At 30.3% G+C, this 72,089-nt stretch overlaps 6 protein-coding genes across 9 annotated transcripts; 4 read left to right on the top strand and 2 right to left on the bottom strand.

Moving 5' to 3' along the window:
- Nucleotides 1–10,922: 10,922 nt before the first annotated feature.
- Nucleotides 10,923–16,919, bottom strand: LOC126845583 (transcriptional regulator ERG homolog). Its single transcript, XM_050584307.1, has 3 exons — nt 16,691–16,919; nt 13,456–13,702; nt 10,923–11,691 (listed from the first exon to the last, which is right to left on the bottom strand). Exons 1-3 carry the CDS (start codon nt 16,803–16,805, stop codon nt 11,346–11,348), a joined length of 708 nt encoding a protein of 235 aa, XP_050440264.1. The 5' UTR covers nt 16,806–16,919; the 3' UTR covers nt 10,923–11,345.
- A 15,184-nt stretch (nt 16,920–32,103) lies between these two features.
- On the top strand, nt 32,104–33,519 carry LOC126845584 (gamma-glutamylcyclotransferase-like). The gene is made up of 3 exons (XM_050584308.1): nt 32,104–32,715; nt 32,779–32,911; nt 32,976–33,519. Exons 2-3 carry the CDS (start codon nt 32,813–32,815, stop codon nt 33,399–33,401), a joined length of 525 nt encoding a protein of 174 aa, XP_050440265.1. The 5' UTR covers nt 32,104–32,715; nt 32,779–32,812; the 3' UTR covers nt 33,402–33,519.
- Nucleotides 33,520–35,912: 2,393 nt separating this feature from the next.
- LOC126845870 (golgin subfamily A member 6-like protein 6) lies at nt 35,913–40,127 on the top strand. Its single transcript, XM_050584860.1, has 3 exons — nt 35,913–36,360; nt 37,905–38,563; nt 39,672–40,127. The coding sequence occupies exons 1-3, from the start codon at nt 35,913–35,915 to the stop codon at nt 39,876–39,878; spliced, it is 1,314 nt and encodes a 437-aa protein (XP_050440817.1). The 3' UTR covers nt 39,879–40,127.
- A 34-nt stretch (nt 40,128–40,161) lies between these two features.
- LOC126845582 (leucine--tRNA ligase, mitochondrial) lies at nt 40,162–47,233 on the bottom strand. The gene is made up of 10 exons (XM_050584306.1): nt 46,878–47,233; nt 46,597–46,809; nt 46,267–46,509; nt 46,046–46,188; nt 45,164–45,838; nt 44,931–45,097; nt 44,503–44,859; nt 44,199–44,437; nt 41,309–41,542; nt 40,162–41,046 (listed from the first exon to the last, which is right to left on the bottom strand). Exons 1-10 carry the CDS (start codon nt 46,971–46,973, stop codon nt 40,792–40,794), a joined length of 2,622 nt encoding a protein of 873 aa, XP_050440263.1. The 5' UTR covers nt 46,974–47,233; the 3' UTR covers nt 40,162–40,791.
- A 1,076-nt stretch (nt 47,234–48,309) lies between these two features.
- Nucleotides 48,310–56,226, top strand: LOC126845758 (sodium channel protein Nach-like). 4 transcript variants are annotated; one of them, XM_050584639.1, is made up of 11 exons: nt 48,310–48,356; nt 49,712–49,832; nt 49,897–50,103; nt 50,168–50,336; nt 50,412–50,548; nt 51,789–51,921; nt 51,998–52,162; nt 52,260–52,428; nt 53,790–53,931; nt 55,804–55,907; nt 55,997–56,226. In XM_050584639.1, the coding sequence occupies exons 1-11, from the start codon at nt 48,311–48,313 to the stop codon at nt 56,146–56,148; spliced, it is 1,545 nt and encodes a 514-aa protein (XP_050440596.1). In that variant the 5' UTR covers nt 48,310; the 3' UTR covers nt 56,149–56,226. The 4 variants fall into 4 exon arrangements, with proteins under 4 accessions (XP_050440596.1, XP_050440597.1, XP_050440595.1 ...); XM_050584640.1 differs by lacking the exon at nt 48,310–48,356 and adding an exon at nt 48,721–48,769; XM_050584638.1 differs by lacking the exon at nt 48,310–48,356 and adding an exon at nt 48,785–48,920.
- A 2,167-nt stretch (nt 56,227–58,393) lies between these two features.
- Nucleotides 58,394–65,002, top strand: LOC126845838 (tsukushi-like). The gene is made up of 6 exons (XM_050584772.1): nt 58,394–59,110; nt 59,187–59,605; nt 62,295–62,524; nt 62,610–62,984; nt 63,052–63,227; nt 64,447–65,002. The coding sequence occupies exons 2-6, from the start codon at nt 59,194–59,196 to the stop codon at nt 64,814–64,816; spliced, it is 1,563 nt and encodes a 520-aa protein (XP_050440729.1). The 5' UTR covers nt 58,394–59,110; nt 59,187–59,193; the 3' UTR covers nt 64,817–65,002.
- The last annotated feature ends 7,087 nt before the right edge of the window (nt 65,003–72,089 follow it).

Raw genomic sequence — 72,089 nt, 5'->3', positions numbered from 1 at the left:
GAGTTGAAAATTGTCTTTTGCAGTCGTCTATCAAGTTATTACCAGAAATGCGCACTCAGAATTTTACATCACCTACCAAAGAAAGTAGTATTTAATTAATTTCATTTCATTTAGAAATATATTTTATTTTGTACTTACTTTGTTGGTAAAAACAAATTGTATCACCGACTCAGCGCAAATAAAACTTGTTTCAATTTTATTTTGTACAAAAAATCGTCAACGTACTGTATTTACTTACAGTTTGTACTTCTATAAAACAGTTGTATTATTTACTCAAATGTTTGTTAAGACCTGATTTCGTTGTTGCCTTACAATTAAAAAAAAATATATAACAAAAGTTAAAACTGTGTGAAAATTATATTATGAAAATGTATGGGCATTACAACCTTCATTTGAAATAATAACGTTTTTTGTCACTCCTACCACCAATGTTTATAGATTTTTTTACAAGAACTAATTTATTTATGCAACTAAATTATTTTTCTGTGTTACATCTAATACATTTGCAATGTTAACAACACATACTTTTTAAATTCAGTAGATATAAATTAATATATTATCACTTTTCTGTAAAAACCACTTTACTAGTACAGTTCAAACCAAGCATGATTTAAAGCCAGTGCAGTCCAAACTAGTACAGTATAAATCAGTATAGTTTAAACCAGTGATGTTCAAGTCAAGCGCAGTGTTAACCAACAAAGCCGTAACCAGTAAATTCCCAACTAGTATAACTTAAACCTGTAGATTATAAATTAAGTTCCGTCCTAACTAATACAGCTCAATTATAAATTAGCATAGTGGTTCAAGGAGTGATTTAATGCGAATCTGTATATAATATACCTAACCTAGCACAGTATAAACCAGTACAGTTCAAACCAAGCACAGTATAAACAAGTACCTACAGTTCAAAATAGTAAAGTTTAAACTAGTTTAGTACAAATCAAGTACTATAACCAACAACCAAGCATAGTGTAAATCAACAGTATAGATCAACATAATATCAGTACAGTATGAAATAAAGTATGAACAGTAAAAACAATTAGTAATTTAATTCGATCAAACGTTTTGATATTTTTTTCTTATACAAAATGTATTATTTCATGCACACATTTGATTTATACTCTACAGGTTTAAACTATACTTGGATTTTAATTATTATTTTAATAAGTATAAATATAGAAAATTATTTATTATTATAACATTTGTTACATTTATAGCTATGTATGTGGTACATTTGTTTGACACCATAATGAATACAAAAAATATAAACATTTAGTATATAATAATTTGAACGTTAAAAACTACAATATTTTCAATAACATATGGGTTAAAATATTAGGTCATTGATAACAATTGGCTATTTTGTACGCAATACGATTTTCATTTTTAATTGAAATTATAAAAAAAGGTACAATAATTTTAAAAAAAGACACCTAAAAATAGAACGATGTTAACATTAATAAATACCCCGTGTATTTTTTTACTTTTATTTGCCTTTTTTCCCCCTTAAAGACAATGACGTTGCCGTCGAAACTTTTCTGATAAATTAAACGTAATTCGATTTGGCGACGGTGACCGTCCTTTCTCATCATTTTTAACGAGTTTTCCCACCGAGTCAATTTGGTTTTGGTTATTTCTTTTTTTTTCTCGCTCTCTTCTTCTTTCCCTGTTTTGTATTTATCCGCCACCGACGCCTCCGTTTAGTGCGTATTCATTATCCCTATACATATTATTGCTATCTTCTCCCCTCCAAACCGTCAGTTGGCTTTGCGACTAACGAGATTTTGTTTTTCCGCTAGCAGATCCAACACCTGAAAAACACGGAAGGCCCAAAACGATTACGACATGCCGAAAAAGACACCCCGACTATCGAGAAACTTGGTAATCACTTTAACGCCAAAGAAAATCCTCAAATGTTCCAATTTCTTTTTTTTTTGCTGTCTAGTTTTTTTCAATCCCATTTTAAATAAAAGAAATGTTTAATCAATATTAATTTTTAATTGTTAACAAGTTGTTATAATGGTTTGTAACTATATATTATACGATTTATTACTATTATTTGATGAAATATAGTTATAACGGATACATCGTCTGTTTGCTCTATTATCGTATGTTATTTTCAATTGACAACAGTAACTTTGCCATATACTACTTTAATTTGTGAAAATATATTTATTTTAAGACGTTTGGTGTATTCGATTCTTATTGTGGATAATCGAGGTCAAGTTGGTAGGTACGCTGATGTGACAGTAATTTGAACAAACGCTGATTTAGAATTTAAATGAGCCCCAAAGATCAAACGACTTCGAAATCACAAACAGATTAACGTCTGTCTGCCAATTGCAAAGAGGTAAGTACCAAGGAAAGGACATTGCCTAAGGCCAAAACTACCCATAACAAGACATCATTCCTAACGATGGTCATCCGGTTACCGTGGTTGTCCTACGGGTTTTTTCACCTTAGCTAAACTATCCCTATTTTCAAACGGATCATCTATAGGCTATACCTCAGCCGTGCATTGTTAACTCCTTAATGCAAGCCTGCAATACTCGGTTTATCAACCCATGTATGGCTATAACATAATAAGGGTTATAGCATTTAACGCGTTACCACCTCTGATCTGACCTTTACGATCAATAATAATTATTTCTCGATTCGTTGGTACTTTAAAGAGTCCAACCCAAAACACCATTACAACGTCTATTGTAACTTCATTACATGAAAAAATATCCTTATGATGTAGTTTAGGATAAGTTATGACGGTAAAATAGAATAACAAGCGTTGGCAGCCGTTTTGGGTAATAGCCCACTTTCTTAGCATGTATAATAATCGGCCAGCATTTTTTTACTTTTTATTTTACAAAAACTTAGTGTTAGAGTACGCAGTTTTCGTCTCTAAATTTGCGGTAACGGGCGACACATGTCCATTCGGTCGAACCACTGTTTTCTAGCGAAACTTGTAATTTGGTCCTGACACGATTCCTACACAACGGCTACCTACCAATTTCCCCCTTGTTGTGTTGTACGTGGTTGATATTAAGTTTAGGCCCTCACGGGTCTTGCAGGTAAATATCCGCTGTCATTCACCGCTTGTTAAGGCCAAATATTGACCGTTCGATGATGGCCACATGCGCGATAATCACAAAAACCATGCTCTTGACGGAAACCCAGTTAATTTCTTCCTAAAAATAATCTTTTAACTCAATAACGAATGAAGGGCACAGGAGAATAACGGTAGTTGTCACATTATGCCTTTTTTTTTTTCAAATAGTTTTTTTTCAATTTATGCCAATAATTGTTTTTATTTATGTCAATAGATTGTTTAAATAAATACATTTATTGTTAGAGTAGCATTTAATGTGATTTTTTTTGTTCTTATGTAAGAGGTGGAGGAATTCACGAGCTTTGTTTTTGCTATACTCTAAAATTTTCATAATGTGACAACTACCGTTTTTCCCCTGTGCCCTTCAACTACAATATGAATTACCCAATTTAAAATGCATATTTAAAATTATTATTTTAGGTTTGATTTAATGAGCTACTCGTACGTTTTTTTCACTAAAACTTTGATATTAATCACTAATTTCTATTCTACAAAAACCGTATTAAATATGAATCTTAGAATATAGATTATACATGAAGGGTTAATTTAACGCATTATATTTTTCTCTTAAGTAAATTAAGCGTTTATAAACTGTGCTCTACAACGTGATATTTAAGTTTCCAAGCTTTTTATATATAAAAAAAAATAGCTGAGCAATAAGTATATTATATACCTATGTCTTATATTATATTTATATATTTTGTATTTTATTTTTTTTAACACAGTACTACTTATATAAACTGCAATAAACTAACAATACCCCATTCTCTCAAAAAGAGTAGAAATATTTTCTTTATATAGCTATTTTAGATGTAGATTTAGGAATTGGGGTCTGAAAATTACTGACTGGCCACTATTATAAGAAAACCGGAAATAGGATGGGGTGAAGTATTATTTTTTATCTACTCGCATTATTCGAACGCACCCAACATCCCGTCTTAAATTTTAAACTGTAATAACTTTAAAACTAAGTATAAAAAACTGATTATCGACCAGTTAAATGTTGAACAAATTGTTCTTAATTTAAGAAGTTATTTAATATATAAGTTACCATTTACGTTTCAAAAGTTGATAAAGCCCTGAAAAATACTAAAAAAAATATTTGGTAATTTTATAATATTGTAAAATAACATTAACAAAAATGTTTAAAAAAAAAACTATAAAGGTATTAACAATTGGTTAACAATTGGTTTTACTTTAAATAGGCTATATGTTTTAACATGTAAAGGATCAATCATGATTTTTCAATGAAACATATTGAAGAAATAACCAAATATATATTATATACCACTTGAAAATCAAAATAGATTGCAGTTTTATAATCAATTCATAAAAACGTTAGGTATGGTTTAAGAAAAAAATATTATAAGACAGATATAGTTTTCTGTGTGTTTGTAGTAACAACTTTATACTTAGTTAAATATTTAGAGAAATAAAGTGGCTGGTGAATTAAGTAGAACTCTCGCAACACCCGCGTGTGGTAATATTTTACTACATTCCATTGCTACATTAAGAATAGGATATTACTTATTTAAATACCTTCGATTACATCGCTTTATTATTATCCACCAGTTGGACAGTACATTGCCGTGTTCACCAGATTATCAACCACTTATTTTCGCAAACTGTCAATAATACGTTGCACTCAGACACCACGCCGGCTGTGTTTTAAATCAATGGCACCTTTGTGGGCCTTTATAAATATTTAACACGAGCACCGTTAATATTCGTCAACTGGTGTTCTCTCGTTCCCACCATAAAATAGTAGTCAACTGTGCATTTCGGTGTTAACAAGACGGCTGATTTTCCCCACTATAGTGTTCTAGTGCATTGGCGGGGTCTCTGAATGGATTTTAAAATAATCTCATCTTAAAAATTCATCATTAATTACTCGTCATTGGCATAAACAATTTTAAACATTTTTAATCTCATCAATTCTGAGGTCCTTTATTTTACTTTTAATGAAACCTTAGCGGTTGTTACATTAAAAACCAACGACTTAGACCAGACATAAAAAAATATCCGGATTTGTGTAGCGCGTTCTATTGGTTTAGCTGTGTGTACTTTTTCGATCTGAAAACGTACCACAGATGGCGCATCATTCGAAAATATATTGAACGCTTGTCAAAATCAAAACGAGAAAAATACACAACTAAACTAGGTATCTGCCTAACCCACAGAACTTCACGGCTAGCTAGAACATCTAAATGTTTAATTTAAAGAATATGAGTGATTTTTATCATTTTGACAGGATCTTCACTTTTGAAATAACCTATTTTATTCCCAATATAAATCAAATAAAATACTGTAATAAAATATTATATTATGTAATAAAATACTGACTCACTAATTCTAAGTAGTATTTTCAAATTGATTGTTTAAATCCTCTAATCATTGAACTTAACCTCTTTGTATTCTCTTTTAGATAATCAAGTTAGTTCTTTCCAACGACATTTTAGATTTTCTAGTGTAACAGGCAAATTCAAGAAATTAAAAACAGCAAAAAGGAGATTTTTTAAATAAATTTGTTTTATAATTTATCAAAAATATAAAATGTACAATTGAATCAAACTTAACGTTAAATTAATAGCAGTACTACACGTGTACATATTATGTAGTCAATAAATAAAATAATAATAATAACGATAACGACGGCCGGATAATGTCCACGAGACTTCTACCTAATTAGTACTACTAATCGAATATAATATTATTACAAAAATAATGACAATTAGAACAATTTGACCGTTGGTTGTTAAATTATGTGCCAAGACAGTAAATGAATCTTAGAGTATTTGCATTACATTCTCGGTGTTAATAACAAATAATCAGGGACCAAGCGGGCCAAATTGAGGTGTTCAAATTTATTTTTAAACAACTGAAAGGCTTTGTCAGCTAAGTGGACCGATTTCATTTTTTACCGTAAGAGCATGTTATCGAGGAGTTTCGACAAATCTCTCTCTCTTTCTTTCTCTCTCTCTCTCTTTCTCTTTCACTCTCTCTTTCTCTCTCCTCTATCTCTTTCTCTCTCTCACTCCCTCCCTCTCTCTTTTTCTTTCTTTCTTTCTTCTTCTTTCTACTTTCTTTTGACATTTTCTTGTCTTAGCTCAGGCACATAACCAAAAAAGCGTTATCAAATAAGCGTAACGAAAAAAGAAATGAAGAGAGAAAGAAATAATAAGAGAGAGTGAAAGAGAGAAAGAGAGCAAGAAAGAGAGAGAGAGAGAGAGAGAAAGAAAGAGAGAGAGAGAGACTCTCTTTCTCTCTCTATCTCTTTCACTCTCTCTTTCTTTCTTTCTCTCTTTCTCTCTCTCTCTCTTTCTCTCTGTCTTTATTTCTCTTTCTCTCTCTCTCTCTTTTTCTTTCTCTCTCTCTCTCTTTCTTTATTTCATTTCTTTTTTCGTTACGCTTTTTTTGTGTCAGAGCTAAGACATGAAAATGTCAAAAAAAAGTAGAAAGAAGAAGAAAGAAGAAATGAGAAGAAAGAAAAAAAAATAAAGAAAGAAAAAGAGAGAGAGGGAGTGAGAGAGAGAAAGAGTTAGAGGAGAGAGAAAGAGAGAGAAAAAGAGAGATAGAAAAACTAGAAAAACTAGAAAAACTTTTCTATGTTTTCTAATTTTTATAGTTTTTATAGTTTTAAAGAAAAAAAAAAAAAAAGAAACAAACAAACAAACAAAGAAAAGAAAGAAAGAAAGAAAAGAAAGAAAGAAAGAAAGAAAGAAAGAAAGAAAGAAAGAAAGAAAGAAAGAAATAAAAGAATGAAAGAAACAAACAAAGAAAAAGAAAAAAACGTCTTGGTTTCTTTGTTTATTTCTTTCTTTTCTAGTTTTTCTAGTTTTTCAGGTTTTTCTAGTTTTTCTAGTTTTTCTAGTTTTTCAGGTTTTTCTAATTTTTCTATCTTTTCTAGTTTTTCTAGTTTTTCTAGTGTTTCTAGTTTTCTAGTTATCTAGTTTTTCTAGTTTTTCTATCTTTTTTAGTTTTTCAGGTTTTTTTAGTTTTTCAGGTTTTTTTAGTTTTTCTAGTTTTCCTAGTTTTCTTGTTTTTCTAGTTTTTCTAGAAAAGTTAGAACAACTAGAAAATCTAGAAAAACTAGATAAACTAGAAAACCCTAAAAAACTAGAAAAACTAGAAAAACTAGAAAAACCTGAAAAACCTGAAAAACTAGTTAAACTAGAAAAACTAGAAAAACTAGAGAAACCTGACAAACTAGAAAAAATAGAAGAGATAGAAAAGTTTTTCTAATTTTTCACTAATTTTTCTAGTTTTTCAGGTATTTCTAGTTTTTCTAGTTTTTCTATCTTTTCAAGAAAAAATAGAAAAACTAGAAAAAATAGAAAAGTTTTCCTAGTTTTTCTAGTTTTTCTGTTTTTCAGATTTTCTAGTTTTTCAGGTTTTTCTAGTTTTTCTAGTTTTTCTAATTTTCTATATTTTCTAAAAAAACAAGAAAAACTAGAAAAACTAGTGAAAAATTAGAAAAACTTTTCTATCTTTTCAAAATTTTCTAGTTTTTCAGGTTTTTCTAGTTTTTCTAATTTTTCTAGTTTTTTTAGAAAATATAGAAAATTAGAAAAACTAGAAAAACTAGAAAAACCTGAAAAACTAGAAAATCTGAAAAACAGAAAAACTAGAAAAACTAGGAAAACTTTTCTATTTTTTCTAGTTTTTCTATTTTTTCTAGTTTTAGGGTAAACGTAGTTTATTCTTGCTATGTTAAAATATTTGTAGAATTAAACAATTTGAACAATTAACTCATATGTATGGGTTAAAAGGCAACCTTAGACATTTGTGAATCTTTTAAGCCACAGTACAGCCCTATTGGTGTGGTATTTTTGGAAAAAAAATTCAGTTTTTTTGAAATTTTTGAGATAGTTCGAAATTTTGGTTTTTGTAAATTTTGAGCTAGTTCGAAATTTTGTTTTTTTGTAAATTTTGACAATTTAAATGCCAGAAATGGGCAATTTTATCAGATATTCTGATTGCAGACAAAATTCTCTTGAGTTTGATCTAGTTTTGATCGGATTTAGTGCCAAAATTTAGAATTTAAGTAGGTATTAGTGTGTTATTTTCATTGTACATACCTTGGGTAAACCTAGTTTATTCTTGCTATGTAAAAATATTTGTACAATTAACACATATGTATGGGTTAAAAGGCAACCTAAGACATTTGTGATATTGGCATCAATTGTTGATCATTATACGGTGCAGTGTCAAATATTTATATTGATTATTGCATTATAGACAGTGTGTTAATCACTGATTGTATTCTACTTTGATATATATCACTAGATACCTATATAACTTATAATACCACATAGATGGTGCAGTAGGAATGTTATTGCTTTGTAAATTCATCAGTCATCAACCATATACCTCACCAATATCTTACAATATTTATTCCAATAATTTCCATCTAAAAAAAAAAATCAACCCCAAAACAGTTAACTCACAACATCAACCTAACGCCAGAGTTGTCAAAGTTATTTAACACATGTTATTTATTACATCTAGATAGTAGGGTAGTGTGTAATTAGTAACATGTTGATTATAAATACTAGTTAAGTAGGTAAACTGTATAGTATATATCTCAATCATCTCTACATAGTATAAAACAAATTCGTTTACCGCATCTGTGCACGATTTTCTCAGTAACTACAGAACGGATTTTATTCCGGTAATAGATAAAACGTTCCACGAGGAAGGTTTACCGTTTAGGTGCATAATAATTAATATATGAATACCTATTTTGTTGCAATTTTGTATTTATTAACCCAGGTGAAGCCGGGTACCGGGTAGTTAGTATATTTATAAACTATAATCAATGTAACTAATAAACAGAACTTTTTTTTTCTGACGGCCAAAATCCCAAAGTTATACATTCATAGTAATCATTTTTGTAAAACGATATAAAACTCATAACAAAATTTTTGTTTGTAAAAATTGTAGAGTTCTCAATTTTTATTAGTAATATATTTTTATTAGAAACAATATGTGAAGGAATTAACTTTTTCAAATTTTGACCCACTTGAGTATAAATTGCATATGATTTCAATTTTCAGATACATGCTTCTCGAGTAAATCAGGCCAGAGGAAAAATTAGTTGATATCTTGTTTGTAGAATAAAATAAAGTAGATTAAAAAACTAATCTAAAAATAACGTTTTTATGCGCTTTCAAAAGTATGAAATAACTTTTCGGGGGTCTTGATAACCAAGTAGGACAGGTGAACTAGAAAAACGTGTTTACTTATTACTACTATTATATTATGTATACTTATGAATTACTTAACATTACTGTGCTTAATTTTACATGCCATGTCATTAAGTATTATTTTATTTAGAAGAGAAAGGATGATTGTGCATGAATTATGAGTTAAGGTATATGATTAATGAGAAGAGAATGTTATTATATATTCAGACGTGTTAAGTAGTAAAGATGTGCCCCACGTTTTTCTAGTTCATCTGTCCTATTTGGTTATCAAGACCCCCGGAAAGTTATTTCATACTTTTTAAAGCGCATAAAAACGTTATTTTTAGATTAATTTTTTAATCTAATTTAGTTATTTTGTTCTTTTTCGTTTTCGTATGTACGTATCTATATATTTAAATGTACAATGTTATATAATGAATATACATATTGTTATACATATATTTTACATATAAATAATATTATTACAATATTATATAATAAAATCCGTCCATTTCGTCTGTGAGCGGTGATTACATTAGAAAAGGCTGCATGGTCAGAAGGATTATCATAATAATTAGTAATCAATTTAAAAGCTTATAATTTTAGATTTATTACTGTATAAATTATCATAAAAGTTGAAATCAAGTTGTAATTACTATATAAATTATCATAAAAGTTGTAAGAAAATGCAAAAAAGTGTAATGATGGGAACGGGTTTGAACCTGGTACCGCTCATATCTGAGCACCGTTCACGCCCAAACGCACCACGCATAATTTTTGCTGGCGGGTGAGAAATAAGTCTTTTTGAATTGCATAATTCCACCCGGACGACGGACAAGAAATTGATCCCATTTTAACCCCCTTAGGGGTGGAATTTTCAACCTCTTGTGGATAAATAATGCATTGTCATCAAATTGTGAGCTACCCTGAAAGTTTCAGCCGGATAGCTAATCGGGAAGTGCTCGAAATTTGAGTTGCAAGATTCCACCTGGAACGACAAACAAGATTGTGAGTTCATAAAAACGTTATAATAATAATTATAATAAAAACGTTATAATAATTATAAAAACACATATCATGGTAGAACCAATACTTTCTCAGCTCCGCATTGAAGCTAAGGAGCTGAAAAAATACAACTATAACAATTACATTTAATATCAAGAATGGAGGCAAGCTTCGTTTTTTAGTAGGTACGTGAACTTTACAAATGATTTTCTTGGTTTCATTTATTCTCTAACATAAAATATTTCAAACTTAACAATTTAATAATTGATAAATGATAATATTCGTTTATAATGTGCACATTGTATATATTATTAATGTGACCATTATTTTGATTATTTTTATGCAGCTCATGATTTTACTGTTAATACAAAGCGTACAATTTCCTAATTCTATTTACCGAATATATTAATATCCTGTAACCCATTAGGTACATTGCGTTACAGCGTTACAGCGTTTATATATTTTGTCTGTAACATATAAAACTAATAATTTATACTACACGTAACATTGTGTTCTGAATAATTAAAGATTATCATGGTATTAATATGATTAATTATATAAATGATGAGGACTTAAGAACAAACAAAAATATTTATCAAATTCGATAATATTTTAATGTATTTACAGGATATATTTTATGACAAAGTACAGTTGTAGTGTATAAACATAGTAGGTACACGGAAAAAAATATATAGTTGGACCAACTAAAATTATGGTAAATATAATCGGCCAACTAAATGTTTAGTTGGTCTAACTATATATTTTTTCTGTGTACTAAAATAACTTATTCCATTTACGGAATGGGCTGCAGCAAATGACACCATGCATTGGATTCGAATTCAAAAGTACTGAAAGTACATAACATTATACTAACACAGATTTTTGCTGTTATGTCTAATATAAGAAAACAAAAATATAGGACTTATGTTCAGACAGATTTTTTACGATAATCAGCTTAATAATAGAAAAGCGATTGTGGTTTATGTTATTCTACTGAGATTTTTTTCAACTCTAATTTTGGAACAATGGATTTATTCTTTGACATGAAAATATTAAGGCGGATAAGGTCTTGGTGGTGCGGGAGGATGCTGGTGATGATGGTATAGAGTGGACAGGCCGGCGGCCGACGTGGCCCAGTAAGAAGGTCCGGTGGGGAAAATGGCTGTCGGCGTGGACACTGGTTGTTGGCCATAGAGCCCGCCAAAATCCGGCGGGTTGGCTGCGTTCGAAGAAGAAGACGCCGCGGGCGACGGTGTGGAATGTGGTGGACCCACAGGAGAAGGCTGAGGAAGCTGTGGCTGACTCTGATGACAAGCGGTCATAAGACCATGGAAGTCAAACTTGTACGCGTACCGCTTGCCGTGAACTTTGGTCATGATGTTCTTGTCATAGTAATACCTGTACAAAAATAACACAAAAATTTAATCAAATATACACTAGTATATTGGTATATTATATAAGTACTGATGACGTGGAGATACTAATAGTGTCATTATAATAGTGATAAACTTTGGAATATTTGAATAAATCCCCATAGGCGCAACTAGACCTACATTTTAGGGGGTGCTAAAATTATGTATACAACAAAAATCCCCACCCCCCAACACATTAATTTCAAACCCATTGATAACATATTTTCGTAACACAACTTCATATAAGCGAAAAACTTGCGAGTTGCGTAGATGGCAGTTTAAAAGTAACTCTTAACGTAACCAAATACCCAGCATCAGTATATTGTTGAATAAACATAACTCTTACCTTTGAATCATTAGATATAGAATAAAATATTTGAAAACAAGAATATTCTAAAATATATAATATTTTTATTTTATTACGTTTTAAAAAATCAACTTATATCAACATAATTTTTCTCTTTTTCTCGGCATATTTGTTTAAAATGGTTTCTGTAGTTATTAAATTTAACAAGTCTCTTTCAATATTTGACAAAGCTAAATTTGAAAATTTTTGCTGTAGCATACTTGATCGTAACCAGTTTTTGATTCTCCGCATTGCCGAAAAACTTCGCTCGCAAGTAGCTGAAGTAACTGCTATTGTCATGGCAATTTGCATACATTTGTGTAAGTTTGGAAACGAATTTTTTTTTATTTTCTCTTTCACATCTTTTTGTGTAAAGTTAGTTGGTAGGCAGTTATTAACAACCATCATTACAGCTTTTAAAACATCAATATTTACACTTGAAATATCCTACCAAATACCCAAATCGTTAATGCCTATGACATTTTTTGACGTTCCCGATGAACAAGACACTCCTGGGTCATCCAAGTCTACGTTTTCATGTGTAGGTTTTTGTTTTTTAAAAATACTGAACATTTAAAAAAAATAATAAGTAATAAAGTCGTAGGTAAACGCAACATGCGGACACGGACACTTGAATGAGTACTCAACAGTCGACAGTCCACAAAATTAGATGTGATTAGATATTAATGTAATATTATGATTTGGCCGATAAGGCGATAAAATGTTTACATAAAACGCACAGAGGGTTTACCCGTAATATTGTAATCTACCACCGCGTATATCCATATAGTGCTTAATGATGTAACCCATTGGCTAAAAATAGCTCATAATTGTCGTGTGCACTCAATTTCTCGGTAATGTATATTTTATCGCTAATCATTCATGAGTTGCTGGGACTTTTGACCAAAATAGTGTTAATTATTTTTCAGTAAATATTTCATAGTTTAGAAACATAAAATTGATGGTATTTCAAAATAGTTGTAGTATGTATGATCTAAAAAAATCAAGAGGTGCTAAGGACCCTTTTGCACCCCCCTAGTTGCGCCAATATAAATCCCATCACTATTTTTTAAACATAGATAGAATAAAAAAACGTTCTGGCAGCTCAGTAAACTGAAAAAACTAAAAATCCAAAGCCAAGTAGAACCATGGGAAATTCTCCACTTGACCAATAGCTTTAAAAACAGCTGATTTCTGAGGCCATGCTAAATTAATTTTTTATGACTTTAAATATAATTCCAATTGTACTTAGAATATTCTACTAATCTTATTAATATTTTGACATTTTATGTCTTTACTTTGGCACACAATCGGAAAAATCGACAGTTTGTCGTCCAAATTATATTAGTAGTCATTAGCCAGTATCACAGAGTAAGTGCTTTATATTTAAAATACCTAACATACCTGAGTGCTCTGCTGAGCTTATCGTAGTTCATATTTGGTTTAGATTTGCGTTCTCCCCAACGCCTGGCTACCTCGTCTGGGTCTATGAGTTTGAACTCTCCGCCTGGCCCGTCCCAACAAATACATCCAACGTTATTCGAGTCAGCTAATAATTCTAATAGGAATTGCCACAGTTGTATCTGTCCAGATCCGGCAGTTGCTTGAGCCACCAATCGGCTACTGGCGGCATTAACCACTTCATAAGGATCTAAAACGTTTAAAAACAAAAATGTATAATAGTATGCTGGTATTCTTGGTAAACCAAGTCTCTTTATTATAATACGCGCCTAAGATAAATGATTGTAACGCCAAATGAACATTGTAAATACATGAGCAATGTACTACATTTTGTGTCTAAAAGAAGAAATAACAAGCTATAATTTTTTATCACAAATAAAAATTTCGTATAGGAGAATTCTATTTATTTATATTAACTTCACTTTGCACAAAGAATAATATATAATTATAGATAGATTTTTTTTAAAACCAATTTCACAAAGAACAACAGAACTAGAATAATTTAATCTTGGTGAAAGCAACTTGAGATACGAGTATAATACAATAATATATTTATATTATCATATTTTACATTTTTCTAGAGTTTTTTATAACACAAATATTCATAAAGAGCAACCCCTTTCTTATTAAATGCTAACATCGAATATCCTCTTTGGGTGTAGTATCTCATTCATGTAATATGTGACCTAATCTAATACTATTATGCCGATTTTGATTATATCATAAAACACTGTCTATTACTCTCTACGGGAGGGAACAGACCCTCCGGCTTCCCTTATTGTACACCTACCTAATCCTTTTTATTGTCCTAAAACAAACATTGACTCGTCATTCTTTTTGTACAAAGAGGAAAAATCATGCCGATGTGAATAGTAAAAAAAAAAATCGCGTTTTTTTTAATATTAGACTACGTTATTATGAATGTATCTATTGCCAATGCGTCTATATGCTGAGCTATATCCCTTAACACAAAAATTAAACACACTTTGTATGTGAAACACAAAAAATACTTGTTTTATTTTTAAAAATATTTTAATTTCCACTTATTCCCTTCTCATATTTTGGATTGATTTGGCGTTTGCATTTTGATCTTATTGTTGTGTTGTATAATATAAAAGTATTTTATTTTAGACTACCACAACACTTTTAGATTTTAGCCTAAGCTTTATCATATCACCTATATACTTTATATAAGTATATATTATCAACCGGTACTTATTCTCACTAAATGGTAAATATTTATCAACAAATACAATTGTAATGGTTTTTCTTAACAGTTAAGTTACTTAAGCAACTTATTTATTAATTGTGCTTTATACGAAACTAGTATAATATAAATGTGAAATTGTCTAAAATTATTAACATTGATATCCATGGGAAATTAATTCATCCATTCTATTGTTCAATTACTACATGATACATTTAAACAGAGTTTTAATTTTTCACATTTAGATTATCTACAGGGTGATACATTTGATGTAAGACATTCATTTTCTCAGAAAACATGAACATTTTAAAAATAATTTTTTTCCTTTACTTGTAGGTACCTATTTTACTATATTTTTCAATACGTTTTATTAGTCTGTTCGTTTGCATATAACTTTGCAAAGATATTACATTTCTTCTTATAATTATAAGAAATACCGAACGAATATTGATCTTAAACTCAAATCTTTACAATGCCATAGCAAACAAAGAGATTGGTAAAAATTAAAAATTTTAACTATAACACTTTTTAAATTATTTTATCTAAATATTTTTAGACTGTTTAACATGTTTCCATTTAAAAAAAAGAAAATCCATACTTATTTTACGTATAAGCAATGAAGACGAAAATTTTCTGAGTACTAAAAAATATAGTAAAATATTACAAATAAAAGTACAGGAAAAAAATAATTACCAAAATATTCATATTTTCCGAGAAAATAAGTGTCTTACATCAGATAGATCACTCGATATAACGCTACACATACAAAGTGTATTTTGGGTTTCTATCTTCGATGCGGAACTGAGAAAGTATCGTTTGTACAATGATTTATTTTTATTCTTTTTTGGTCTTTATGTACCAAGTCTATACAAGAAATTAAATTTTTGATCCAATAAAGTAGCTAAAATGTACTTTATTAAACTAACAATTCAAAAGTTTACCCCTTTCATTTAAAAATCGAGAAAACACCTAAAATACGTACTTACTTTTCTATTAAAAAATTACAGCGTGTTATAACTTTTTAAAAATAGTCGAATTAGTTAAATCTGTAGTCAAACTTTTTTAGGATGGAATATGCTTTAGCCTTGGCCCCCTCCCGAAAACGACACTAAATTACGTTACTAAAGTAACGCGCCTAAACGTATAATAACATAATATATAAGATACCATCAAAATAATAACAAGTCGTCGTTGTCCTGCAAACGTTTGGCCAGAACATACAATTAAGACTATACTTTCATCATAAATCGCAAGGAGATTATAGATCAGAAAAATCACAGTTCAGGAGCCAGCAGGCTAAAGCAAGTAGACTGTAACTTTTTTTTGTTAAGGACACCTTAAAAAAGCTAAAATTACTCCATGTCAGTATTACATTTTAAGTTTGAATAATTATTAAACAATTAACATGTATCAAAAATAAAAATGTTTCTTTATATCGTTAAGTACGATATATGGTTTAGAACAATAACACATTATTATAGACAAACGATCAACCCTAATCGTAATTCACCCTTAAAACTTAAAAGAGAATTTAAACACATTATTGCTATTACAATAATTTTTATCCATATTTTATGTATTTCTACCATCTACAGATTAGCATCGAAGCGTTGTATAAAAAGATTAAAGTTCTGAGTTATTATAAACTACAATTAATTCGAGATGAGTAAAAAAAAAATGTTTATCTTGTTTTTCAAATCATTTTTATAGTAATATACGAGATAAATGTATTTTAAAATTTAATTATGTATTATGTATTTGAATAAAAATAATTTTGGAATGAAATTGTATTACATATCATATAGAATATTATTTTATTGCATATTTTCGTCTTTTTGCGTATGTTTAATGGTAGATGTACTTTTAAGCTAAAACCTCAGTCAGTTTGTCAGAAAAATAAATTTAATGAGACATGATTTAGAACGAAATAAATTGGATTTACGTCCTCTCAAGAACGTCTGCGTAACAAACCGTTGTAGAAGAGTTGATGAGCCGAATGTCCGAAAGGTTTGGCCCGGTTGAGGGCGGTAGCCATCTGCAAGTGTCTCCTAAGATCATGCCGATCGCAAGCCGATAGCTGCCACATCTATTTGCGAGGGCGTCTGTTGTGTTATAATCACGTCCGCACGGTTTGCAGCATTTCTGGTTAGAAGGCCGGCGACAGCTGACGACGGTAGTGGTACGGCTGAGTCGACGTACTCGCGCCAAATGCAGACTCGGCCGGTCTCGAACACTTTGGCAACACTTTGGGTGCAAACAGCTTCGGTTTGGAAAAAAACGTTTTCCACACAGATTTTTCTTCGGCCGGCAAGTACGGTGAATGCACATCGATGATAGGCCGGAAACCCCATTTTTCCCCACGCCCCCGAGACACATCAGCGCCGCCCACACGAGGATTTTCCTGGCGGCAAAGTCTTGACGTTTATTAAGCGCCGTCGCAGCCAGTCCAAGTTGGTAATAACGCGCTCTTGGACATTTATTGTTAAGTCAAACCCAACGAGATTTTATTTTTTATTTTTAAACCATCCCTCGTCGTAATCCTATCGTCGTCGCTACGGCGATCATTAAGCTTTGGTTTATTATTAATTAATTCCATTATTTAGAAAGTAGATGTTACACTATAACAGATCTAACATTTTAACTTATGAGAATTGAAAGCAGACGGGTTTTAAGGAGTTTTATATAGGAAATGTTTAAGAAAAATGGGTTTTAAATTTTTAATCAATTTTGACTATATCAATTTATGAACAGATTAATTTGTATAAGCTTCGAGTTATTATTTTTAACTTTACAATTTTTTAAATGAGTAAACGCCTTTTTGGTAGCATTTTAGACCTAAAAGCCTGACAAAATTACGACTATTTTATAAGGTTAAATACTGTAATTCTATAAAGAGATCCGAGTTCTTTAAACTATTTTACTAGGTTAAAGAAAACCGTTTTTTATTTTAAAAAAATTAGTTACTTGTATAGTTTATTAAATAAATTAAATTTTTTTTTCAATATTAAAAAACTATTTTCTTATATAAAAAAAGCTAAAAACAAAATATGTTTTCTACACAACCTAGTAAAGCAGACAAAAACCTCGTATATCTTTACAGAATGGAAATCGGACCATCTTAAGTAGTCGACATTTTGTCAGGCTTTTGATCTAAAACGTCAAAAAATACTACTGCTTTCAATTCCCTTCACACAATTATTAGGGACATACTTCATTTGTAGAAATATACATATTACATACAATACTTTAAATTACTAATAAATATAATACTAATATAATACTTAATTACTTTTAATTTTTTTAAATATATTACTTTATAACTACCTAGTACTGTGTTCAATTTTTAAGTTATTATGCATATTATATTAAACGAGAAATTACATTTAAAAAAAATAGAAATTAATTTTCCCCATCTGTATTCAAACTTTTAAGAATTAATAGTGATTTTTCAAATAGAATAGATAATAACAGAATAAAACTATAACCAAATGACGAATTATACATTTACAAATATAATGGCCATGAGTGAGCACCCTAAACAAACGGAAAAAATAAAACCTTCATGCCCACCAAATAATTTATAATATAATAATATTATATAGAATTTTAATTCATCAGCGTACTTGGGCGGATTGAGCTAATTTGGGCGGAGTTGACACGGTGAATAAAAGTGTATTCAGTTGTATATATTATGCATTTGCAAAAATGATTGTGAAATTAGGTCCTAGGACAAAAATTATGGCCAAGTAGCGAATTGTCAGATTCTATTGTTGACTTTATTAAATTGTAATATCGACTAAACATAAAATATAATTAAGACAACTTTAATTGGTAAAATTTACATAAAAAGTGTTCAATTGAAAAAGGGAACTTTATAGACAACTATAAAAATGTTGTGCCCTATGTAACCCTAATAATAGTTCATTATACATTAGCAATATTTATTTTACTTGTGGAAACTGTGTAGTTATATGTATTAGGATTGGAACCGCGATAATTCGAATTTAAAAAAAAATCGTGATTATTAATTTTAGGTACATTTTGTAGATAACATTGGGGCTACAATAATTAAAAACAAAAGTTCAGAATTAAATTCGGAATTAATAACTATTTAACTCCATCAAGTATTTTATCCAAAACAAATACTTAATATAGTTTTGAAAATAGATAGACCTTTGTATGAAGTTTTTCGGTTTATACATTTCGTCTATTACTTATACACAAATCGCTCTACACAAATTAAAACTTGAATATTTCATTAACCTACAAATTTTTTTAAAATCAAGAATATAAATAAAGTATTAGTGTTGATCATTTTGCATTCAAATTATTACTGTTTTATAGTATAGACATGAGTGTTTAATTAATTATTATTTTTTTTAGGGTGTTTCGGGCTCTAAGACTAGCACTCCTAACAAATTCAATCTTTCCCTATTATCTGCCACGCCTCTCCATTTTTGCCTAGTTTCACAACTTTAACATAACTATTAATATAAAGTATTCTCATCATAAGCGTAGCCTGTCTAAGGGTTTTTTTCTAGTCGAGACATCTTTAATAACCGTTTTTATCAATGAACCATATTTTCTCTAAGTAGTTCCAGCCCACATTAGTGTTCTTTTAGACATTTCTTTTATTGTTTCCGGTCATTGAAGTAAGTTCCTCAATAATTATTAACGTTACGTATAACGTTTTCTATTATTTCGTGCAAATGCTGAGTGACGGTAACACCAAGTCTTTTTATCAGCAATGTGTACGCTTATAGTGTGAAAGTTCGTTTTCAGTGTAGTTTAAGAATAATGATTTTCTCGAAAGGGTTTCAGTATGTGATGTTGAGAATAGTATGTAATGGGTAAAACCAAATCAAAAAGGGTATTTGATTAAAAGAGGTCATTTTTAACAAAAAGACTGATGTTATCCGGCACACGAATGCGCTAGGGTTAAAATTGTTATCGGGTCTCCTGGGTGTTGACCGTAGGTTTTTTCTCTTTTCTCGTGTTTATCCTTTTTCTTATTTTACCAACGTCCACTGCAACTCTCATAGAGGTTATTTTAAGTGTAAATACGTTTCCGGTCGCCAAATGTTTTCCGTATCGACGCAACCATCGCCCGATTCGTATTCGGGGCATTAAGAACTACCATAATAAATATTTCGCCATTAACCGCGACCGGAATAAAAACCGAATCCCTACATTAAGTATACACCGCTTTGTTCGTTGCATCGTTAGGCCCTATTCCGCCGGGAAGTCTGTTTTTTTTGAATCAGTATCCGTACACTATTTAAGTCCGCCAGATATACTATTGGAAAACACCAAGAGCCGTCATATTAGGCTGAAATGTTCTTTGGTCGAGAGCAATAAGTATGACCTATTAACCGGGTTGGTATATCTAAAAAAAATGTTTTTCTATGGAGCTGGTAAAGAAAGTATGGCCCAACTACTGACCGTCAAAATGATGTATTACAATGGTTTTCGTGACAAAACGTACCGAAATTCAAATGAAACGTATTACTTTTCGTAACGGCTTCGAATAGTAAGTTGATATAATTACATCAATTTGAGTGCGATACCAGTTTATAGTGTCAACTCGGTTCGTCGGTAGCATTTTCATATATCGATTTATCTTATTTATTTAAATGGTGTTATTGTCATTTATTACACAGCTATTAAAGTATGGATAAAACAAAATATACATTAAAAATAAAAACATATGAACATAAAAATAAATTTCAATCGAATTGAATTCCGTACTAATCTGATTATCCGGATTCATAGGTTTTTAATTTTAATTTGTTTACGCCTAAAATTCGTGTAAGTGACGAAATCCAAAAGCACTGTTAATGTTAGAGATATAGGCGAAGATTTGATTATTTTTTTAGACTGGCTTGGCAATGGCAATGGCTTCACATCCCCTCATCATTATTTTGATGAATGATGAAATAATTTGGGGAGTCTAAGCCCCCCAAACCCCCCAACACCCCCAATCTCCGCCTATGATTAGAGATGGAATTGAAATATATCCGTCAAATCTAGATAATTCGGACAGAAAGACGGATTCCTATTACTAAATTTCTTATTTCATAATTTGATTAAAATAAAAAAATAATTTTAGTGGAGAGTGGCCATAGTAAATGAACTCAAGTCTAAAAATTAGAATACCATGTCAGCGAGACCACTAATTATTGTAACAGATTAATTTAATTACTGATAATTTTTTGGTGTCAAGTAATTGTTGATAAAAAAAAACGGTAAATTAACTACTCACTATTTAATAAAAGGTCAATGATAAAACAATAAAATGATCGAAATTGCCGGCAGATCTCATCTCATCTCGGTTTTAACGATGCAAAATTTACCTACATACACACAGCCGCACTGAGGTCACACACCAGGGACATATTATTATACAATGTGGGGCGCACGCGCTTGCTTATATTGTAATTTGATTTAGGAATAAGGACGCATTCGGTGTAGGATATAGTACAAGGGGGCGAAATAATAATGACAGTCGACGACGGGGGTCTAAGCTGACGTTATTAAATCGTTTTCTCCGGGCGGCGACTGAGTCCTTGTCTCGAGAGCTTTACATAATATACGGGACGCATCGTTCTCAGGCTTATTATATGTATATAATATATATAAAATGTGTGATATACGTGTTTATATGTATATAGATAAATATAATATGAAACATTTATTAAAACGCCAACAACCCGTGGGGGTCGACGACGCGACGTTTTCTTTTAACGCTAAAAGAGAGAATCTTCGCTTCTGTACGGGAGGTGCTCATTTTTCACTAGCATCTCATCTAATAATGTGATCACAAAATTATGACATTTTTTTTTAAATCCAAACGCACAACAGCATAGTATAAACTTCATTTGAGCCGCTTTATTACGTATGCCCACTAATAAAGCGCTGTCTAAAGGCTATAGACGCGCGTTCTTGGAGACTTTTAGTAACGTTTTCATTACTCAAAAAAATAAATATACTTTGAAATTCGGATTCTCATTCAATCACCTCAACATATAATAGGTGTCTATAACGAGTGTAATGCTTTCTGATGTGGAATCGAATCAATAATATGTCTTACATTATACACACACAAAATAATCGAAAACCCTGATTTCTCTTTTTAAGAAAACATAAATAATATTGAAGTTCTTAGTTCTAATACTATACTTTATGTAAATATAACTATATGTTTTTTTAGTTATTTTCTTTGTTCATTTTATTAGGTTTTAATAACTTTAAATGTCGGTACACCTTAATGTACTTTTATAATATCAATTATCATACACTGATATTTTTTATTATAATAATTTACTTTTAAGTACTTAGTGTTATTTAAGTATTAAGTACTACTGAATAACCTTAGCCTCTGCTTAGCCTTTTAACAAATTATATAGGTTAAACTTGTAATAAATATTTTAACTCTGCAAAAAAAAACAATTGTTATGTATGCTGTATTCTGTAACGAATCTGTCATTGTCTGTAGCTTATATTTGACTTGAGGATAAAAAATATTACATAAATATATAATTTTAGTCAGATGGCACTACTGATTGCTCCCAAATCTGTCATCCGTCATTGTTTTATTTCTGTTATAACTATTAATTATTATACTTATTGTTTAATATAGATTGTAATTAAATATTGCTAATTTTATAATTTAAAAAAATATATTTATAAATCTACCTTAAGTACAATTTTTAGTTCTGACTCACATAATGGCCCCGAAAAAATGACTAATTGGTATATAAGATGACTCTTTCTAGAATTTGTAGCTAAATAGGTGAATTTATAAATTAAGCCTCAACTTACTACACGCATTAACTTACTTCATATTATTATAATTTCGAAACGGTAGAACAATATTCGTCAAATAAAAAGCAATATGGTAGTTCAAAAGTTATAACACAAAAAAGGCACATAATTTTAAAGCCAATATTTTTTAACTTGCAATAAAACCAAGATATTTATTTATTACAAATGGACTAAAAGTCCTAGATAGTCCTAAAAGTCCAGTACACTAAATATTTAGAAACAAAAAATAAAAAGTAAAAATTACATTAAGCCTTAACCTAAAAAAAAGGAGATAATTCCGTAATTATTTTGGTACCCAGGAGCATGGAATATAATGGGAATGAGAGGAGTGCACAGAAACTCAAAAATTTATCATAAAAGAAAAACTTTCAAAGAGAAAAAAAAATAATAATATAAAGTTAAAAAATGTTTATAATTATATTGTGAAACTTTTATTTATATATTACTACTTTGGTTAAAATTACTTTTCAGTTCATTGTACAATAAAATTAAACTTTATACTCTGTCGTTCAGTAAGAAAATATCAAGGGCGACAACACAAATCCTCGAGCTGTCCTTTCTGATACTTTTATTCTTTCCTTCCTTCCTTCCTTCCTTCCTTCCTGCAACCGTTTATTTTTTATTTCTTCCTTCCCTGCTGTGCTTTTGTAATTTCATTACCCGCAACCGATTCTTATGAACCCCATTTAAACCTAAAAGTGTTTTTCTATTAAATTTACTGATGCGCTTATCAGCTATTTATATTTTGTACATACTTTACATCATCTAAAATTTAAATTTATTTAAAATAATATTCGAGTAATTTCATAAAAATAAATATTAAGTACATTAATTTTTTTTACTATTATTAACAAATAAATAAATTTAAAAATGAAAAAAGGGTATACAAATTACAATAATAATTAGGCCGATAGAAAAATAAAAACAAAAATTATCAATATCATTAAAAAAATATACGTGTGCAAATAAAATAATATAACTAATGAAATTTATATTGAATTAAATTATATTTATAACGACATAATAGTATACTGACCAGTGACCATACCATATACCTCACTGTATAAGATTAATTTCTAAAAGAAACTTGTACTCACATATCCATGACTAACTCTTTCTGTAACATTACTTTTATGTAAGTAATAATAATCTGACTAAGCAAATGATGATAATATAGAAACATAACATTTGTTAATAAACCTTAGTCATTCAAGTATGAGATGGTGAACCGTATAATTAAAAAAAACAAAGAACTGTAGATTTATGAGATATTTATCGGGGGAAACTTATAAATAAAATGTCTAGGTCACGATGATACATGTTCGCATTACTATATAATAATAATAATAATATATTTATCTTGTAATACCAAAAGACAAACCTAAAGAAATGAAAATATATGTACATATTATTCTACAAAAATGTTTCTTTTTGTTTAAGGGTTGTGAGCGTTGTATAAATCATGCCTTAGAGATTCGTATAATAATAAAGTTAGAAAGAGGTAAAGAATAAAAAAAAAACTAACAATCTAAAAGTCAAATGTCGAGAAGCAATAATGGCCGAGGTTAAGCGACAGCGCGCCTTAAAGGGGATTACCTGTGTCTCCGCGTGATATATTACACTTTAGTTCCAGAGGGATTTTTATCCCTTATTTTTGCGCTAAGCTTTAACGATGACGTTTACCGAGGGTAAAAAAAACACCCGGGAGATACAATTTTGTTTGTATTGGCGTTTGTTCGATAATATGGACTAACCTAATCTCATCAGAGCTATCCCAGTATTTTTTTTATTTATACAATTTGATTAGTCGAATTTCTAATTGCTATATTCTATTCCCAATATCATTACCTCATTACCACTATTGCAATTAAAATAATTATCTATTTCATGTTAATAATTTTCAAAACAAATATTCTAAATTTTATTAAATATATAACTTATCTATGTCGTAAGTTAAAATTCTTAAATTATGTTATTTCTAAATATTATTAACTATTCACTTTTTTCTTTCTTTTGTGAGTAATTATTAATACATTTTTTTTATGATCTTACCTTCGTCTGGATTTGTTAGACTAGGACTAGGAGGTATTCCTGTGATAGGTTGTCTTAGCAGTGACAAGTGGAGTAATAACAATCTGCCAGACCGTCTGTTCCTTGATCGGCGATCAAATTCCAACCTACTCAGGGAACAAAGTTCACTACCGGTTTCGGGAAAATCCTCAGCTCTTGGTAACGGCCATAACTCTAATTGTTGGGCACACCATTTTAACCAAGCCGCAACGTGTTCTTTGGTCCAATCTATTGGATCTGTATAAAAAATAAATAAATCATTTACACATTTGCACCAAAAAAATATTAAGCATCGATAAAAACAATTCAAAATATTGTGCATAAAAATGTAATTTGGCTTAATCGTCTGTTTATAATAATAAGTTTAATTAATAACAAAATGAAAATATTTTTTCGTATCTGTTTAAGGTTGCTTCATTCACTCATAGCAACTTCAATAAAGCAATGAATACAGCCAAAGTGTAATCTCCTCTTATTTAGTACTATAAAAAAAAAGTTGTAGCACGCCGTAATTTTAAATTGAAAAATGTGTAAATTTTTTGGATGTTTTCATCGATTATGAAGGCGAAGGGGTGAACTTTTTTGTTTTTGGCTTAATAAATTACCTCTTAGATACGATTTCTGATCTATAAAGCTACCACGTAAAGGTTCAGCGATTTAAAATATATCGTATGTCCAAAAAAAAAAAAATTAAGAAATAACAATAAAAAATAAACATTATCATTATAAAAACAATACTTACTCAGCTTTACATCGAAGGTAAAAATAATTTCTATATGTAGTTTTACGAGCTTTAATATTAATTTTTGGTAATGCCTATAAAAATTTGGGAGAGCATTGACTCCTTGCAGAATCGTTTAAGCAGATTTTAAATACTACTTTAATAGATGTTAACCCTATTTCCCATTAATTAATAAAGCTGTTTAACTTACACAAATTAATCTAAAAATAAATGTACATAATCTAAAATCAAATAATGTCCATATTTTGCCCTTTCGTAAATTCCTAATGCCAGGGCTTTTAAAAGAGTTTTCATTTAACCATAGTCAGAAAACAAACTTCCGTCAATCCTACCCCTCTTCAGAGAAAATAAATTTATTTTTATTTTTAAGCTTTAATATAGGATTTAAAAGTTCAAAATTAAACTAAATATGATAAATTGTCGAACATAACGGGTTTTTTTAAATATTTTACCGACCGTTTGGTAAGATGACGTTGTCCTCAGCATTTCGGTCTTCTGAAGTGTGCTCGTCTCCTACAGAACCGAACATCACCTGTAGTGCACTACTGCACGACGCATGTCTGTCCACTTCTCCATCAACCGGGCATGACGCTATAAAGGTACTATCATGATTGGCTAGGGCATATGTATAACTAACAAATTATGAAACGACTGGTGTCACATGCTTACAAATGAAAAAATGACGCAAAATAACATACACTGTAAAGTAAAATAAAAATCCGAATAGGATCGTTTAAATGGCGATTTGCGACCGAATTTGTTTTACCGGACCGAAAACAACGTGGACGACAAAAGACATGATGCGAATGCGACGATGTTAAGATCAAAACTGAATCATAGGCATTTTCCATAATATACTGTATGGTGTTCACGTCTTGGATGTATTCGCGGATGACGCATCTCGATTCCAAGACTCCGGCCACCATAGCTGACTAACCCCATCAGCGGCGACGGTGTGCTCAAGTTCATAACCACACCACTGTTTTCGAGTTTTTAACTAACACATTTAATTTCATTACATGTTCACCCACATCCGAATTCAGTTATGGATACTGCCGACTCGTCCGACTTCTTAGTGGATGACAAACAGCCCAATTCACTGATACAACCACGACGGATAATTCTGACGAATAAGATATTACTGCGATGAGTTTTGCACACAACCTTAAAAACAGTTTCCCTAAAAGAAATTTCCCTGATACCTGCCGAGGCGAACACCGAGAATCAACCGGGTTATAGTAAAATATAATAAATTATATTATGTCAATAATGAATCTGAATTGAGGCACTAAGAATCCAGGGTTACATTCCTTACTTTTTTTCTATACAACTATACTCCTTGGTATTCAAGTAATATGTTCTTTAATTCTAATGGAAATAAGTCAAGGCCTCCGTTCTCAAGTTTTTAATCAAACCCTATCAAAGTTATCGTGTTTAAACACTGTTTTTGATATTGATTACACCTCTTTTTATTATGTTTTAACTTCTAATACAGTTAAAATCCAAATTGAGTGCGTGATTAGTAATAATTGTTTCTCCAAAACTTTTGTCCATCAAACCGAACTTACTGACTGTAAGACTGTTATTTTGAATTTTTATTAGTCAACTAGGGTTCTCATTATTATAAGAAGAGAACTACAGCTACTGTCACGGCTTTAAAAGAACTCTGGTATTGTATGTGTTCAGTTTCCGGCGACCATCGGTGGGTCTATGCAATTCACGTCAAAAACAGGTTTTGGAAATAATATTCTTAGCAATATTAATTTCACTGTCATAAACTCCGGTACCGACTTAGACTGATATCGTTTTATTTGTTCGGCAACTCGACATTGGGTGGAGACGTTCTGTAATCAAATAAAATAAACCTACCCACTTTTTAAGATTCCTCATTCTTCATCAAATGTTTCTAATTATTTTGACAGTCGAGGGTAACCGGTTAGCAGTCTTTACAAATGACCGCAAAATTGATAACATTGAGGACGAATAATTTATCAACATTTATAAGCAATAAAAATAAAAAACAGTACGGCTCATAAAAATAGAAGTGAAGTGAGGTTATGGACTAAAGAAAGAGCAGACTTGGTCACAATGTAGATATCACTACTTTGATAAGCTGATTTTTTGGGTATGGAACGGCCCTTTTTTCACGGTTAAGTTTTTATTGGAGATATTATTCCTTTTTGCTGGCTTCAGCATCGTGGCACTCGCTATTTTTGTTATACTTAAACGATTAAATTATTCTGTATTCGATGCCCGATTAAATAAGATTTATTAGAACTACCCTCACTAAAGCAGCACTAATTTTGAGAAAATTGCACTATAAGACCTACCTTTGAACAAAATTTCACGTTTCTACCTATACAGGAAGTGCTGTAAAATTTGATGATCCGTGTGTCAGTAACAAAAGTGCATACTTTGAAGTTCTCCTCTTTTTAAAAGGCTTAATATTAAGGGCTCGATTTTTTACAGTGTCCTAAGCTCCTTAAGCTCAGTATATCTATGTTTCAAGTTTTAAAAGTCTATCATTAGAAGAAGCAGAGATATGAGAGTTAGAAAAACCAGGTGAATTGGTTCGTATAAAGATATATTGGCATTGCTGGAACTTGGCCTGTGCGTTTAGATAATGTGCTACATCAACGATTCTAGGTTATTGTCCCTTGAGACTGAATGACCGGGCAAACTTTAAACATTTTCAAAAAATACGTCGCCGGACAAAAAGAACGAGTTGAATGACGTGCCAAAGTTGTCACATTAATTATTAACAAGTTTAATTTAATTTGTCTTAACTACCATAAGACGTATTATTAAAAACTCATAGATCATTGTAAATTTAACCAAAAAATGAGTAAACCACATAATTCATAAATCAATACATATATTTTATGCATACATTTCTAGTACCAAATGTTGATAATGTAACTTTTTTCCTTAACCCTAACTATTGGTTAATTGTTAATACTGGCCTACTGTGAGCAAGCTTGAATTCATGCCCAATAGTCCAGTTAATACCATTCATTGAAGTTAAGTAGATCAGGTTGTTGAGAGTGCACCTCCTAAAATTGAAGCAACAGACCAAGAAATGCAAGAACCTATATCACCAAAATGGAAAGGATTTAGGATAGGTTTCAAAATTTCAAATGTTTTAACACACAGTATGTATTTTTAATAAGGACAGTGTCCGTCAAGGCCGTTCGTTGCTGTGGTTTGTAGAATGAGGTTTTTGTAACGTCTGAATAGGTGACATATAGCATACTATGGTAATGTTGGACTACAAACTCTGTAGTATTACTCATCGTAGCGTATACGCGCCTTCACGGCCACGACTGCCTACGTCATCAATAGCGTTCATTCATAATATTTATATTGTTCTTACTCTTATTGTGTGTATGGATTTTGGTGTGGCCTGTATACATAATATACCTACACAGAAGGACCAAAAACACTTTAGTACTAACGTCTGACACAAAAGAGTAGGGATGCCGACGCAATACACACATACAATCATAAAGTATATTTTGCCGGTGTTAACATAACGAGTAGTTCCGCTTGTTACTATTATTATTTATTTTATAAGACACAGATGCAATGACCAAAATAATACTTGTGGTCTGTTTAGCGATTATAGACCACATGAATCGTCATCTTAAATACACCCAATCATTATTTGAGTGACGGTTTTTGCGATTTGTCTATACTCTATCCTAGAATAACCTAATTCTTAACATAGGCCTACTACAATGTGAAATAAAACAAAAAAATTGTGTCTATAAACTAGAGCTGGACCAATGTAATATTTCTCAAAATGAGCAAAATTTTGATGTGTTAACGCAAAAACATTAGTGTTATAAATACCCAAGCTTAAACATTTGTTTTTAAGTATTTGCGTTTCAGTTTTCACATTTTGTTTGTAAACAGCGGTAAAGTAGTTAGCGATCAATACACTTAACAAATTCTCTTAACACATAAAATTATATATTTTAATATAGCTCGAAAGCAATTTAGAAAATTATGTCGCATGTTTCACCTTGATCAATTTAATTGTGATAAAACGCTGCGTTGCATCTTTTTGACGTGATTAGTATTCAAAATTAATCCATTCACGCTTATTAAAGTTTACTTGGATAATAATTTTATTTATTACAATAAGATGAAGTAAGAATGAAAAAAAAAAGGCGAGAGAGACAAGAGTCAAGACTGATGATATTTTTTTAAAATATATATTATTCAAGTCGTTTGTCGTAAGACTAACGTGTAAAAAATCTAATAGAAACTTCAAATGGCAACAGATCTCGTTTGTACCGATTATGGGTTTAATTCGAGAGCGCCGCATGAGTCATGCTCAACACGGCGCCGGCAAAAAAGTGGAAGTCCGCATCCGGTTTATCAATGGACATGGACCATACGGCGTGTTATGCGTGTACATAAGGTTAGATGCAATATGTCTATACAACAGAGAACGTATAATTATAATAACTCGGGCACGCGTACAAAATTCTCAGTTCTCACGCCGTCGCCAATGACTAACAGTATAAGAATTTGGCGGGAAGACGAATACAACTGTGAATACCTACATAATATAATATATACACTGTATATTTATAACTAGTGGAATTCGACAATTTAGAAGGATTTTTCAGGTCTAGGCGTACACCTGACATATTGATTTTTGTCCCGGCGCATTCCTACACAACAACGGTGGTCCATATGTCCGATAAATAATCATTACTTGATGTTATCACTTCTACAGTATTTAAAATATTCACGCTAAACCTCTGCGATCAATTAATATGTACTAACGGTTACCGGTTTATGTGATACGATGAACTTGACTCTTGAATGCACCTTAACCAACAGACAAAAATAATTAAATTATATTACTTAAGTGAATAAGCAAACGCATGTAAAATCCGGTTAACAGATTTACATGGGTAATGAATTTTGGCGCCAACGTGAAGAGTATAAAATCATAAATCGTAATCACCAACAAATAGCAATAGTATAAATTATAAAATACAACATTTATCTATCACGCGTCAAATCGTATAACATTTGGCTTTAGCATCTCGAATTTTATGGAATATAATTTTTTTAACAGAACAAATAAAACAACATATTTTAATTGAGAATAAAAAAAACATAACTTTATGTTCAGCTAGCCGCTCTGAAATTAACAAAATAGCGAGTTTTTCTATTTTCGACAAAGAAACATAATATGGACTAACTCCCTTCTTAGGATTCGAAAGAAAAATTTCCAAGGAATCGTAGTTTCCTCTTTGAAGAAACGAAACGTAAATAGCCATACCACTGGATTTTTATGGATATACTTTTGTTGAATAATAAAATAGAATAATTGTTTTTCAAATACTGATGAAGTAAGGACTTTTTGAAAGTAAGAAGCAAATATAAAATGGCCAACACACAAAATAACGACTTGGTTTTTGTCCTTTACCTCGTGGAATGTAATAATAAAAATAATTGCACAACTGGCCTTTAAATGTATTATTGGCTTAAAAGAAACTAAATTGAAAAATATTGTAGTAACAACCAAAAGTTTAGAGTTTTGTTGCCACGAGCATGTTAAAAAATGTCAAACATCAAGTAATCATTTAAAAATAAAATTGGTGATAAAAATATCCATGAGCTGGCTCCAAAAGAAATCAAATACGTACGTAATTGGTTTATCTACTTTGTTTGTGATTTTCATAGATTATAATATAAATATGTAGATATTAGGCCATCATCTATATAATATGTATAATGTATTTCAAGTTTCTAATCATTACATCAAGAATCCTTTTGAATATTGCCTTCTGTTCATGTTCGTAAATAAAATAATATCCTCTCACTCAATTTAGTCAAAACAATTCTATTAATTTTGTATAATTCTATTTTTTTTAGTTTTTACTGTCCCTAAGTTTGGTTTGACAACTCTTGATCTAGCAAGATTATTTTGGACTTGGCCTTTTGCCAACGAATGCCTTTTGGAACGATATAAAATATTGTTCCTAAAACAAAATGTTTATATCGTTACAAAAGTTATAATTTAATTTTAAATTGTTTTTAAAGGGTCCTTCCACTGACTCTTTGGAGTCTTTTATCACTGGATAGCTTCCCTACTCAAAGTCTCCAAGTCATTTATTTACATTGTTAACATATTTGCTTATTATATATTTGTCTTTATGTACAGATTGTAAATATTATTTTTAATTAATAAAAAATAAAAGTAAAAAAGTTTTTTTATACAAATTCAAAATGCCATCAATAGTTTTAATAAATATTGCTATAGGTAGTTATAACAAAAATTTAAATTTTGGTTTGGTAACGTTTTCAATCTCTAAATAAATTTAGCAAATTGTTCGTATTAAATTATCTATGTGAGTATTAAACTGTTGAATTTGTTCAAATAGTGTATTTTGTTACTAAATATTGAATATTTATCAAACAAAATCGATTTTACTTAAAGCATTAAAAAGTTAAATGTCTTTTCTTATTTATAAAATGTGTTGAGTATTGCTTAAAAATTATATACTATAATATTAATATGTAATAATAAAATATAAAAGGGAAAAATTTAATTTCAATTTGTGGCGGGTAATAATATAATAATTTGTGTACGCATAACCTTAAAAATGCTTCTTATCGCCTGTCTCTCTCAGACTAATGTAATCTATATATCTTTCTCTCTTCCCCCACTTTGTTATTTCCCTCTATTGTATTTTCATCACAAGAGGAATAATAATTAGTATATAGTTTTATGTAGTGACTAGTGTTCGCTGTTATTAAAGTTTTAGCGATTATTCTGTATATCGGTATTCAGCATAATTTGATAACGCCGATTAAGAAAATATTGGTCTCAAACTTGAATCTTATAGGAAATATTTAGGCTTAGAAGGTTAATAAATTGTCATTATCATGGAACATTATTCACATCTTGATATGGGTATACTTAATTTATATAATCAAGGTGGATCCATGGATTTTAATGTTGATACCCATTAGGTACCTATACTTGATAGTGGCTACTGTCTAGCAACTATAATGTTTATGATGCGGGATGCTAGCTTATCATTATAATTTATAGGTCTAACCAGCAAGCGTATTTATATAAGTTTCGAACGCTCGAGATTAACAATTATTTTATTATTATCAACTAGATAATAATATTACGAATTTATAATTACTAGAATGAGCTAAGATAAACTTTTTTTTTTATATATATATATTTTGTGAGTACCTATTAAGTATATATTTATTACCTACGGTTAAGTGCTAACATTTGCAATAATGTCGTCAAAGTCGTTGAACATAATATGATATTGCAAGGCTTAATATAATAATAAACAATTGGATATTCGTCATGGTAATAGCTGCACGTTGCTTTATTAATTTCAATACCTTAACACGTTTTATTTTTATTTTTCAGTCATCAAGCTGTTAATTGTAAAATAAAATCAGTGATGACATTCTTGTACTTTGCTTATGGTAGTAATTTGCTAGCTCAACGTATTCATCTAAACAATCCTTCGGCAAAAAGAATAGGGATTGGTAAATTAAACGTAAGTACCTTAAAGTGCCAGTTAAATTGTTTGGGAAAAACTCTTATTATTAATTTGTTTTTAGGGATATCGTTTGGATTTTAACGGTCCAGTATCAACATTTTGGAAAGGTTGTCCCTCAACCATTGTGCCTGATGAGGATTATGTTTGGGGTGCTGTGTGGCAAATGAATATTAGTGATCTCGAAAACTTAGATAAACAGGAAGGAGTTTCCCAAAAATTATACTTGCCATTTGAAGCCAATGTTACTGTACCTAACGTCCAGACTTTAATATGTCGTTCTTATATGCTAGCAAATCAACCAGAGAAACAACCCGTATTACCACTGGAAAGGCGACCATCTATAGCATATCTTGAAACAATTTTATTAGGTGCTGAAGAAAGTGGTTTGCCACTAGACTATGTTAATAATTTGAAGCTAATACCACACAACAATGTCAGTGGTCCTAAGATGCCATGGTCTAAACATCATAATGACATTGAACTGTGATTTGATTTTCAAAAACTTAAAATTAGTTTTACAAAATTACATGATCCAGACAATAAATAAATTTGTACAATATGTTATTTTGGTGAAAAATATATAATAAATTCATGATTGTTTAAGATGCCAAAGATTTATTTTTATATACTAGAGTTATACAGGTTCATTGCCACAGCAGACACGTTTAGATTAAACTAAAACGGACTGCGGTATCTGCTGGTGCTGAACCTGTTATGTTTACCTATCAAAATAAGTTGCAGTAATTTTTTTTTTTTTAACTTTATTTTTAAAAACAAACAATCTGTAATTTATTTATTACAATAAGCATGTATGCTTATAAGTATGTTTTTTTTACATGAAACGCATGAGAAAAGTAGCCACCCATTGGCGACACTTAACATAGGGCTTTGGTTAATTATAATTTGCATTTAATTTTAATTTAAGTCCTGACACCATTTTCTCTTTAACCTACTAGGAGGATTACCAGGAATAGCGTCAGAATTTAGCGCTGAAATTAAGGGATTTGGATGGTTTGTTAGTCGTGAGCAGAATCATTTGTGTAGTTTTTTGCGGTTTCATCTACTGTGTCTATTACAGTCATTTAGATATCAAAAATGACAGGAGTAAATAATCATTCTAGAGCTTAATAATAACTATAAGAGAAGGCAAAAATATTTATTTAGTATTTTAATAATAAATTTTGTTTATATTGATACCAATAAAGTAAATAAATACAAAAATATGTGAATCTTGTATTTTATATAATTTTTACTCTTAAAATTAAGATATAAATATCATTGATAATAGTGATATTTAAACTAGACAATTTAATATAAATTCATTTGATACTTTTTCTTATTACATACAACATGTAAAATTATAAGGTATGAGATATTTATAATATATATGTATGATATTTTCTTTAGGAATTAACTAATATATTCTTTTTTTAATTAGCTACTCAGATTGATAGTTCATATTTATTGTTATACTTCCGCATTAAATTTATTATTATACGTTTTAATAAATTGAAAGCAAAATTAATGAAGTATGCAATTACTAAGCAACCTACTTTTAAATATTATTTTAGAAACAAAATATTATTTTATCTACCTACTAACATGTTGTGTTATGTTCTGTTGATATATTACTTGTAAGTTGTAAACTATTAATAAAGTACTTATTAAATAAATATGGTTAGAAAATAACTAAATCTTAATAGTTCCTATGTCAATTTTTTTTTTTAATTCCAGAAATTTGAGACAAATTTAACAATGTATTGTTTGTATGTACTAGTAACTACCTTATACATTATCATATTTAAACGCTATACCACAATTTCGTAGATTATAAATTGTTATGGAGAATTGCGGTAATAAATTATTCAAAAAAGATTCCTGTATTGAAGCATTATACCGTAAATTCAAAGGCGTTTGCAAGCGTCCTTGTTACCACACGGTTTGTCAAAGACCTACAATAAACAGAAGTCTTTTGTCTCGCAATGATTACTTGAATATCCTTTCGACACCCAGAGGATATGTCTGGACCGGATTGGCTTCATATTCAAATGATGTAGCAAACAATGTCAGTACGAGAAAAGTTGATATCTCGTCTAAACAACAGAAACGGTGAGATATAAAACTCTAAATCTCATATATATATGTATTAGTTCAACTTAAATTTTTTTCAGAAAGGGCTATAGTTTATGAAATTTGAATTCAAATTATGGTTTAAATGCAGAAACCTTAAAGATTAACTAAAATATTTTCAACTTATTTAGATATCGTAATGATAATTTTTTACAACAAAAAAACTGATGATTTTAAATATTTTTTATATGTGTTTGATTAATTAAACTTAAGACTTAATTATTCTACCTTTATTACACAAAAAAATTTGAAAAAGCTAATAATTAATCACCAGTATTATACATATCGTTTAAATATTTTGAGGAGTTGGTCAGTAATTAAAAATGTTGCGAAATTAAGATGTTTAATCATCCAATGCTAATTTAGTAGCGCAATTAGGATACAAATAAATAATAATTATATAGGTACCCATATCTATACCACATATTTATCTATTTACACTATACAAATAGGTAGTTGTGTAATTTAAACTTTATACTCGATACATATTCTTATAAAATTATGTCAATTACTTAAATGGTTTTTTTTTCATAGAGGTCCTCTAAAAGAAAATATAGTGGTATCTACCAAGGAGCATCAAGCAACGATAACTCAAGCACTAAAACCCGGTAAACTTAATGCAGCAGATAAAAAAATGTGGGAACGTCTCTTTAAAAAAGAATTGGCCGAATCTCCAGAATTTGCTAAAGAATATCAAATGATGCAGAATAATTTGCAAAAAAATGGAAAACTCAATCATGTAGACAAAAAAAAATGGGAAGAGCTTTTTAAAAAGAAATTAGACGATCCAGAGTCTGCTAAAGAATACCAATTAATGACAAATCATAAACAAAAATCAATAGTAGCACAGCGTATGCAAAAGTTTGGCATGCATAGTAGTTTGGAACCAAATAAACGAGGGCCTATATTAAAAAAAGATAAACAACTATCTGAATATCCAGAGTTTGTTAAAGGATACCAGAAAAAATTATCTCTATTGTTAAAATCTGGTAAACTTAATGCTGCAGATCAAAAGATGTTGGAACACCTTTTTGAAAAAGAACTGGCCGGATCTCCAGAATTTTCTAAAGAATACCAAAGGATGGTAAATAATTTGCAAAAGTACGGCAAACTTAGTCCTGCGGATCAAAAAAAATGGGAAAAGCATTTAGAAAAGAAGCTAGACAACTCTTCAGAGTTTGTTAAAGAATATCAATCAATGGCAAATCATATGCAAAAATATGGTAAACTGAGTCCTGCTGATGAAAAAATATGGGGACATATTTTTAAAGATGATTCTACTGATAGTGGAATTGGAAAAAAAGGACTAAACCAAGGTAGTCGGCGACCAACTAACGAAAGCAAAATCAAAAAACGTTTACTTTCTTCTTCGCTACCCGGGGATAAAAAAAAGTTTAAAAAGGACAAACAAATAAAATTAAGTAAGATTTACCACAGTTATCTTAATTATAAAATTAAGTTTAAAAAATATATATATTTTTAGGAATCTGTGTATATGGGGCAGGGATTGGGAACTAATTCCGGAACAAGTTCCTTCATGACTCCCTATTGTAATGGTTCCGGAACAAATACCCGGAACTCGTTCCTCAAGATATTTGTTCCGGAACAAATAAAATGTAATTGTTCCTTGTTATTATTAATAATTTATTGATGGAGCAAAATGTGTTTGTTCTACGTATTATGTTATTTCGTTCGAGTTTATTAAGGGGGCACATTTTTTTTTTGTTACTTTAGCTTTTGTATGTGGTATTTTAGAAACAATGGACATATTTATTTAAGTTAATTGTCAATTTATTCGCTAAAAGATTATAGTTAATGTTAATGCATTTGATACAACAATTAATGTTATTTTCAGTATACATAAATGTATATAATATATATGGTGAAAATTAACAGAGTTATTATAATACATTTATACTTACTAAGAGCAATGTATGCAACTAATTCATTAAAACCATCTGTCCTTTAACGATGAATTTAACTTGCAAAGTTAAAAACACTTAATTTATATTAATTTAATATTTTTTTAGATATATACGGGCTATAATATATGGCTAATTTCCAGTGTAATTTTTTTACACAGCATATATTACTCTTAGGATAAAACTATAAGCTAGTTAAAAATACCTAATAAATAAAAGAAAATATTCAATAAGGATTGAATGGTGAATGTATAAGTAATAACTGGAGTCATTAATAAAATAATTTAACTACTGTCATAATCTATAAACAGTAAGTTGTAAAAATTTGCATAATAATAACATAATAGATTCGACTTTTTTTTAAATAAAAGTTTTAAGCAATATTATTAGGTATATTACTTACTTTAATGGATGTGTTGCAACCTGATATAGTACATGTTGAAGATAACAATATAACAAGGTAACAATATTTTCATAGTACCGTTCAAAAGAAAAATTGTTCGTTTTTTTTGGCCCAGTTTAGTATACATGAAACAAAAAATAATAATTACAATTTACAGCAAGCATATAATTCAATACATAAAATAAATCATGTAGGGCTATACATACTACTCCAATAAATGATTAAACAGCAATTTTACTAATACTGATTGCGTAGGCCGGCCGTAGGTAAATATAAAAAACGGGTAAAAATTTAATGTATAAAGATATAAATTTAACTAAAACCCATATTAACATTAATTCTACATTATCATTAAATAACGTGTTTCTTTTAAGTACCTATACAAATTTATTCGTTAATTAGTTAATACTTGAAATGTTTTGTTTTCATAAAACTTGTAAATTATTTCGTTATTGGGGTTTAAAATGTAACACAACTTACCTATTGTAATACTTAATACTAATATTATACATGTTGATACCTACAATTTAAGGAGCAAAATCCATTCAAAATTTGGAAAATGAAAATATACAAAAGGAAGACTTGTTAAAAAAAAGAACTGAAGCGATACTGAATGTCAAGAAAGAAACGTTTTTAAAATCGGAAAAAAAAAGAAAGAAGGAAGAAGAGAAACTTAGAAAATTGAAAGCTCGTGAAGAGATCATTAAAAAAAATGCTGAAAAGGTGATGCAAAGTGAAGAACGTAAAAGACTCAGAGAAGAAGAATTAAAAAATCGTCGAAGAGATGATAAAAAAAATGAAGATGCTAAAAGAACAGAAATTATGAGAATAAAAGAACACGAGGAAAGAGTAAAGTTGAAAGAAACGAATGAAAAAATCCGTAAACTCGAAGATCTTGAGAAAGAAGCCAAAAGAATACTTCAAGAAGAACAACAATGGAGAGAAAAAATTAATAGAGAATTTGCAATGAAAATGAGATACACCAACGATCCAAACAATTGCATTTTAGCCATTATACCGAATTTAGTAAATAACGAAGACGACTATAAAATTGGTAAGAAAGGAAAAGACAGATTCATTCAGTACACAAAACGGCAGTTAGAAAAAATTAAAAAAAGGGACAAAATTTTCGACTATGGTAATTTGATGAAGGAAATTATTCAACGAGAACTAGGCAATACGCAAAACAACCACGTTAGTACAAAAAATAAATACCTTAAAAATGTTTTAAAAAACTCTCAATTCAAAAATTAAAAATCGTCTTAATTAGTTAAAGCTTTAATGCGTATTTTTGCAATGTTTTTATTTTTTTGTTGACTCGATATCTTTTAAACCACTGAACTAATTTTTTCATGTACGAGTACATGTATGAGTCTATGCATCAGAAATCATACCTAAAAGGTACTTTTTTGAGCCAAAAATTTAAAAAAATTACCTCTTCCCCTTCAAAAATATAAACTACAAAATACCAATTATTTTAAGAAAAAACTAGTGTAGGGCGTTAAAATAATCACCCAATATAATTATTTTCTTGTGTTGAGTAGCAAACCGAAAAAAGGCCCCCTACCGGGATTTGCCCAGTATCCCGGTGGGCCTATCCACGGCTATCGAACGATTGAGAACGGCATTTTTAGTGTTACTATTGAGAACGCTCGATAGATTTAATTTTTTTCCAACGTTGCCATTTTTTACAAATACTTTTTTTATGATTTTAACACAATTACAATTAAGCTTAATTAATACAAATACAGCTTTAACAATTGCATTTACTCAGTGTCTCATTTTTTTTTTATTATTATATTTAGAAATAAACTTGTGGCTATGATAAGAATATTTGTATTATGCATTTTATTTATATACATTAATAATTGTTAATGCCCAACAAAAAAAAAACATGCTGAGTCATACTTATTAAATTTTAGTATAATTATTATAACTTAATATTTTAATATTTAAATACAATATGCTAAATTGTTCGATAGCCAAATAAATAATATAGTAACGTTGCACGTAAATTCGTTCTCAATCGTATTGGTTTTGTGAGTCAGCGGTAAGTTCTTTGTGAGTTTAAAGTGTTCTCAATCGTTCAGCCAAAAAGGTAAAACGTTCTCAATTGTATTTTACCGCTACCCACTTATGTTTGTATCGATTACTATTTACTAATAATAGTGCATTAAAACACCAAATGAAAAATATTTAAATACTTGAACTAAATCCAAGTAGTTTTAAATATTTGTCTATACTGTATATTATTCATTAATATTAAATAACAAAAATATATATATATTTTGTTTTTGTTTAGCCAAAGCTCTACGAAAATGAAAAACTATGTAATAATCAATCGTTAGATCCGTACAGAAAAACTGCAATGATAGATAACACAACTAGTCGATGGATACAAAATAAAAATGTAGTGTTTAAGAGTTGCTGTCCATTAAATAATTTAGCAGACTTCAATGAATTGTACATTCAAAATGGATTGGTCTCTCATAAGCATTGTAGCCTGTAGGCCCAACTTACATAAAAATTCAAGCCAAAACAAAGTATCGAAAATAAGCCGTTACAGTGACACTTTGATTAACACGTTGGAAGAAGGACGTTGCCAAAATGATTTCAAATATGGAGGCACACAGACACACATTTGTACAACGTGCTAAAGCCCACTGCAGTACTCACTGGGATAAAACAACTCTAAAATAAATAAAATACAAAACATTGGTTAAAAACACGAAACCCAGTTTTTTCTTTTTAATCTATTAATGAACTATGAAGTCATTATAAGATCTATCTTTAATATTGATCACATAATTTTCAACAGTGCAGTCGCCAGCCACTAGACAATTTCAATAGAGTTCATATCATTTTTTAATTGTAAACATACAAAATTTGTCCACCAATATTGAAGACAATACATATAAAAATCAACAAGCTAAGTCTATACTTTTAAAAAGGTTTAACATATTTCGGTGGGTTGATTTTTCATTACAATTAATTATCAACTATTTTCAATGGCAAATAATTTGTAATATACTTTATTATACTCAGAACTATCTGTTGAGATTCCAAAACGAATAGAATACAAGTTGATTTTATAAAAGGGGACATATTATGTATATTTTTAATAGGGTTTTAACAGGAGAAACAAACAATTACAAAACTATGTAAATAAAACAAAAAGATGATTATGAATCTCGAATGGAAAGATTATAGTAAATTGTTAAAACAATTGTTTTGTCTCTCACAAAATTATAATAGCATACATAGGTTCCATTGAACAAAAAGCAATTTTAATGTTCAACAATTAAGTATTTATAAAAGCGGCAAAAATTGTCTAATATTATGACTGCAAGAGTAAAAATCTGATATAATAACAATTTCAAAACATATAATTAAAATTAAATAAATGATTATAGAATCATACACTAGTTACATTTTGTATGCTCTTTTTTAATTTCAATGTCAGATTTCTTTTTTGGCGTGAATTTTCTATCAGTTTTTATATAAAAATAAACATCATCGTCTTCATACAATTGCAATGTTGTATTAATTATATTCCACGATGAAGTATACTCCTGAATAATATCTTGTTGTAATGCTCTTTTCAGTGCATCTTCTTTAGTTAACAATACCGCTTCTTTTTTAGGAATTTTTAATACACATTTAACAGCATTATTAACCTAAAATTAAATTATGAATTATTAATATCTTTACAATTTTATACAATAACATTAAAGTAAGAATCTTATTGTAAGATTTAATACACTCATAGAATTCAAAAGAATATCATTACAATAATTATAAAAGTAATTCTTATTATTTATGTTGACAGTTACACTTTTCTTTTTTAATAAGATTCCATCACTTTCTAATGAATTTTAATACCTTTAAAACTTTACCCCACCGTGAAATATTTTCTATTATTATTTTTTTATTTCTTACCAGACAATAAAATTTGAGTTCAAAATTATCATCCACCTGGGGCCAACTTTGATTGACCACGTCTTCATCCCATTTGATTTGTTCCCAGTTTGAGTTTATACGGCCTGGTGCAGTTATAAAACCACTCCACAAAGCTGACGCAAAGTGAGGTGCCAACGGAGCTAACATTATTATCTGTACAGCTAATAGACGTTCATATTCACCACTATACTTGACCATTTCTTTGGGAGACTTCTGTAAATTAAAAAAACATGTACATCATTTTGTTGGTAAGCAATGAATTTAAATACGAGGACAATATAAGAATTGTATTACAGTAGAATAAGGAGAGCATAATTTTACTGCTAAATATATGTTTATTTTTTTTATGAATTTTTTGTCTATTCGGCAGAATTTTGGATTACAACATTAGGTTTCTGTCATTTTATGGGGAAGGAGGACAGTAGACTTTCTCTTTAGTCAGTCACCTGCCCATAGAGGGATGTCATGTATAGTCGAGTGTCAAACCAGCAGTGAATCAGTGGACGCTAACACACTGTTACATTACTTACTCAGCCTGTAGTCCTTCGTCCTAACAAATATGATTTTTTATTAGTTATTAATATTAATATTTACTTTCAATAGTTATTATTGTTTTTAAATAAAAAAATTATATTGTCTTCCTACAATTCAGTAGAATATATTTTATTAAAATGATACCACATAAGATTTTTTTTTTCTCGGTCTTCAATCTCTAGATTGGTTGGCCGCAGCTCTCCAAGCTTCTCTGTTAAAACTCAGCTCCTTTAGATCTCGATAACTACCTATTTCCATGTCCTTCATAATCTGTGAAATGTATTCCATTCTTGGTCTTCCTCTTCCAGTTTTACCATCTACATATCCTTCAATAATCAGCTTCAGTAAACTATCGTGACGCAGTGTATGCCCTATCATATTATCTCTTCTTTTAGTTATAATTTTCCAAATTTGTCTTTTTTCTTTAATTCTTCCCAGAACTTCTTCATTAGTTACTCTGTCGCTCCATATAATTTTGAGCATCTTCCGGTAACACCACATTTCAAAAGCTTCTAATTTTTTCTTCTCAGTTGCGCTTACTGTCCAGGTCTCGCATCCGTATAGTGTTACACTCCATACGTATATTTTTAGAAAATTTTTCCTTGTGTCTAGCCCCACACTGTTTGTCGTTAGTAAGTGGTTTTTGTTTTGAAATGCTCTTTTTCCTTGTGCAATCCTATTTATTATGTCTAACTTGCTTTTACCGTCGTCGTTTATTTTACTGCCAAGATAGCAGTAGCTTTGCACTTGTTCAATCGGTTCACCTTTAATGTTTATGTTAAGCCGTTTTCTATTTAATTTGCTACATGACATAACTTTGGTCTTATTTTTGTTTAATTTCATTCCGTAATTTCCTAAGATATCTTCCGTTTTCTCAAGTAATAATTGCAAGTCTTCTTCTTTTTCAGTGCAAAACGCTATATCATCTGCAAATCGAAGTGCTATTACTTTTTGTCCACCTACTCTGACTCCTACTTGTATTTCCTCTTTTATTTCTTTTATAGCTTCTTCAATATACATATTAAACAAAATTGGGGACAGAATGCATCCTTGCCTTACTCCCTTACCAATTCTTGCTATTTCTTCTATTCCATCTTGTTGTATCACTTGGTTCTTGTATAGGTTGTATATAACTCTACGATCATTATAAGTTATTCCTAGTCTTTTTAATATATCAAACATTTTGTCCCAATTTACATTGTCAAAAGCCTTTTCAAGGTCGACAAAAGCTATTACAACATCTTTATTTACTCGTATTTGTTTTTCTATTAAGATTCTCAATGATAGAATTGCTTCTCTAGTACCTACATCTTTTCTAAAACCAAACTGGTCATTCCCTAGATTTGAGTCTATTTTACTCTCTATTCGTGTCTTTATTATTCTACATAATATCTTAGAAGCGTGAGATGTAAGATTTATTGTTCTGTGTTCTTCGCATTTCATCGTTCCTCTCTTTTTTGGTAACGTTACGACTAATCCGTGTTTTAAGTCGTTTATCATCACCCCTCTTTGATATATTTCATTACATATCTCATAAAACTTAGTCTTCATAACTTGTCCTCCATTTTTTATTAATTCTACTGGTATTTCATCTATTCCACTTGCTTTATTGTTTTTAGTATATTCCAGCGCTGCATCGAATTCTGACTGAAGAATATACTCACCTTTATCGTCCTTTTCTAAGGTTTCTTCCTTTTCTAACACGCTTTCATTTAGATACCACATAAGATACTTATTATAATAGATAAGATTTTTTAATTATGTTTCAACTCGGATTATTTAAAAACAAATTATTAGTAGACCTAATATATATATATATATATATATATAAAGCTGGAGGAGCTAAAGCATGTTCCATGCTAATATATATATATTAGCATGGAACATGCTTTAGCTCCTCCAGCCCGAAAACGACACTAATTAGCGATACTTAAGTATCGCGCCTACTTTAAACGTATAATAACATATAAGATGTCATCGAAATAATAACGAGTCGTCATCATCATGCAAACGTTTGGGCAGAACATATAATTAAGACTATACCATCATCATAAATCGCAAGGAGATTATAAATCAGAAAAATTACAATTCAGAAGCCAGCAGGCTAAAACATGTTTCATGTTTTATAATTTTAGCCGTTAGGCTTTAAGTAGACTTTATATTTGTTTTTTTAATCTAAATATATTAGACTCAAAAAATGTTTAATTAAGAAAAATACAAGACAAGAAAATAAAAAAGTTAATAACTCATTTACTCAATGGGCTTTGATGCGAAGTTGAAATGGTGTGATCAAGTTTAAATAATTATCTGTGTGTTACTTTACTATAATACATACCTTTAGGACATTTGATAGTCCTTGTAAATATGAAATAGCGACACTTAGTTGATACGATGTTCTATAATTTTTTGATGTTTTTTTAACATAATAATTACGTGCCTCACATAGTTTCATTTGTTCGTCATGGAATTTTGAAAAATCAATAGAATCTTGTTGAAGACTACTAGTCCTTATGTGTCGAAACTGTTGTATGATTGACCATAGTTTTTGTTGCCAATTTAAAATACCAGGAAAAGCTAATAATACAAATTAATAATATTATCAAACTAATATAAAATTAATTGAACTTATAAATACTAACTGTCCGAGTTCCAATTTCTATTCGAAGTAGGAGCCACGCTCGATAGGATCAAAAGCCGCATAGTATCTACACCATATTCGTCTAAAGTGCTCGACGGTTCCACTCCATTATGTTTAGATTTGCTCATCTTTTCCCAAACTGTAGTCACCGGATGGTCACCGTTTATAGTGAAATACCTTTTGCCTTTTTTTACGACTTGGTCTTGTTTTAAGTACAAACCACTAATCTTATCTTTGAAACTCTGTCCCATTACCATTCCTTGAACTAACAAATTTTTAAATGGTTCTGGTTCAGGCACAAGGCCAATAGAATGCAGAAAATAATTGAAAAATCTTGCATAGTACAAATGCAACACGGCTGAAAAAAATGTTATTGGTAATTAATAATTAAATTACAAAACAAAAGACTCTTCATTTTTGTTAATTCACCATGTTCTTTGCCGCCAACGTAAATATCAATTGGCATCATTTTGTGAGCCAAAGACTCATTGAAAATTAAATTCTCATTTTTTGGATCGAGGTACCTTAAGTAATACCAACTAGAGTCTACAAAAGTATCCATTGTGTCAGTTTCTCTTCTCGCTTCACTGCCACATCTAAAATACTATCAAATTAATTTAATTTTTATACTTCAATATTTCAACAAAATGTCTAATACTGACTTTGGACAACTAGTCTTAATCCAGTCAGCTGCCATTTCTAATGATTTAAACTTTCTATCGCCTGGTACATTCAACATAGGCAACGTGACTGGTAACTGATTTATTGGCACAGTTTGATTTCCACATTTATTACAATGGATAATTGGAATAGGTGTACCCCAATATCTTTGTCTAGATATCAACCAATCTTGTAATTTTGAACTCACGGCGTAACCTCCAATGTTTAACTCTTTTGCTATTTTACAAACATCTTCTTTAGTTAATTTACTATTTTCGTGGCCATCAGATAAACAGTGCTTTTTAGCTAATTCTTTATCAACATCATATACTTGCGGAACAGCTAAACGGACATCTTGGCCATCAGGATATTCAACACAGTCGGTGATCAAAATCGGTAGCTTTTTGCCAGTTATTACATTTTTTATTAAGACATTATTAGATTTCATTACGTAATGTTTATGAACAAACGAATTGGGTTTAATACAAATAAACGTAGATAAAGGAATGTGTTCTGGGTATGGAGTCCAAATGTTAAGTACCGTTCGATATTCGTTATCAGTGTACAGATCAAAATCAAATGCATAACCATTGCATTCTCCAATCCAATGTTTTTGAAGATTAATTATATCACGCCAGCCTTTTAATGAAGGGTCATTTAATCCCTTATACATATCACTAAAAAAAAGGGGAAAAAATTATTTAAAGCTTCATCGCCTAATAACTGTACAGCATTTAAAAAAGTATAATGTTTAATAAAAAGTGAAAAACTACTTAAATTTAATTTAGAGATAATATTGAGATTATTTAAATTACATTTATAATACATGTTATTAGCCAATGTTTATAAAAAAAAGACCATATTCAATTTACATCAATTCTTACTTGGAAAATTTTGTAGTTCTAATGAACCATTGTTTTAAGGTTTTTTTCTCTGCGGCTGCACCAGATCTCCATGAACATCCATTTTCATCTATTTGTTCATTTGCCAACACCGTTTCATCTACCGGATCCCAATTTACTTCAGCCTGTTGAACAGTATTTTCATTAGACTATTTATTTTGGTAATCAAGAATGAATACTGAATAATAGAAAATATTTCGTACTTCTTTAGAATAAAGAAGACCCGATTCAAACATTTTAATAAATAACCATTGAGTCCATTTATAGTACATTGGGTCACATGTACTTATTTCGTGAGACCAATCAAAACTGCATCCTAGTTGTAATAGTTGCTGTTTCATGTGTTCAATATTTGAAACAGTCCATTGATCAGCAGGTACACCATGTAACATGGCTGCATTTTCAGCTGGAAGACCAAATGCATCCCATCCCATTGGCTGAAATACCTACAATAAAATCAATAAAACTATGTATATTGTAACATAGGTCAAGTACATAGTAAAATGAAGTACAGTTATATTTGATATGCTTACATTTTGTCCATTCATACGATGAAACCTAGCTATTGAATCGGAAATAACATAAACACGAACATGGCCCATGTGAAGTCGACCAGATGGGTAAGGAAACATGGAAAGTACATAAAATTTGTCGTCGACATTTTTCGAGTCAAAAGTACCTTTACACAGTTTTTCTTTCCAATGTTTTTCAATTTTGAGTTTTACATCTAAAGTTAGATCTTCATTCTAATAACACTTTGTATTATTATTTAAGTACAAATATTTAAAATAAAATATAAATTTATAATTTTTACCCAAATATCAGTGCTAAGGAACCTATAGTTCGAAGGGGTACATTTTCTAAACACTCTTACAGTCGCACACGTCTTGAGGAATGCCCTCGCAATCATTTGATATATTAAATATTAAATACTCGATTAATATCGACTTGAAAATGTATTAGGTTATATTTTATGTACCTTCTATAGACACTTAATAAAACTAAAAACAATTCACTGATAATTCAGTGTTGCTTTAAATTTAAGTTATTAGATTTAAGTGTATTCTCAAGTTATTTATAAGCATCGTAATTCGTAAATCTTACGCCATCGCAACATTAAGTTTTAACAGTAAAAATTAAAAAACCTTTTTCATTAACATTTCATTATCATTTATCAAATTCAAAAATATTTATAAAATATAAACCTAACCATACATTCTAAACGACTCCAACTACGACCTCAACTCTACGCTAGATGGCGTTATCCGAATTGAATGTCATATCACAACATCTAAACATATTGAATGTAATATAATATACACAGTACAATATAAACTTAATAACAATGTACTTATGTTCAATCATAGATGTATAATAATCTAGCATTCTGTATCAATATATATGTCTATGTTTTAACACTTAACATACGTTTAACGTGTCAAACCCAATATTGTGTAACTCTAACTGTAAAATCACTCTACTAAGTATAATGTTATGTCATACCGCATACGATAAACCAGTAAAATGTGTTCAACATCAACAAATACTTTAGATTATAATATAATATATTGACCAAGAAATTTCTTTATAGGTCTATGATTTTAACATATAATATTTTCATTTCCATATATTGATTATTCCTTACAATATCAAAATACATATTATTTTACTTCAGTATTTTCCACTGTATTCCCGGAAGTTGTCATTATCTTAATATTGTGCGTTATTTTTGGAGAAAGGAGGATAAAACTTATCCCCCCCCCCATTGGGTATTTTAAAATTAAAAAAAATAATAATAATGATTATAGAAAAAAAAACAATGATAATATACACTTACAAACCTTGAGATCTCGAAATTCGAAAGTTAGTACAGAAAAGTTATAAGCCGTTATAAGTTAAAGTTATAAGGGAATAATTTTCAGTACTTTTAATTTTCTTTAGAACTTAAACATTTAAGTTCTCTACTATATAATTAACTATAAAATTTAATTCATTAATAGTTGATATTTTGTATTTTTTGTTTAATTTTGGCAAATAGTAAACACTTAAAAAATAATGTTTCAAACTATATTCCTATCAAGGGAATTAAAGGAATCAAGGAAACTTTATTATTTTTTTTTTTCTTAATGCAGTTTTCGGATAACGGAATAATTTGTTATCGGCCCACCGCTCTTTTATCACTATAAATGTCTACAGTTGCATGAAACTAAATGCTTAATAATTCCTTACAAGCCGCCCATGAGTAAAATGTCCAAACTCGCAGTGCGAAAAACCGCCCTGCCCGTTCTTCTAAGTATGTATATCGCCTATAAATTTAAATAATATTATTTTATTATTGAAATTTAATTTTTCAACACAATATGACATAGGAACTCAAACTAACTTAAACGTTATTTATTTTTTTATAAACTGATTGCGTGTACTTGATTGACGTGTATTTTGCATGTATGTAAGTACATGTCACTAATATTAAATACTTTTAAAATATAATAGGTGGTTACAAATATAAAATAGGTGTAAATATTACTACTATCGGATGTATGCAATTTATGTATTTGTTTGCGATATCATAATTATATATACAAATAATACACATAATCATTATGTACATGCAATTTGATAAGCACTCAAACTTTATTTGTTTTTGTTATCGATGAAAACTCACTTTTTAATACAAACATTGAATTCATAAATCATAACTCACAAGTAAGTAAGCACTACCAATGTCCGTACTTTATTCCACAGTAGTGCGTATTTATGTTATAAAAAAATAGTTAAACTTTTTATTTTTGTGAAGTAACCATCATGTACTCTAAACAACACGCTTTATGGGCTGAATATCGGAAACATCGACCAAGTAAAGTCCGTCATTTAAAAAAAAAAAGATTTCTATTGTTATAGTTATAATTTTTAAAAGGATAAGTGCCTCTTTTGATTGGATATGTCTAGTCGAGTCTGTGTTTGGTACTCATGCACGCGCACTGATTAAAATAACTTTCTGTTTATTCGTTCATTTAACTATTTAATTGCTGATGCGGTTTCTATCAAATTTTTAACTGGTGTAAAATTTAAAAGTTAAAATCATACCGAATACCTATATTATACTTACAGTCAATGTTTTAACAATTACTAATATATTAAGCATAGCAATAATAAAAAATTGTAAACTCAAGTCTCAAATAGTTCAACAGGGACGCTGATATTTTTTAATATTGAATTCATTTTTCATTTCATTCGTTTTGCCGTTCATGTTCTTCGTATCCCCTATCCCCTCCCCCACGACTAATGACCTATTCAATCTTGATTTTCACTGAGTAACAAGACATATGTCCTTCTCTCCAATTAATGACACGCTATTAATTGTCCTGATTTATGTCTCTTATTAATTTTAAAGTCCTTTTACGTTCAACCTGATTCTCTGCTATCTTCCATAATTCTTACTTCACTCATCACCATTGTCATTTTCCCCGATGTATTAGTACTGCCAACATAAATGCTTTTTTTCTTTTATCTAGTTAAGTTTCCGCTAAGTATTATATAGTTTTGAGTTTATAATTTTAAATATGTTAGGTATATAATTGTAATTGTACTTGTCCGGTTATATTAAATAAAATCAACAAATACAATGGGTGTTTTATTGTCGCTCAGAGAAAAGTAAAAAATGGACCGACGATTATTGGTTTAGAACTCACTTACAAGAATACTGCAAAGTGACTACCTTACACGGACTCCACCACACGGCCAACAATGAATTCAGTAAAATTGAACGGTTTGTTTGTAAACAAATAAAGTTTCGTTATGTAATAGTTTCGATGAATCAAAATTCAATGTAGGGTGTTCTGGGCAATGGTCACAGTCTTTTCGTTGGGCGTAGCCGGACTGTTGGCGTACCTTCTACTCTATCGTTTTCAAAGAAGTCCCACTATAACGACTGTAGAGACCTACAGCTATCCAACGTGGAAAATACCGTTTCCTGCGGTAACTTTATGCAACATGAATAGAGTTAGAAAAAGCGTCGTGAACGAAATGTCCGAAAAACTGTAAGTTACTAATAAGAATAAAGTAATATTAGAACTCGCACAACTGTCATCGTCGTTACGTCAGTTCCAGATACCAAATTAACCGGTCTGATACCGAAAACTATTTCCAAAAAATTATCACACTGATTACTAGACACAACGTGGAGTTCTCTGGCAGTGACCAATTCGTAGAGCAAAGCGTGTTGAAAGAGTTCAACAACCCTAATAGCACAATTGAAGACATCATGTACATGGTATTGTAGAATTTAGTGTTTACATGATTTTGGCCATTGATATTACAGCTAATATTACCCGGGGTTGCATGTTAGGTGTCGCAGCCATGCTCAGAGCTGTTGGTTCATTGCGGATGGAATGGTCTAAGAACCGACTGTGCTAAAATGTTTCGACCTTCTAAGTCCCTTGACGGACACTGCTGCTCTTTTAATTACAACATTCATGGAAAAGAGTAAGTAGAATCGAAAGACAGCTAAAATTTAATCGATTATCTTTAAATGAATGAATTATCCCCAAATACTACCCTGTTTGCAAAGGTTGAATTATTCCTTACCAATATTTTTGGATACGTGTATGTGCACAACATTTGGCAGTTTATTTTGATGCCATAGCCAGATGGATAAACAGAGGGGAAAACCACACTAAGAGTGATCAAAAGTATATTTTCTCAAAACGTTTTTTTAATCATATGTGTTTTAGTTAAGCTTACGACTGAAGTTCTGAGTTTTCAATTTAAACTTGTTTGGAAAATAGAAATTACATTCTTTATCGTCGTTTATTATACTAGAAATTAAACTAGAAAACAATTAAGCAACATTTGTGGTTTTATATAGTAAAGAAATAAAATAATGAAATATTTAAAAAAAAACCTTAACCACAAAAAGTAATAAACTAGAGTACTTCGGCTGAAATGTTACCATCATTAGCGCTAACAATAGACATTTATCTGTAAAATGTCTCCAAAAAGAAATACTAGTAATTATTTTAAAAGAAAATAAGTGTCCAACATAAAATAGTTTATCCAGTATATATGTTGTACAGACCTCAAATTTAATATGTTTATCTTTATTTAAATTGTTTTTACTAAAAATGCGTTAGTGGTATAAAAATTAATAAAACCACACAGTTAATATTAAAAATATTTTGAGAAAATATATTTGTGGCCACGTCTTTTAATGTAGTTCTGCCCAGTGCTCACTGTGGAATGTGACTATTTTTTACCCCCGTTGTTTTTAAAACCACCTATTTTTATTTTTTAATAAAATTAATTACGTTAAAGTACTTTTACACGTCTAAGGCTTAGTGTCGTTTTAAAGTAAATCAAGGGTAATCTAATGGAGAGGATGTTGCAGAGCTATTTTGTATGTTAAAACTTAAAAATTAATATATTAAAAATTAATAAAAAATAAAGAGTCAAATTCTTAACTTGGACAAGTTTTTTTTCAAAGTATAATTGCAGAGGTCCGGTCAAAATATTGAAATTTTACTTCATCTTACAGAAAAATAGATTTGTTTTTCTAAACTGTGTATATTTTTTAATTAATTTATATATTAAAAAAACGTTTAAAAATGTTTGTATTGATTTTGAGAGTAAAATGTAAAATTTCCCGGAACTTTACGAATAATTGTTACTACTAATTGTTTATTACTCCGTTTTCCAACAAATCAATTGGATTTCCATGTACTTTCAGCCGATTTATTGATCCAAATCAATTAAATCCTGAATATATCGCTGGCACGGGCAGATCTGACGGTTTATCGGTTGTCTTAAACACTAATTCAGAAGACTATTATTCAGCCACAGCTCCGTACTTCGGAATCAGAGTTAGTTTACTTTTGAGAATAATACTAAATGTATATAATTTTTCACTTCCATTGGCGTGGGTTTAATAATTTATAGATATTACTTCATTCGACGGACGTTTTCCCGGAAACTTCATTGTTGTCTGAAGTCATACAACCAGGAAACGGAATGAAAATTACCATAAATCCTTATTATGTTAAAAGTGAGGATAATGTTAGAAAGCTTAAGCTTTCGCAAAGGCTTTGTTTATTCCCTGACGAGGTAGATGATTTTTAAATTTCGATATCATAATTTTTTCTAATAACTAATTGAAAAAAAAATTAGTAATTTGTTAACGATGAATATTTTCTGTTTCTAGTCAAGACTGTTAACATTAAATGAGTATGATTATCAACAGTGTATCACCGAGTGTCGTATTAATATAATACGACAATTTTGTAACTGTATACCATTCATTTATCCGATTGACCTCAACTCTTCGATCATGTGTAATCTAACACACGCCAAATGTTTGCACCAAAATTCAAGTAAGTATACTTAGTCGATATTACCTTTAATTATAAATAGTGGAACCTCGCACTAACCCTAGCCAAAGATTATGTACATGACTTGGTTAAAAAAAAACTGTTATTATTAATTGGTTGAAGTTTGTATAGGGTTTAAAATATTTACATTGTTTACAGTTACACCTATATTTACAAATTGACCTTGTCAATATTTCCGAAGCCTTCATCTTCCATCTTCAGGACGGTGTTGCGTGCTTGTTACTTGTTGTTTGATCCGCTGCTGCCGCCTGCCAGTAGACTAAAGCGATGTGCCGTAGTTTATAAATGCCGATGCGTATTCTACCCCCCACTATTCTTTTCTTGTTAGTTGTTGTCGCCGTTTTGTTTGTCATTTAACACCGCTGCTGACTTATCCTTTCCCGTCGTTCTCTGTTCAATGGATCTCATAAACCTTTGGTGTTTGTAATTTTGGTGCAGCATTCTTTGAGCTCCAGACAAATTTCATTAGTTTCAATACAGAAGACAATTTATTCTCATCTTATGCTTCTTTGTGTTCCTTGATATGCGACCCGTTACCGTTTTTACGTAAGGTATAACTAATAAGCCTTTGGGACAACTTCTTGGTGTTGACTCTCAGTGAATATCTGCTGTGTTTTATTAGTAATTTATTTATTGCATTGTCTAATGTGGACATGCTTTATTCGTTTGCGTATATTGTTTGATTCAGGTGTTGTTTTTCTTCTTCGATCGCTATACGTACCACTTGCATGGAAAGAGTATGAAAAATTCCAATTTTTTATTTTAGACAATGGTGTGACTAAATGTTTAAATATTTATCTGTATGTGTTGCTTCTTTGTAAACTGCCTTCCAAATGCACATTCATCTTTTGTGCCATCATCTTCTTTATTGTTCACCAATATATTTAAAAATGGCAACTTACAGTTATTCTATATTTCCATAGTAATCTTGATGTTCGGACGTTGTTTAGATGTTGCAAAACCCTGTTGAGCTTTTCTTTTTAATGCTACCAAAATAGTAAACATGAACGTATCATCCATTTCCTTGATTTACTTTCCGATGTCGTTATCACTTCTTGTTCAAACCATTCCATGAAAATAATAATTATTCTATGTAACTCATAAACTATATAAATATTTCTACTATATTCAAGTCTAAGGTTATAAATGTAAATAATATGCTAAGAAAAGTTATTACCAAATGGTAAATTCCTATATTAAAACATAGTAGTTTATTTAATATTATTATATCTAATAATATAGTTAATAATAATAAATATTTGTGTGTTTTCAATTATTATTTATGGAAAATAATTGTTTTATAATAATGCATACTTGTAGTTAAATATGCTTAATTTGTACAGTTGTATTCAGTAATTTGCTACCAGATAACGCCAATGAGAATTCAGAATCCATTTGTTCGAGGTGCCTACCTGAATGTTCAGAAGTGATCTACACTATGACATCTTCTATAGCACGACAGCCGACACACAATTATACGATTAGGTATGATGTGTGCTTTTGATTGTTGTACAAATTGTTTATATCTTACCATCTATATTACTAAGGTATATATAAATCTAATAAGTGTTAAAAAATACTTGTAAAGCCAAGTAAATTATTAAAATAATTTAATAAACTTCTTACAGAATGTTAACTACAAGTTATAGGTATTGCAAGACATAAAATTATTAAAATTTTTCTTTAAATATTACGAATATTAGTTATTACTCAAATTAAATTTATATACAAGTAAAAAAAAGCCAGTCCAGTGGGGTCGAGGCATAATGAGATAGAGCATATAAATTAACATGTATTGTATGGTATAAAGTAAATGTGTATTAAGTATACTTCATAGTACTGACCAGTACTGACAAAATAAAAAGTGTAGTTAGTATAGTTATAGAATATAGACTATATATATACTATATACTATTTGCTGTGAATAGGACTACGAGAATCAAGATTTACAAAAAACACGATAAGTGATACTATTTTTAAATCTTTATATAATGCAGTATTAATAAACAAATATCAAAATATTATTGTAGTACAAAAAAAATTGTTTAAAAACAATACCAAACAAGAAAATTAATGAAATTAAAAAAACTCAAATTATTTGTATTTTTGGAATTTTATAGATTTTTTTTTCAGTGCTAAATTTTTTAGCAAATATTTTAAATTTAAGTAATATAAATCTAACATAGATTTTAATTTTTTTATGTTAGATTCCTGTAAATTTGTTTCAAATTGTTAGAGAAATATTCATTAATTAAAAAAATGTATTTTAATCCCCTTGTCTTTCAGTTTGAGTAAGAATTTTGCATACATGTAGAATTCTGCGATAGTAAAAAGTTTTCCAATTTTTTTTTTCGAAAACTTAATTTTATTAAGTTAAAAATGATAGAGAAGTTAGATTGAGTTGATCAACATACTTTTAAAATTATTAAAATCTTACAGTATTTTTTTATTTTTATAAACCTATTTTATTCTTTAAAGAACTATGTATTGGAAGGTTTACAAAATTATACTTTATTTGAAAATTATGAGAAAAAGCTTAACTTGTATGTATTTAAATGCAATAACATTGTTTTTGGTTCATACAGTAATACCAAAAAAGACTACCTCAACATCTACAAGCTGTACCTAAAAAAAATATTATTCTTCTTTCTTCTCTAGCTTCTATAACCCATTCTGGGCCTTCTTAATCCTGGTGCACATTTTTCGACGTCTGATATAACTATGTCTATCTACCTCTGCTTAGGTCGTCCTCTAGGTCTTTTACCATTGATAGTGCCTGTCATTATTTCTTTTATTATACCATTGAATCTTCACACATGTCCTGCCAATTCCAAACGTTTGCCTCTTATAAATTACTTGATATTGAGCTTTAGAGTTTAGGTACAATTGATAAAATTCTCCATTCTCCATGATAGGACCATAGATACATCACAGTATTTTTCTTTCGAATGTCAACAATTTCTCTTCATCGCCCTTCGTAACCGACCACGTTTCGCATCCATAGGATAGAACTGGTCGTAGGTAGTTTGAGTGAAGGGCTAATTTTGATCTTATAGATAGTAACTTTGACTTAAATCATTTTCCTAGCGCAAAATAACCTTTATTAGCTGCTAAAAATCTAAACTTTATCTCATAATGCATATTATTTGTACTGTTTATATTAGTTCCTAAATATTTATAGTCAATTAAAGATTGGAAAGTGTAATTTAAAGAGAATTAATAAGACTTTTTTTTTTACTATAAAGAATAACGGTTTTTGTGAAAATTCAAATATTTGTGGTCTCACTTCTAATACCTATACATTTTTTAATTTGCGGTTTCCACTGTTCCTTCATACACTTCACTTATTTGTTTTAGCCCTGAAATACCAAACAATTATAGTGTTCTTAGAATTGTTTTTCAAGACATATCATGCATAAAATATAGAAGAGAAGCTATGGTTACGTGGGATACACTAGTTGGTAAGTATATATTATTAAACAAAACGAATGCAATAAATATGAAATTCTAATCTATTAAATACGTTTATATGCTCATATAATGATTACAGCTTCAATAGGAGGAATATTTGGTTTATGCCTTGGCGGTAGCGTTTTGAGTATTGTGGAGTTGATCTACTATTTCACAATCAGGCTGTACAAAAAAATACACGAGACTAACAAGCGACAAAAAAAAATTGCGCCTTTACATTTTTTAAGATAGTACTTTCAAAGTATTACACTTACCTATAACGTTTAGTGTTCTAGTGTCTAAATTTATAATTAGTATCAACTTTTATTTTCTCACAAGTATTGTAATCAACTTGACGATAAAATAAATATATATAAGTAAATAAATAATTGTTTTAACACAAAAGGTTTTTAAAATATCTAGTGCAGATTTGGTACTATTAATATAGTAGTAATACAGTTAAGATTTAAAAATCTTCAAAAATAGTTTTAATGTTTAAGTAGGTTAACTTTTAAAAGTCAAATATATTATTTATTTAACTATTTAAAAGGAATGATTTGATGAAAATATTATGACTGGTTGATAACCAGTTTTAAATAATTACTTCTAAAGTTATAAGTTATAAGTTATAACCATTTACAGGCGCGGATCCAGCTTGCGTTAACGGGAGGGGCAGTTTAATAATGTTTATAAATATATATATATATATATATCTTGGATGCGTTGTAGATACTATTATTATTATTATTTAACTATTTATTTTTTACAAACTGGTTATCAATTTTAATGTTCAATGAACTAGGCAAGATCTAAGTATTTGGTTCATGAAATACATATTATAAAAGTGTTTAAACTGTAATCATAAAATCATATACACGTATAATTGTGGGATTTCATTGTAACTCCTAAGCAAATTATATTTTATTTATTCCAAAATGTATAAATAAGATTTCGCGACTAAATGTATTGTTTATTATATGTATGACTGATAAAATTTAGGTTTACTTATACATAACAATGTGGCAAACATGTGTTTAAAAATAATTAACTGTATACGCTTTTCAATATAAAACATAAACTTATTATTTTCAAGTTAAGTGATTAACGCTTGTCAATTTAATTTACTACCAGTTTTTTATTTTAATTCTTATAACGGGTATAGTGATCTATATTGTACTTAAAAGTTAAAAAGACGATTTTGTTGTAAGAGTTATGAGTAGGTAGCAGCAAGATGCACAGAAAATATTAAAAACTATATTTACTTAGAAAAAATAACAACATCTGCGCAAGATATATTTTGTTATGTACTCTATTTTCTAGCTATCATTTAAATCTATTTAAGTAACTTACTTAAGTTTAGTATTTACTTTGATAATACGATAAGGATTGCGTGACAACTTAACATAATAAGAAATATAATAATAATATTAATTAATATACACAACGTGAAATGGTACTTAGACGTTTAAAAGAATCTTGTTAAACATAATAATATATTTAAACAAATCATTAGTGATTTGCTACAATGACTATTTGTCATTGTAACTCTCGTGTTGACCATTGTTTATACAAATTATGATGTTATCTAAAATACAAAAACTTGAAAACGTTCAATTAATAACAAATATCATTTAAAACTATTCCTTTTTCGTAGAGACGCTGTAACCTTGAAGTCAACTGCAATAAAGTAAGAGTTTGTGGGACAGTGTTATACTGGTATATTTTTATTTCGTAATACAAATTCCATTGACATGCGTGTACTCATTGTGTACGGGTTAAAGTGCATTTTGAGAGCATGTATTATCGATACACAATATACTCGACCAATACATTATTATATTAATAATTGATATTGTACACTCACGTTTATAAATTGCACTAAAAATAAAAAATGGCTTTGATAGTTTTTGTTTATTGTTCACTTGAAACGAAATATACTGCACTTGATTAATTCCGTTCTCATAGTATATTATAATATTTTCACAATTTCAAAATACATTACATTTGTGTTATGATTTCGACGCACCTTTCATACACAATTAGTATTATTACACGTCGAAATGTTACATGTTTATCAGATGCTGTGTCTAGATTTTGGACGGTTGTTACCGTCGTATTTTGTTTTAAGTAAATTTACTCAAATAAACTGTTTTAATATACAAATTGAACATTGTAAAATCAGCATATTATACAACCACGGCAAGAATAAAATAACGTCACGACAATTAATAGTTATAAGTGATAATATGGTCAATCTAACTGCCTGGGCAATAATACTAGCCTATGTATTATAATTTTCTTAAAAATATAAAATGGTTAACAGATGGAGTCTGGGAAAGTGTGTGTGTATAAGCTGGCCTCTCGGACAAACATTAAATAATTATTATAATTATACGGCGATCAGCAGTGACCTTGGAGCTCGTACAAGGCTATCCATTTAAACACAGGTGCTACAGCGAGACGCCGTTAAAAATCAAAATCAGTTAACTAGTCCGTGCGTTTAAGATTAGACGTTAGTAATAATCGAAGTATTAAAAGTATTTACGTAATGATAGGGAAGTTTTCGAAATGGCAAAACGCTAAGACGTCTAAAGAATTGTATAGTATATATATTAAGTAGTTCTTACTATCGAGTGCCTATACGGTGTAAGTACGGTGCAGTACAACGGTCAACAACAATCATAATATGTTTACACCAAAATAGTAATTGCGCGTTAAACGAAACATGCATTTCTCTAGTATACCAAAAACGAGACGTGCGCCTCCAACAAACGGGTACTCCAAGTTTGTTGTGTACCGGCCCCTAATAAGTGTTCTATAAGTGAGTGGATTTAAGGTTTTGTTTTCTTTAATATTAAAAAAAATCAGCGTCTGCGCTTTGATCTACATATAAAACCTCTGTGTGACAACAACATTGTTCGAGAATCACGACTGTACCTACACATTATCTTATCTATATGTACTCCTTGTGATAAACAATACTTGACTCTGTGTACTATTGTGTAAATGCATGGATAGAAAGATATTATTATTTTAACATACTGACGTGCACGCCCGTTCTTTGTCGCGACTCAGTATGAAAACCGTATCGCACATGACGTCTAGGAGGACTCGACGGTCTATAGTTTGTAGATTTCAGAAAAGAACTTTGTCGGCTTGCCATTGTACTACACGATATCAACAGTTGGCGATTGATCATTGGCATTGATCACGGGTATAATATTGTGTGGATCGTATCGAATCACCTTATTAAATTATTTTCGATTGTGTGTCCTGACCCGGCCGTCCAGCTCCACGATGACACTACAGTCGCAGTCAACCACTGGTATCCGTAAGGTGGTACTCTTGCTGCTTGCCGCCGTTTCCACGGTCTCGGCTCTGTATAGGGTCAAGTGTTTTGATCACAATAAGGGCGAGGACGAAACGGGCATTATACTGGATTGTGCAGACATGGCCGGTAAAAGTCATCCATACCCCATCGAATCCTGGATCGGGTACCACGCGTACTTTGACGACGGCATCAAAGCCAACCAGGTCGTACAAATCGACTTAAGCAACAACGATTTCCAACGAATCTTCAAAATGCCACCCATGACGTCGCTGCAAAAGCTTTCGTTCAAGTACAACAACTTAACGTCGATCGAACGCCTGGCGTTCTGTGGTCTGCCGGCACTCGAAGAATTAGATATCAGTTACAACACACTGCCCAGTAAGTCATTAGTCATAACTTCATAGATATTTGCCCCTCCTCTAGAGGCCTTTGACAATTACCAATAACGTAACTAAAGATGGAAAGGGTAACTCAAACCTTCATCGCGTGTTTCTTTTTATAAACAATATTATAAAGGTTTTGGCGTAACTGGGAGGGGGTGGGAGGGCTATAAAAGTTCAAATCCTTCTAAACAACAAACATGTCAACAACCAAACAACCAAGTAACGTTCTTAAAATTACCAAAATTCTGATTTCTAAGTGAGCTTTAAGAGTATTTAAAGGGCTGAACTTTTCCAGTCTGCCTCTAGTTGCGTTAATCTTCAAAGGTATAAAATATTTATAAAAAGTTTAAGTGCGCTTGATAAGTATCACCAAGGAGTCATCTTCAGTATAAACTAGAAACTTCTTATAAGTTATTTTGGAAGGTTACAAGTACAATATAATTTTTCCCTCGTCATTTCTCTAAGAAGTACACACTGAACTTACAATTTATGATAATAATTATTTCATGCATTATATATTCCATTTATTTAATATGTCGTATGCTCAAATCTAATAGAAACTTAGCTTACGAAAATATTATAAATAAATATAAATTATCTTTTAAAAACTTATCAGCTGTACTATGTGTATAAAGTACATATTATTATTATTATTGTTATTATTTACAAATAGTGATAGAATTTTTCTAAACAATATGTTGAGATAACTTTTAAAAAATAATGTATTCTAGATAATAATTTATAATATATAGACATTGTCGGGACATCGTGAATACATTACTTTCTTTTTGGCTATTGCTTACATTGTTTGAGTTTTTTTTTAACGTTGGATATTATCTTACCTATATGATTACTAATTAGCATACACCTAATGAGAATTTTATGTCCAGACTCCGGGGACTTAAAAATTCTATGATCTAAATGCTCATTATTAGATAAATATACTAAAATCCCGAAAGATTTGTTATTTCGTTTTTAGCCTTTTTTCGCCTAATAATGTGAATGACCTTTTATGGATTTTGTTATTGTCGTCTTGACTTATTATTATTGACTCTGCGCAGTGATTAGATTATAAACTAATCAACAAATTTCTTCAGATTTTAACGTCATGTATACCATGCCATTTTGAATTTCTACACACATTTGTTATCAATTATTAATAACAAAGCACACCCTCTCCTATAAAAAACACAATATTGATATTATACATTAATATATAATCTCTATTGTACTATTTAAAGTATTAAATAGTAACTATTACAAACAAATGTTGTGTTATACATTTATTTTATGACAAAAACATTCCATCGTGCTTTTTCGACTACAAAATTGTTGATGTAGAACGTTCAACAGGACAGAAGACGTTTATCGGAAAATCGAAATGATCAGTAAAGTTAAATTATAGTGGTGTAACTTGATTAGCTTCACGGTATCAGACTCAATTAAGGATTGCTAAGTGGGCGAAGAAGCCATACGGGCAAACAACCAATAAGACGCTATCAAACTTAGGTACAGGAAGACAGTCTAGGAAGTATACCACCCTATGTATACGTATTATTAATGTGAATGTGACTATATGAGACTTAAAGTAAAATTTCTCGCCAGCGCAGCAGCCCCTATTGAAATAAGTTTGTTTGAACTACCCAATTACAGTTAAATTATTTCAATAGTTTAGCAATTCCAGCAGCATTATCTAAATATTTCGTGACTTAAGATCCTATACGTGCTACCGCCTATCATATAATTTAATAACTATAAGAATAAATAATGTGAAGTTGCTGTTCCATTGGGTAAAACATGCAATCATTTATTTGTATGTATGATTTATACTTTATAAACTATACTATATAATCCTTCGGTACCTTTAAAAAAACAAAATTATTGTATAGCAAATATTAACGCATTAAAATATTATTACATTTTAATAAATAATAATCAATACAAATCAAATATAATTATCTTGGCGTATTTCTTAGAGACATTTTAAAATTTGCGTTTTTTTATACCTCGGTCATATCTACTCTAACATCCATGTCTAATGGTTAATATTGACAAATTATATCTAAATGAAACGACATCAGTGTTTAGACTTTAGATACATGTATAGTTGGGTAGCCCTTATTTTAATTTTTATTTTGTACCCGTTAACTATTACTATTTCTTTATTATTATTTAAACCGTGAGTATACTAAGTTCCAACTAAATTAAGAACAATAAATTGTTTAAAGTTATTTTTTATTTAAATAAAAAATGTCTATATTTGGTAGGTAGGTGTTAGTTACTAAGCACTCTTCCAGACACCGGTATACACTTGACCGGTTTTAAATTGTTTATTACCTGCGAGGTACATAAATTACGATAATTACACTTGCATATCGGACATATATGCACTTAATATACTGTCCTATGTGTAAATGAAAAACAACAAAAACAATAATATAGTGGTCATATGCGGTTTTGACGTTGTATTACTTTTATTCTGGTAAAACGATAATAATTACATGTCTTCATAATTGCGGTCCTTACTCATTCGAAAATTGTACGGTTTATTATATGAATATATTACGTAAATATGTATAGTTACTAATAAAAAGAAATAGGTTAAGGTTTGAGCATTTTTAATTGTACGCAATGCACTTACTTATACGTAATAGTTAAATACTGTTTCAAATTTAAATGTTTAGGTGACGAACTACGGCCAGCAATAATATGCCATCCAAAAAGTTCTAACGGCCAAGAAATAAAACCGGTGCGGCTTAAAACTTTAAGACTAGGCCATAACAACATTCATACACTGAGACCGGATTTTTTTGAACATTTAACCCAATTAGAAGTACTCGAGTTAAACAACAACCCGTTCAAAGTAATTGACCAAAACACAGAATTTGCAATAAGCAATTTATGCAATCTTCAGGTATGTGTTTATGTATTAGTATTTATATGTTAAACGGGTTTTTTTATAATTCAAAATTTAAATATATATATTAATAAATGTTTAGGTCTTGGATTTAGCCAATACAGGTATCGCTGGTTTTCCGTCAGAATCATTCTCCCATTCGAACGTCAATACACTGTATTTGAACGGAAACAACTTTCAAAGCGTGCCAAATGAAATTAGAGCCATGCCTTTGGCCTATCTGAATTTGAACGCAAATCCAATTAGTAACTTAAACGCCGAGTCGTTCGTCGGTTTCCAAAAACTACAGCAGCTCATCATAAGTGGCATGCCAAAACTGTCACAAATCGACAGTGGAACTTTCGCACCTCTGCCCAGACTCATAACTTTACACATGTCTCACAACCCTAATCTTGTTTATATACACTACGATGCGTTTAGGAATCAATCGATACAACAGTGGTGGTCATTGAGACAAGTATGTATAGGAAACATGTACAAGCAGTAAGCATCCGTGTTTGAAATGTTTCGATTATTGTTCATAGCTTTTCTTGAACAACAACAAACTTGGCAATATAGACTCAAAATTATATCCGTGGGGAAAATTGGACATTTTTGACGCCAAGAGTAATCCGTGGACATGCGACTGCAGACTCTCTTGGATGGCAAATTATGTTAATGAAACATTTAAAGAAATTCCGGAAACGCTCCTTTACTATCGGTAAGCAGTAAATCACGACTTAGAACAATACAAAAACATTCTACTATTTATTTTACTTAAAGAAATTCAATTAAAAAACATGGAAAACACGTTAAAGTTCTAGCTAAACCGGAAAAAGAAAATTAATGAACATCAACGACTTTATTTTTCAAGTTTAATTTCTTTTCGTTTTTCTTTTAGTATTATTTTTAAACTACTTTTCTACGTAATATACTTTTATTTATACATTAGTTTATTTGTAATGCAAATTTTCAAGACTCAAAAACAACATTTAAACTGAATGTTTGGTAATCTATAGCATTTACCAATTATCTCAATTTTCGTGAAAAAAATTACTTACACTACTTTACTTTTAATGGCACATGAATTGTTAGCATTTGTGTATTCATCCGTAAGTTTTATTTAATTCATAATAAAATATTGTGTACGTTCATCCTAATTAATTTATAGTCAACAGTATAATATTGAAAAAGGCGTTACAACATACAAAAGTTATATTAAAAAATGCATTTTTTATGCATTTATTTATTAGCTTTTAAGTACAATAGATTAACTTTATGTTTTCTTATAATGCCAGTATTTTAATTATTTAATAAAAAATTAAGTATTAGCTTTAAAATTATAAGATATTCAAAAATGTTTCTTTATATTAAATAAAAACATAGACTGAGAAAATTATGTTCTTTAATTTTTATAATCGGTTTCAAATAACTATATTTTAAATCGGGGCATTTTTCGATTGTTTGGCTTTTATATGACTGAGTGGCTACATGACTTTTCAAATATCCCACATGTGACAAACAAATACAGAATATTATTTTATTGTAACGCCCCCCTCCCCATGAATTAGTATGTTTCCGTTTTTTATATAATAAAAACATTTTTTTATTCTAAAATATCATAATTTAGTTTTGATTTTCAAAAAAAATTAATTTCGCTTTATGTGATTCAATTTTCAAATTATAATTGCATATCGTAAATTATGGGTCTAATTATTATTATTATTATTATTATTATATTGTAACTTTTTATAGACGATAACTACAGTTAAGTGTTTCTAACAGAGATGTTTTTGTAAGGTGGTAAATGTTTTAATATATTCAAATTTTTCGGATAGGAGCTCAGTGATAATAATTGTAATTTGAGGTTCTTAATTCCTATAAATATTTTTAATTTTTCATTATGGCTATAGTAAAATTGTGTTCACCTCTGGTTACAGATGTCACGAACCTCAGGAACTGGACGGCATATTAGTGTCTCAGTTGAACGAGCATATCGAATGTGACGAATTGTTCCAAGCGCCTGCCGACCACAGTCACGGGCATGTAACGCGACTGAGACATTTTATCATCGTCATAGGTCTGGTGATCGGCATATTCGTGTTTGGCACGTTGATTAATATGGGTTGTCGGAAACTAAAAAAGGTGTTGGAGCCCAGAATTAGTGTACCAGCCAGATTCAGCTCGGGCGTCAAATACCGACCGGCAGACTTTGAGGAAATCTCAGACACTCCCGAAGAACTATCGACCAGAAAAACGTCCACAATGATCCACGGACGTCCGCCTATAGTGATAAATCAATCAGAATAAAATATTGATTGCGTTAATTGTATTATACACTAGAAATTAGTTACCTATATGTAATTTATTGACTTGAAATACGACTGAAAACAATACTAGTACGCAGTAATTATTGTTATAATTTATTTACCACGATATTGTTAATTTTAGGATTATTTTTTTTTAACAATAAATTGTTAACAGTTTTTAACAAAAGCGTTAATGTTAATTTATTATATTTTATTTCTCGTCCATAAGGGCAATAGAAAATAATATTCTATTTTTGTATTGTTCTTAAATTGTACCTATACAAAAATATTACCTTAACACATAATACCTTCACGTGCGATGTACAAATAATCGACGAAGCTATAATGGAAACAAGTTGTATAATATTGCCTGTATACATAACGGCTTAGTCGCGCAGCGTTCTCAATTTACACATTCTAGCTATTGGAAGTCTTTGTAGAATCTTGTCACGCGGGCTCGTTTCAACGAGTACGGTCGCTTTTCTGTGTATTACTAGTGGGCTTTTGACATAATGAGTTTGTCTCGTGATATACACACGACGTCGTAGATGTAATGAGGGCACAACGTCAAGGGGTGTGTTTAAAAAAAAATCATTGTCGACGAGTACCGGAAATCCTTGATGCTGGTTATTGTTGTGTCCTATGTGCCAAAACGCTTTTGTACACATAAAATGGTTGTTAACCTTGTTACCGAACCTGTACTCGTATTGTTCTAAAGAAAAAAAAAGCCAAGGGAAGTGGGGTTTTTAACCATTATGATGAAAGAATTCCGCCATGGGTCATATTACAAACTATAGTAAATACAACAACCGATATTATACATGATATCAATTTTGGATTGTTTTGTCATAAGCGATTCCTCAATTGGTTTTCCTATTATAGTCATACTAGATTGGAGTAATATACGATTTTTAGGTATACTTCATTAATTGTATTCGGTCAGGTTACTTAAAAGTAAAACCAAAATATCAAAAATTCTTCATAGTTAATTTAGTATTTTAAAATGTACGAAACTTAACTTAGGTCAATACAATAAATTAGCAACTGTCTTATCTAATATTAAAATGTAACACATATTCACTATTTTTTTATTTTTTACTTATTAATGAATACATTTTTACGTTAAGCAAACCTTTGGAGTATTATTTAGTTGACCTATTCCCACTATATTATGTAGTGTAGCTATTTTTATGCTAGATAGTAACCACTTGTAATCCTTGACTTCTTTTATCGAAACTTTAATTATGTTTTCATCTATAAAATGGATTGCTACGTCATTTTATCTTGTCACATCACATACCGACAAAACAGCTTGTGGCTTAAAACAAAATTGCGAACTATACCGACCTCTTTTATTTCAGAACTATATGTTATGCTCAAGATGTTATATGAAATTATATTTGTTTAACTAATTATTTAAACCACAATAATTACTAGCGCTTGTTCCTGAAAATAACGACAAATACACAACACGTAGTCATGTCTGCGTTTAATGGGAACGGTGTTATAGACATTTTGTACATCGAATTACCGAAATGGTTAATATTCATGACAGCTAGTCTCCGAGCACAAGACTCTAAATGCGATTCAAAAGATCTGACAGAATAGTTTGGAGTTGCTGTGGGTGTAGGTACCTCGTGCTATATCCTGCACAAATGATGTTAAGGGGAAGTGTAACGGCGCTATGGGTCGAAAAATGTTCGTATAACCTTTAGCCCCTTTAGTATTCTCGGGACTTAGCATTGCTGCGGCGACCGCTCTCATAGACAATGGGCTAAATGAACAGCGTAGACGTGCCGCAAAACATCCGACCCCGTCCCGTACACCAGAGTCAACAGCAACACTACTCTGCAGAGCATTTTATTCCATATATTTATAATATACATCAAACTACCGCTCAAAAAGAAAACTGGGAGAATGATTTGATTTGCCCTTATTCTCTTCCGCGCCGTATCGCCACCACTTCCTCTCTTTACATCTCTATTATGTGTTCATTTATAATATAGGTATACACTTTGCACCAAACTGCCTTTTATTGCAACGTATTACTACAATATTTTAGCGTGACACACCAGAGTGGAAACTGTAACCTGCTCTGCGGATGCGATAACCCGATTAAACGTCACCCTATATATAATAAATAATAATATAGCCATGCGCGCCCACCTCGCGTCTGCTGTACATAAAATGAATCAAAACACGGGCACCCTTTCATTATTATTATTAAAATAGAATTACAACAAGGGAAAAATGTATCCCGACATCCCGTCAAGTCAATATGTTTTTCAGCGGGACTCTTTTGAACTCTCGATGTACATCAACGGCCCCGCGCTGCCTCCAGGAAATCTTTGTTGCCGCCGTTCCCTTCTTTCGATCCGTTTTGTTTTATTAATTCCTCGCGAAACACAGCCTTCCGAGCACGAGTTATATTATCATATATACCTATAATGGTAAAGATATTATGACGTTCAATGATAATGTACTGCTCTATACAGGTGGCCTTACTAACAGGAAATGCTTTGATCGGAAAAGCAATAACACGGTGCTCGTGAATAGGCAATTTTTAATAATAAAATAATTAAATATTAAACGTTACAACGGAAAATATAAAACAAGCTGATCCGATGTCAAAGCTGTATAATGTTTTTTTGTATTATTGATATTAAATTTGGCTTTTAAACGATAGGCAAATATCAACATTTCTGAACAAAAACACAGAAGTTTAAATCGAAAAAAGGAGACAAAATTCAAATTAAACCATTTTAGTTAAGACTTATATTAATGTAGACCGAAAGCCAAATAAAGGTGTTTGGTGGAATAGGGGCCACAAATTTTTACTTTTTATAAAAAATAATGTTAAAATTAGACTATTGTGTTATTAATAATGAGGATTTGGAGGAGGGGGTGAAATGCCCACGGCCGGTGCCACGCCCAGTCCTCGATTTCAAATGTAAAAAAAAAGTTTGTTATAAGGCCCTAATAGTTGCCTCGCATGGCATCTCAAATCCTAACCCAGCTCTCATCCTTAATTCCCGCGTTGTTCCTGTAATTAATGCCACAATATCCTTCATCCTGAGCTCTGGTTATACTATATAGTTTTTATTATTATTTTTTTTTAACTTAACTATGTACATATTACCTATTGTAACGCTTTTCTATTTTTGGTTAAATAATAATTTGTAATTGTCGAGCCATCATATTTCCCAATAAAGGCTAATAAAAAAAAAAAAAAGGCCCTAATGGTCTGGAAAATAATCAAAATATATATATATTTAGAAAGTGATTAATATTTATATTAAATGTTATAAATATTGTAGCCGGCATCAAAAACCGAGTATCTTAAAAAAGAAACGATGGTATTAAAGGTAAGTTAAAGGTTTTTTTTCTGATCCAAAAGAAAAATCTACTAAATGTTTTTTTAAAAATGATTTTGTCACAAAATTAGTTTGTGCAAAAATGTTAAATTTTAACATTTAAATTTAAAGGTTTTTAGTTATATTTTAATTTTAAAATTGAGTTTATTTCAAAAATGAAGTTACAGAACTGAGTTATTTTAAATGGCATAAGACATAATTTATGAAAACTTGTACTCAGATTATAGTTTGAAAAGTCGAAATCCGAAGTACAAAAATGTTAAAAACTTGTACTTATTACCAAAAAAAATTGTTATACTCCCAAAACCTGATAAATAAATTAAATTATTTCAATTCAAAAACTACATTTTCAACAAAAGTTTAAATTAAATTTGACGTCTAAAGCTGCATTTTCATCAGACGAATTTGTTAACATTTACTACATTTGGCCGATGTATACGGGCTTTTTCTTTTCTTATTATTATTATAATTTACTTGTTTGCCTTAACTTTGTTTCTTATTTGTTTGTTTGTTACTTATTTGTCTGCATTAATAATATTTTCGGAATTTTTTAAATAAGACCCGAGTATTCAAGTTGTCCGGACGTTGCGTTAGCAGTAAAAATAATAGTAATTGGCGTGGTGCACGTTGACGGCTAATTAAGCGGCATTAAAACTCTGACATTCTCGTATTACCGGGATTTTTGAATCCCTGACGACTGTGACGGCGGCGATGGTAGGGACACGCGCCGTTTACACAACGACTTTTCCCCGGAGACTCGCAAACGGATTTAATGGGCCGCTATTATTTGTCTGACAACACGGACTTGACTCTAATGTCTACCCGATGAACGACAGACCCTATAAAATGTACACAACCACCGTCACTGCATTTCATGGGACTTCGTCTTAAGGTGGCCACACACTACGGTTTTATTTCTCAGTGAACCGTGTACGAACAAAATTGTCCGTTTTAGAAAAATGTTGTTCGTACACCGTTTAACGCTACATTGTTTTTCTTCGTTGTTCGGTGTTAATAAAAAGGTGACCGTTTTATTAACCAGATTGTAGTGTGTGACACCGAGTCATCCACACACTACGCCAAATGTACACTACGTTACCATTAAAGTTTCAAAGTTGATATAAAAATAATTAGTTTGGGAGGGAGGTAAAACAATTTTTTTTTTTTTAACTCATATCAGATTGTATAAAAACTTTATGTAAAACAAATTTTTATTTTTTGTTAAACCCTATGATATATTGAGTGGTTTACGATAAAATTATCACCCTGTATAAGATAATTGTAATAATTAATCTTAGTTCAGCTTGTTTCTTACGTTATTTTCAGACCAATATTTAGTATGCAATTTCGATAAATTTGTATGACAATATTCAGAATTTGTACGACTTTGGTTTACAAGGAAAAACGAGAAAATCATGGGAGGAGATGGAAAAACGTTATTTATTTAAAATAACTTTATTAAAATCCGTGTAAATAACGTCAACTTGCGATCCTACTTGGAAGGATTCGTATACAAATTAATTAAAAACTAAATTACAAGTGGTGGTAGAGCGACCGGGTCGAAAACCGTGCTGCTCCTCCATAATAATTTTGTTAACTGGTAGTTGAATACCTTTTAAGATCAAAGTTTCAAATATTTTTGTTATGTGTGGTTGGATAGAAATTGGCCGATAGTTTGGAACATTATGTGGACTGCCTGTTTTAGGGATCGGAGTAATATAACTGTATTTCAGCATAGACGAAAACACCTTCATCTAGCGATCGTCTAAAAAGAATCCAAAGAGGATATGATATTATTGATTTTAGTTTAAATAGAAAATCATTGGAAAGGCCATCCGGACCAACAGACCAAACGCTACGTAAAGCCGACAGACTCCTGTACACATCATCAACACTGAAAAATACATTATTTGGCAGATCAAAAGTAGAGATTTTCAAGTCACAAATTTCAATATCAGTTTGCACATTAGAATAAACAGAAGAGAAATGTTTGGAGAATAAATTAGCAGCCTCTTGTTCACAAGACGATTCCTTTTCCCTAAATGTGATATTTTTTGTATCACATTTTGTATATAAATTTGTATTATTTTTTCTCATTTGATAATACATGTACTATGTACACCTTACGCAGCATACAATCTACGTAATACTAAAATAAAAAATATTTTACTGTAAATATTTTACTTCACCATAACTTTCCGAAGTATAAAGTATAGGTAAACAAAATAGTTTCGTAATATGTATTATGGACATTTTTTAGGTACAAGTACAATTCTACCGATCTCCAGTTAATATCTAAGAAGAAATAATTAACCTTTTATCGTAGAAAATACATTTAATATATTTCGCTCTTTTGTGCATATGTGCTTTTCATACTTCAGGCTTGAAAAATAACTAAAGGTAGTCATTCTAGGGTATTTAAAAATCTGGACCTGTAGCCAGTTCTATAGCACTGTGTCAACTATTATATTTTTACTTAAGCGTTCTGTATAATTAATGAGCATTTGTTGAAGGCGTATAATTTATTTGAGAAATCATAATTATATATTTTTTCCATTTAATTAATTCGGTGTCCTATCTCAAATTCGGCCAACCTTTTTCGTCAAAATGAAAGGTATAAGCTTTAGCCTTGGCCCCCAGCCCGATAACGACACTAAATTGCGATACTAAAGTAGCGCAATAACTAAGCAACAAGATTATTGTTTATGTGGTCAGAACATATAATATTATACTATACTATCATCATAAATGGCAAGGAGAATATATTTCAGAAATAAGAACTATTTAGGAGCCAGCAGGCTAAAGCATGTTTTATAATTTTAGCCGTTAGGCTTTAAGTAGACTGTATATTTTATCTAGCTTTTTGTATTCTTCCTTCAAGGGATGTACATACTAAATTCCACTTTATTCATCACCTCATATTATTCGGTTTACAATTTGTCGTTTAATCTCATTTCATATGTGGTATCTAAATCTTTCTATTTCCCACAAGCTTATTGGTACTTTTTCTCGTCTTCGGTTATATTATATTACAACCAAAACGTAACAATTTTCACCTTACATGTGATTCCATCCATCTCCTCCATCCCTGACTTGCATTTAACGAGTAAGGCCATTCTTAATCCAATCTAGTTGATATAGATGGTACCTACTTCATTCCCCCCTGATTAAAACATTCTGAACTCATTCAATTAACTTATTATAATGCCCTCGTTCAATATTTTATATCAGGTGGCTTTGTTTTATAATTATTGTTCACCATGTTATTTAAATTAATATTATGGACTGTGTGTACAACCAATGTTTTTATTACAATGAATATACGTATGATTAATCTCAACAAATCCCTTGATACGCTTTTTATAAATGGATTATTATGGTATGATAATAATTGAAAATAATTTATATTGTCGAGTTCGAAACTGGAAATAATATTATGATATTCATTAGACTTTTCGAATACTTTAGCCCCTGTAGAGAATGAGGAAGAGAAAGGGTTAGAGCGACTCCCAGGTCGTATCAAAATGTAATAAATAAATCGATTATATGGTGTAGAGAGAGAAACTGGCTTAGGTTCGGCGTAGTCGAGCATTGCATAGACCGCCAGTGGCCAAGCGGACGGAAAAATCATTGTGGTCTGATAGCGGGGTAATTCGATTTGGAGACATGTGCGGCTCCCTGTATTATTATTATTACTGCTACTACTGTGTGTACTATACACACACACTGCAGGGATGTGTAGCGGAGGGTACGTATATGAAATCGTCGGTCTCGTGTAAACGGCAATATTACGCGGGGCTTAAAGCAAAATATCAAAATTCACGCGGATAAACTGAGTTTAGTTCAGCCTTTAAATTGCCAATCACTGTCCCATTATACTGAGATGCCAGCGACAATCCC

Source organism: Adelges cooleyi, unplaced genomic scaffold (assembly GCF_023614345.1).
Source record: "Adelges cooleyi isolate 19-005CV unplaced genomic scaffold, UGA_ACOO_1.1 ACOO_flye_CR_arks_rails_tigmint_CR_PRNA_8, whole genome shotgun sequence".
Taxonomy (NCBI): Eukaryota; Metazoa; Arthropoda; class Insecta; order Hemiptera; family Adelgidae; genus Adelges; species Adelges cooleyi.
This window is presented reverse-complemented; position numbering and strand designations above follow the sequence as displayed.

What these genes read in the sequence shown, in the direction of transcription:
- LOC126845583 (XM_050584307.1), bottom strand. Translation starts at nt 16,805, where the DNA reads ATGTGGCAGCTATCGGCTTGCGATCGGCATGATCTTAGGAGACACTTG. An exon ending in TCATCAACTCTTCTACAACG is followed by an intron (nt 13,703 to 16,690) that starts GTTTGTTACGCA and finishes TAAACGTTTTAG; the next exon opens with ATCCTTATGAAGTGGTTAAT. An exon ending in AAGCTCAGCAGAGCACTCAG is followed by an intron (nt 11,692 to 13,455) that starts GTATGTTAGGTA and finishes ATTTTTGTACAG; the next exon opens with GTATTACTATGACAAGAACA.
- LOC126845584 (XM_050584308.1), top strand. Translation starts at nt 32,813, where the DNA reads ATGACATTCTTGTACTTTGCTTATGGTAGTAATTTGCTAGCTCAACGT. An exon ending in TAGGGATTGGTAAATTAAAC is followed by an intron (nt 32,912 to 32,975) that starts GTAAGTACCTTA and finishes ATTTGTTTTTAG; the next exon opens with GGATATCGTTTGGATTTTAA.
- LOC126845870 (XM_050584860.1), top strand. Translation starts at nt 35,913, where the DNA reads ATGCATAGTAGTTTGGAACCAAATAAACGAGGGCCTATATTAAAAAAA. An exon ending in AAAAAAAGGACTAAACCAAG is followed by an intron (nt 36,361 to 37,904) that starts GTAGTCGGCGAC and finishes CAATTTAAGGAG; the next exon opens with CAAAATCCATTCAAAATTTG. An exon ending in GCAATACGCAAAACAACCAC is followed by an intron (nt 38,564 to 39,671) that starts GTTAGTACAAAA and finishes GTTTTTGTTTAG; the next exon opens with CCAAAGCTCTACGAAAATGA.
- LOC126845582 (XM_050584306.1), bottom strand. Translation starts at nt 46,973, where the DNA reads ATGATTGCGAGGGCATTCCTCAAGACGTGTGCGACTGTAAGAGTGTTT. An exon ending in TCCTTAGCACTGATATTTGG is followed by an intron (nt 46,810 to 46,877) that starts GTAAAAATTATA and finishes AAGTGTTATTAG; the next exon opens with AATGAAGATCTAACTTTAGA. An exon ending in GTCTTCTTTATTCTAAAGAA is followed by an intron (nt 46,189 to 46,266) that starts GTACGAAATATT and finishes ACTGTTCAACAG; the next exon opens with GCTGAAGTAAATTGGGATCC.
- LOC126845758 (XM_050584638.1), top strand. Translation starts at nt 48,869, where the DNA reads ATGTACTCTAAACAACACGCTTTATGGGCTGAATATCGGAAACATCGA. An exon ending in AACGAAATGTCCGAAAAACT is followed by an intron (nt 50,104 to 50,167) that starts GTAAGTTACTAA and finishes TCGTTACGTCAG; the next exon opens with TTCCAGATACCAAATTAACC. An exon ending in CTCCGTACTTCGGAATCAGA is followed by an intron (nt 51,922 to 51,997) that starts GTTAGTTTACTT and finishes AATAATTTATAG; the next exon opens with ATATTACTTCATTCGACGGA.
- LOC126845838 (XM_050584772.1), top strand. Translation starts at nt 59,194, where the DNA reads ATGACACTACAGTCGCAGTCAACCACTGGTATCCGTAAGGTGGTACTC. An exon ending in CAGTTACAACACACTGCCCA is followed by an intron (nt 59,606 to 62,294) that starts GTAAGTCATTAG and finishes TTAAATGTTTAG; the next exon opens with GTGACGAACTACGGCCAGCA. An exon ending in AGTGGTGGTCATTGAGACAA is followed by an intron (nt 62,985 to 63,051) that starts GTATGTATAGGA and finishes TATTGTTCATAG; the next exon opens with CTTTTCTTGAACAACAACAA.